Genomic DNA, 67,307 nt, shown 5'->3' on the forward strand with positions numbered 1-67,307 from the left:
ATAGAGAAGTTTCTGTGGTGGGCTCCACCATAGGGGAGGCTACCTATCCCACAGTGACCGGAGACAGAGCTCGCTCTGTCGAGGGGAAGACACTAGGTTCGCCGACAGGGAAACTGCATCGTATGGGGTGCCCATTAGGGCCACCACTACATACGGAGCACCAGCCAGATTTCAAGGGCTCACCTGAAAAAGGGCAGCTCACGAGTAATGGGCCTGGAAGTGAGTTCCTCTGCTGAACTCAAACTCAACTTCTGCAAGGGTGCTAGAATGATGGATAGAGGCGGCCTTGTGTTCACCATTCCTGGGGAACTGAACTAGACCTAAGAGCGCACCTTATCACCTCGGAGAGGGGAAAGGCACTAATGCAAGCACTACACCCAGCCAATTCGTAGAGACTTACCTGGTATCACCAAAAACTCAAGACGAAACTGGCTCCATTCTGAGATTTTAGAATCTCGCTTAGGTGTTGGGTGTAGCCCAGCCTGCAGCTCTGCATAAGTCTGCTAGCGAAGCACTGTGTGCCAAGGCCAAAGTGGCAGCGACACCTTGAGTGGAGTGAGCTCTCACTCCCAGCTTGGTTACCCTCATCAGGAGGGAATGCTTGCAGGATCAACACTTGGTCCCTGAAGGGAGTTGTGGGAACTTTGGTCGCATATCCAGGCCGGGGTCTCAGGATAACGTGAGAGTAGGCCGGCACTATTCACTAACTGAAAGGGCTTGTAGGTCCCCCACCCTCTTGAGAGATGTGACCACAATCAGGAGGGCCATCTTTATAGAGAGGGCAGTAAGCTCCACTGATTAGATTGCAAGGGCTCAAAAACAAATCTTTTTGTAGGGCCTGCAAGACCAGAGAAAGATCCCAAAAGGGGATGACGCGCGGTCTCGGGGGATTCAACCTCTTATTGCCTCTCAGGAACCTAACTTTCAGGTTGTGCTTTCCTAAAGCCCTGCCATCCACAGTATCATGGTAAGCTGCTATTTCAGCCACATACACTTTCAAAGTGGAGGCAGAAAGGTGCCTCTCGAGGCCCTGCTGTAGGAGGAAAGCACTGAACTGAGGCCTTATAGAGGTGAGGACCACCACGTAGTAAAAATGCGCCACTTCAGGGCGTATAGCTGCCTATTAGTGGGGGCTCTAGCCTGAGAAATGGTATCTATCTCCGCTGGTGATAGTCCCCAGAGTTCCTCGCCCCATCCAGAGACTAAATGTGGAGATTCCAGAGATCTGGGCTTGGGTACCAGATTGTGGTTGGGCCAACAAGGGGCAACTATTAGAACTTATTCCTCATCCTCCCTGACCTTGCATAGTGTCTGTGCGATGAGGCTCACTGGGGGAAACGCATACTTGCGCAGGCCCCGGGGCCAGCTGTGCGCTAGTACATCCGTGCCGAGGGGGCCTTGGTCAGGGAATACCACAGAGCGTAATGGGAGGATTTCTGGGAGGTAAACAGGTCCACCTGTGCCTCGCCGAATTGACTCCATGTCAGCTGGACCGTCTGGGGATGGAGTCTCCATTTTCCACAGCGTGACCTGTTGCGAGAGTGCATCAGCTGCGAGAATGAGGTTGCCCGGAATGATGAACCCTCAGGGCCAATAGCACAGCCAGCAACTCTAGGCAGTTGATGTGCCAATGCAGATGTGGTCCTGTCCAGGAGCCCAAAACTGCATGCCCGTTGTACACAGCACCCCAGCCTGTCTTGGAGGTGTCTGTTGTGACAACTACATGCCTGGACACTCAACCCAGTCAGGCTAGGTGCCGAAGGACCTGGTCCCCGTGTTCGCAGTCCAACTCCTGTGACTGAGATCACCGTAAAGGCCTCCGCGACCTTTGTGAAGATGAGGAGACAGGGACAGCCCAAAAGGGAGGACCTTGCAAAGAGAGCAAAGCCCTCAACAGTATCGCCGAAGAGGCCGCCTTGGGAGACTGGGGCATCAAGAAAGTGAGCCTTCTCAATGTCCTTCACCTCCGCAAGGTTAAGCCACAGGTGGACCACCAAGGTGGACATCGCCCGACCCAGGGCCTGCGCCGTAACCTTCGTAGCTCGGAGAGCATAGTCGGCTGTAGGCATAGTCCAAACTCTTGAGTCGGAACTAGCCTCAGCCAGATCTTTCAACGCTTTGGCTTGATATACTTGCAAGATAGCCATTAGCGTGGAGGGGGGAGGTGGCCTGGCCAGCAGCAGTGTAAGCCCACGCCATCAGAGATTAGGTAAACTTACACACCTTGGACGGAAGGGCGGTGGAACATACTCAAGGCCAATGCTCGTGGCAGCCCGGGCAAGCATGGCAGGCAACTCAGCACCAGACTCAGACTGAGGCAACACACCGGAAAGAGGAAGCCCAGCTGACACTTCAGCGTCTGAAAGCATAAGCCTGCCCTCCGATGCTGCGATCGACAACTCGTCATCTCTGCGAGCCCCGAATGAGATGACGCATACACCCTGTGACGCAACATCATGTGATGCAACTTAGAGTAATGCAGCGTCAAACTCATCAAGAAACTGTAACTGGCGAAAGCACTGCCATTGAAACCATAGACAGTAGAAAATGCTTATGGCAAAATCGGTTTGATTTTTTTTTTTTTAATCAACATTTGTCATTTTTTTTACAGTAGCCATTTAAACAAGCAAATATATATACTGTTTCCATGCAATATGAACTCCTTGTGTAATGGGTAATTGAAAGAACATCTTTGCTGGGTCTTGAAATCAGGAATTGATTTCAAATTACCATTCTCTTTGTTTGCTTGTTTTCTATCATCAGGTGCATCTCTTTTCAAATAGGTCAGGATCCCATTTTCATGTTTCCATTTGATCAAAATTACCGAAAATTAAAGGCTCGTTTCAGGAACTATTTATTGTTGTACTGGGTAAGCCCACTTTATAAAGATAAGGCACCTACTTCACTACCTCTAAATTAATATCTAAGTTCCATAACTAAAAGGCACATTTTTTCAATGCTGACTCACTATTCTAGTCTGATCATAATCCCTCTTTGTATGGACTCAAGGGAGGACCTGTAATTAAACTAATCATTAGCGCCACCCAATGGTGAGAAACAGACTGTGACTGTCAAAGAATATTTGATAGAGAGGGAAAAAAAAAAGACAGGAACAAAATTCATCAGAATAAAACTGTTTAATTTGCCATTACATTTACAAAACAATATCTTTCACATTCGAATGCAATGATCCTATTTTTAAGACCTAGGATTTATTTACTGTAATTTGATTTTTACATGTAAACAAAAAGGCAGTAAGATACAAAGCATCACTAATGCAGAGACAGTGATGAATTATTGGCTTGGTTTGAAGGGTTTTGATTACCATAAATCATGTTGATCATAACATCGGCGTAGTTTCTGTTTTTCCATCTGCAGTAACGAGCTGCATCAGAGTACCTGAAGGGGGTCTGTTCTCTCCTGTAGTCCACTTATAGAACAGCCTAGAATGTAGAAAATGCATCATGGCTTTATCCACACACACACACGCACGCAGCCACGCACACACACACCTAAAAATACAGATGCTCCCAAGTATACAATACATACTTACTCCGTTATGTACTCTAGAGATGTCCAGGAACTGACATCACCATCTGGCATGAACTTTCTATTCATGGGTGTATCCAAAGTCACTCTAAAAGGAGTAATTAATAGTCGCCTTTAAAAACAGAAATTTGCACGGATGTAAATTAGTTACTTGGCATTTTGTTGTTCCTTACGGGAGAATTGCTACTGCAGAAGATCCTGGAGGAAGACCACTATTTGGCCCGCTCAGACTTTGGCACAACTGATGTACTGCTGCCTTAGCCATACCATAACCAATGCATCCTACAATGACAATGAGATAGAATTGTACTAACACTGCTATATACACATGCAAAATTTGGGAAAAATTGGGACAAGAAAAAAGTTGGGAAAGAAAAGTTGGGACATTTTGTAAAATGTAATAAAATCAAGATTCTGTGATTTGTTAAAGGTGCTCTAAGCGATGTCATGTGTTTTTTAGGCCAAAACATTTTTTGTCACATACAGCAAACATCTCCTCACTATCCGCTGGCTGCCTGTCCCCTGAACACACTGTAAAGAAACGCGATCTCTGTAGACAGCCCATGCTTCACAAACAGCACCAAAAACAAACTGCAGCGACCCGCTCCCCAAAACATAACAAACTGTTCCAGCCAATGACCGACAAGAAGGGTTTGGGGGTGTGGTTTGGGGGGTTAGTGTGCGGATGAGGAGGAGGGAGGGTCTAGCTAGCCTCCGTTTTGTTTGACAATAGTTCGAACGTCAACAAGAAGTGACGTCACCCAGGATCGCTTAGAGAACCTTTAATTCTCTTTAACCTTAATATAACTGACAAAAGTAAAAAGAACACATTTCCAATGTTTTCACTGGCCAAATTAATTGTATTTTGTAAATGTAAACACATTTTGATTTTGATGGCTGCAACACACTCCAAAAAAAGTTGGGACAGAGACAAAGTAAAAATAAAAAGAGTATAGAAAATCCAAGTCAAACTGTTTTTAAATAGTCCACAATTAGTAGGTGAACTGGCAATAGCTAAGGGCATCGTGTTTGGGCATAAAAGCAGCAGCATCCACCAAAGACTCGGTCTTTGCAAGCAAAGATGGATCATGGCTCACCACTTTGTGCCAAATTTCAGAGAGAATTGTCAAACAATTCAAAAATCAAATGTAAAAATCTCAATACAAGATTGCTAAGTATTTAGGTCTTTCACCAACTACCATACATAATATTGTGAAAAAATGTAGGGAATACAGAGAAATCTCAGTACATGTAGGGCAAGGCAGGAGACCTCTGTCGAGAAACCGTCATGCTACTTTATTAAATATAGCCACATGGGCTCTGGAGTACTTTGGAAAACCATTGTCACTTAACACAGTCTGACGCTGCATCAAGAAATGCAACTTTAAACTCTGTTACGCATGGAGAAAGCTTTACATTTGTTCAATGCATCTCAGATGGTCTAAAACAGGGGTCTCAAACTCAACTTAACTGGGGGTCGCTGGAGGTAGAGTCTGGGTCAGGCTGGGCCGCATCAAGTATTCCACAAAAAAATAGTATTCAAGTATTCAAAAAAGGAGCACAACTGATCCAATCTTCTCAATCTTTATTATTAACGTTTCTTCTGAACTGTTCCTCTGAATTTGAACATTCATTTCTGTACATGATTGGTTCTTCATGAGCTGTCCTTCTGACAGTTGAAGTTCATTTTACAAACTTTCCTTTTCTTTTCCTTATAACACATCTTTGTGATACTTATATTTGCTCATGTCCTTTTTATTTTCTTTATACAACACAATATGATATTGAATGTTTTTTTGGATTTCCTTTTATAATACTTAGAAAAACAATTATTGCTTTTGAAATACAAATATTTGCAGTCATGTCTGCCCGTCTTATTGAATTCTTTCTACACATGTAGCCTATAGTGTCTCAGGCAAATTACTGACTGCACAAATCAAAGCAAACCTTCTTATAAACCTGTTGGACACATATTACAAGCTCAAAATGATTATTCTCACATTGTTTTAGAGCAGGGGTCTCCAACACGTCGGTCGTGAGCTATCAGTAGCTCGTGGCCTGATTGGTGGTAGCTCGCCAAGGGGCCGTTCACATATCGCGCTCACATATTTTGCGCGCTCAAGTTCGTTATTTCAAATGTAGGCGCGGCAAGCGCGCTCATAATTGAAGCGACGCGCTCATTTTTTCCAGGCGCTGTATGTTTGTACTTCGCGGTTGTCTATGACAACTATTGACAACAAACCTGTGCAACAAACCCACCATAAGCTGTCACGAGACTATCTATGGTAGCCCATAAAAAAAAAAAAAGAAATAAAAAAAAACGCGGCACACGCAACGACGGGCCGCACTAATATTAAACTTTAATGTCAAGTAGGGGCCGGGGGCCACAAAATATCACCCCGCGGGCCGCGAGTTTGAGACCCCTGGTCTAAAAGAAATGTGTGTTGTGGTCAGATGAATACATGTTTCAGCTTGTTCTCAGTCCCAAAGACAAAAAGGATCATCCAGACTTGCATCAGTGACCGTTGCAAAAGCAAACATCTGTCATGGTATGGGGGTGCATCAGTGCAAACGGTATGGGTGACTTGCATACTGTATGTGTGAAGGTATCATTGACGTGGAGGTGTATATTGGGATTGTACAGAGACATATACTGCCATCAAGATGACATCTTTCCTGGGAAGCTAGCTAGACAATGGCAGGCCTCATTCTGCAAATGCTAATTTCTTGACACTCTACAGTACAGTGGATGTGCCTGCAGTCCAGATCTGTCTCTTATTGAACATGTACGGCCTATCATGAAAAGGAGAATCAGACAACAATGACCACAGAGTGTTGAGCAGATGTCTCGTATTAGCCGAAATTGGGCAAAGATTCCACTTGCAAAACTTCAACAATTATTATCCCCAATTCCCAAACACTTAAGTGTAACTAAAAGGAAAGGTGATGTGACAGTGGTAAACATGCCTCTGTCCCAACTTTTTTGGAGTGTGTTGCAGCCATTAAAATAATATAAATATATATTTACAAAATACAATTAAGTTGGTCAGTGAAAACTTTGAAAATATTTTCTTTGTACCTTTGTCAGTTAAATAAAGGTTCAAGAGAATTAACAAATGACAGATTCTTGATTTTATTGCATTTTACAAAATATCATGGTAGGCTACACATGGAGATCTGATCCAAGTTCTGAGTCCATCTGGGATTACATGAAGAAAAAGAAAACACTAAGACAAACTAAATCCAGAAGAGTCTCAAAGACACTTGAAGAAACCTACCTGCAAAGCTTCCTGAAAAACTATGTGCAAGTGTACCTGGACAAAAGCTGTTTTAGACGCAAAGGGTGGACACACCAAATATTGATTTTATTTAGTTAATAGAAGTTATTATTTTTGAAAGCATCCTCACTTTACAGGATTTTTACACAAGTGTCTAAAACTTTTCACAGTACCGTAGCTTTGCAGGTATGGGTTTCTTCAAGCGTCTTGGAGACGTTGCCACAGTTCTTCAGTATTTAGTCTGTCTCAGTTGTTTCTTCATGTAATCCCAGATGGACTCGATGATGTGAGATCAGATCTCTGTCTGGATCATACCGGCTGTTGTCAGACTCCTTGTGCATACAAAAATCTCACTAGATTATTACAAATAATGGCAAATGGAATGTTCGGAAATGTAAACTGATATTTCCTACTGACACACTGCAGCAAAAGATGTCGGAGATAAAAATGTATGACACTGGTCATGAGAACAGTATATATATATATATATATATATATATATATATATATATATATATATATATAAAACTAATTTAAGATAATATAAAGGTCAGGGAGTAAATACAAGCATACATACCTGCTGTTGGACCCAATGCTGCTTTAGCCCCCGCCAGTGTGAGCAACCCCCCCTCTCTCAGGTGTTTGGTTGCTAGGTGACTGCAAATTGTGGAGGTCCACACACTCTGCTTCCACATCAGATCAGCATTCTTATACAGAGCTGAGGCATATAGAATACATTCATATGAAGTATAAACTGATATAATTAATGATATACCTGAAAATGTTCACTTCTAGGAAAGAATTAGATTTAAGAGAGTAGCGCCCCCTTGTGACAATACTGAGAATGCAATACATTTCAGAAAGCAATAAAAAAAAGATTAATTTTGCATAGCAGCTAGAATGTCTATTTAATGTTTGTGTTAAATCAAAAAGTCTGAAAACCTCTGCTATAGATTTTGTGTGGCCTCTGTGTGTACATGTACTAATAAGTATGTACTAACTTTTGGCCTTGGCGCTGCCCCCTGCCCAACCTCCGGCCACACACAGGATGGCATCAACTTTATCTTCACCTAACAGCTCACCGACATCAGCTGTCACCTAACAAAAACAAAAAAGAAAGACAGATGTAACATGTTTGATTATAACACACAACATTACAAATCAAAAGTATGTTGATCTTTGAATACAGACAGGCATATATAGGGGCCTGCAAAAGTATTCAAACGTCACATTTTTACAAAAATTTGTTATGTTGATGCGTTATGTTAAACTACATATTTTTTCACATTAATCTACACTTCACACACCATAATGACAAAGCAAAAACATTGTTTAATAACTGCAACTTTATTTAAAAAAAAAAAAAAAATTAATTAGCAATTAAAAATATTTAAATTGCATAAGTATCCATACCCTTTTCTGGGACACTTGAAATTTAGCTCAGAAGCATTCCAATTTCGCTTGTAGAGGTTACTACTCTGCGAGTGGTGTTAACCTGTGGCAAATTCAACTGAATTCAATTAAACTGAAAGGCACACATCTCTCAATAAAAGGTCTATAAGCTGAAAATGCATATCAGAGCAAAAAATAAAAAATAAAAAACCGAGCCATGAGGTCAAAGGAACTGCCTGTAGAGCTCAGAGACAGGATTAATGCATTGATGAAAAAAAAGCTGCTGTATTGAAGGTTCACAGAAGCATGTAGCCTCCATAATCCTTAATAGAAGAAGTTTGGACTCTTCCTACAGCTGGCCTCCTGGCCAAACTGTGCAATCGATGGAGAAGGGCCTTGGTTAGAGTGGTGACCAAGAAGCTGATGGTCACTCTAGTTGAGCTCCAAGATCATATACTGTATATAGAGATGGGAGAAACTTGTAGAAGGACAAACATCACTGCAACACTCCACTTTATGGCTCAAGCGGCAAGCCTCTCCTCAGTGAAGACACATGAAAACTCACTTGGAATTAGCTAAAAAGCACCTAAAGGACTCTCTCAGACTCAGAACAATAATTATCTGCAGGGGCCTCATTTATAAAACTTTGCGTAGGATTTGCGTCAGAAGTGGCGTACGGATGAAACATAGGACGTGCGTACGCACAGAAATATTCGGATTTATAAAACCGTGCGCACGCACATCCTACGCATTTTTCCCTTAATAAATCACAATCAATTCTAAATGTAGCGCAGCTTTTGCGGCTTCATGTCACGCCCATAGTTGCCCATAAATAGTCCGTGAAACACCCATAAGTTAATATTCATCGATTGCGAAATCATGGCAAACATAGAGAGGAAATAAAAAAAACGTAACTTCACTCAATGTGAAGTAGAAGTTATCGTTGGCGAGGTGGAAAAGAGGAGAAAAATTTTGTTTGGAGGGCACAGTGTGGGCATTATTAATGCCAAAAAGGCACTTGAGTGGCAAAAGGTTGCAGACGCCGTAAATGCTGTAGCCTCACAACCTCGGACTGTGGCCGAAATAAAAAAGAAATTAAAAGCTACAGATGTCGGTTATAATCTACTTGGAAATGGAAAATAGTTCAGCACAAATGTAATTTCTTGCAGCTTTCTGAATGATTGAGACATATACATCATACGTTATTTTATCAAAAATAAAACAAACTAAAGGCATATGCATGAATACCATGATTCCGTAGCTGATGAAGACATTTTTACTATGAAAACAACTTTCCCCAGTGGACAAATATAATATCTATCTCCCTAATTATCTATCTATCTATCTGACTATCTCTAATTGCATCTATATCTGCTCCGCCTTACGGACACATTGGCGAGAATATCAGTTTTGTACATTATTTCGTTCTGTTTACCATCTTATTTATGAGGATGAATTGTATAACATGCCAATATTATTGCAGAACATATTTCACTTTTCTTTTTGCAAATATGTGTTAATTTGCATTTCTGTTGCAGATCGATCAAACGGGTGTTCGTGTAGACTGTTAATTGTAAGACTTGCTTTGTGAAGTCTTCGTGTTATTTATGAGAGGCAGTATTGCCATTTATTTTACACAATGTTAGTTGTGTTTAGTTTCACACAGTTTCACGTGTTTCTTCCATCTGCCGACGGTGTCGCCATTTCTCATTTCACCCGTTTTTGTGCGTACGCCTGGGTCAGAGCTTGCGTGAAGGACCGCACATTTTACCGTCAAGTTTGCTTTTTATAAATACCAATTATTGCGTAGAGAGCGGCGTACGCCTTCTTTTGTGCGTACGCAACGTTTATAAATGAGGCCCCTGGTCTGATGTTCCAAAGCATCATGTCTGGAGGAAACCAGGCACTGCTCATCATCACCTGCACAATACCTTCCCAACAGTAAAGTGTGGTGGTAGCAGCATTATTTTTCAGTGGCAGGGAATCGCAGATGAAAAAGAAAGCTAAAGACAGCAAAATATAAAGATAGCCTTAATAAAAACCTAGTCAGCATTCAGAACCTCGGACTGGACAGAAGGTTCACCTTCCGACAGGACAATGACCCTACGCACACAGCTAAAACAATGCAAGAGTGGCTTATAGACAACTCTGTGAATGTCTTTGAGTGGCCCAGAGCCTGGGCTTGAACCCAATCTAAAATCTCTGGAGAAACCTGAAAATGTCTGTCCATCGACAGTCCCTATCCAACATGACAGAGCTTGAGAAGATCCAAGGAGAAGAATGGCAGAAAATCACCAAATGCAGATATGCAAAGCTTGTCACATCATACCCAAAAAAGACTTGAGGCTGTAAAGGTGATTTAACTAAGTACTGAGGTAAGGGTTTGAATACTTATGCACTGTACTTATTTCAGTTTTTCCTTTTTAATAAATTTGCCAAGTTGTCACAGATCTGCTTTTTGCTTTGTCATTATGGTGTATGGCATGTAGATTTATGTGAAAAAAAAGTAATTTAAAGTATTTTAACATAAGGCAGCAACATAACAAAATGTGTAAAAGTAATTGGTATGAATATTTTCGCAAGGCACCGTATATATATATATATACAAAGAAAATCTCTTTATCAAGTTATTTTATCTCGATGTTGCTAGCGCCATGCTTCACAATTGTCACACATTAAATATCTTTTTGTACCTGGCTGGCTTGCTCAGTGAAGGATTCAGTCATCTTAACTGTAACATTGGCATTGGCTTCTTCATTGGCATTGAGATCTATAGAGGCAACCCACTGTAAATGACAAAACACAAGAGCTGAAATTACATTATTGACATATGACAGGCAACAAGAAAAGCACATTATAGGTATATTTTTTAATTAGAAATGCATGACACTGGTAGCTGTGACAAATTAAATAATAATTAACACCATTTATCACTTAAACACTTAGCATGTCTGATGGCACAGTGAAAAAGCAATTAATTTTCAATTACGTGAGCTGTCTTTTGGGTTGAGGCAACTTACCCAGTTTTTAGCTCTGAAGTATTGCACACATGCAGAGCCCAGAGCTCCTTTTCCTCCGTAAACAATCACTTTATGGGCTTCAGTAGCAGCCATGCTGTTTCTTTCTTCAGAAGCACAGAAAAGGCCGTTTTATGCAAACAATGAAAAATCACACGCGCCCCCTACTGGAAAAGATGAGAGGAGCAACCAGAATTGTACTAGAGTTGGTTGTTCAATCACTTTAAGATGTTTGTATGAATTTATCATCCATTTTTAAACTATTATTTTTTTCCCAATTGAATGCTTGAAAATATTTTACTAAGACTAATATATGTCAAATTCGAACAGCGCAACAAATGTAATATTCCGTTTGACCAGCAGGTGGCAGACGAAGTCTTTGCGAACAACAATTAAAAACAAAGAAGAAGAACGTAGCCTTTTTCCGCAGGAAATTCATGTACGTTAGTCGTGTAGCGTCGCTAGCATTCTTTGACAAGCTTCTCGTTTAGCTTTAATCACTACGTTGACAGCATATGGTCGCTTCAAATAATAATTAATCTTTATCTGAACTGTTTCTCTCTTTGAGAGAAGGCAGTGAAACATTCAGGTAATTCTCCGAGTTACTTCTTCATTAATTTGTGGATGATTTGCTGCATGTTTTATGTGATGTAACTTAAGGTGTTTCTGGTAAATTTATTAGTTGTGGTATTATGGCATTTTGTTGTTATATTAAATATCTCATTAAAATATAAAAGTTTAAACGTGTTAGATATTTACTGTCCCAGTGGCTGTAAATTAGTCATTTATCTCAGTATGTTAGATATTGCTAAACTTCCATCTGGCCTCAAATATTTCTAACGTTACCAGATTAATGTACATTAGATTAATACACAAAAAATTATTTAATCTTCTCATCTAGAGATCAAGAGATGAGAGACAATCTAATGTACATTAATCTGGTAGCACTAACGTTGGAAATATTTGAGAACTAGTAAACAACACATTTCTTGGCAAACCAAAGTATTTGTTTGTTTTTAAATGAATTTGACCAGATGCTTCATGAAAAGCAGCCAACGTATTTACAGCACACATGCGAAGTTTGCGAACTGGCTGATTATGATTATTCTTGCGTTCTCATTCTTAAGTGTAAATAATAAAAAGGAATAAGAGCGTCCAAACGTTTGACTGGTAGCGTATAACCACTACATCTACTGAGAAGATATATGTTCAGTTTATAGTTTAATAATGCACTGATTTATAGTTGTATTTTGTATTGTTTTCAGTTGTTGGTTTAATAGTGCACTGATTCATAGTTTTGACTTACACCATACCAGTCAAACAAGCCAAACCTGCTATAGAATTTGTGTAGTTACGGTATATTTTTTTTATTATTAGATTTCCAGCCTCATTTATAATGTCATTGGTTAAAATGATTTATAACCACAAAGTCAGTCGAATAATTAACTGTATTGTATGTGTTGTGATTTGTGTAGGATGGATCCAGCTCTGCTGAAAGAGCGAGAGCTCTTTAAAAAGAGAGCTCTATCTAATCCTGCAGTTGAGAAGAGACAAGCAACCTCTGAGGCCTCCGGATCCTCCAAGAAGAAAAAGAGCAGACCAGACAAAGATACATCATCCTCCAAAAACAACACAGGTCAGAAAGTACATGTGTGTTGTTTATGTAATCTTTGAAATTGACTCACTCCTCACTAAGTCGCAATACAGCCAGAGAGTTATGTCATTAACTTGCTATCGTTCAAAAGTTTGGGGGAAAAAAACATTATCATGGTTTCCACAAAAATATAAAACAACTGTTTTCAACTTTTATAAAGGTCATGTGACTGGGATGGCTGCTGAAAAATATATTAAAATAGAATAGAGTTATTTTAAATTGTAATAATATTTTGTAATATTACTTTTTTACTGTAGTTTTGAACTTTGGTTTAAAGCCTTGGTGAGCATAAGAGACTTCTTTCAAAAACATTAACAACCCCAAGCTTTTGAACAGTAGTGTATGTTGACCAGACCTCTTTTATCAAATTAAGATATTAATTGTATTGACATTTTATCTGTATTCAAATGGCCTTGGCAAATCTACAGTATTATAAACTTGTGTTTGGGGAAATGCTCAAAACCAACATTAGCCTGATTCATTTCAATCTGAATTTCTTTAATATTTTTCTAGAATTAAAATATCTGCATCAGCTCGCAGTGGCAAAGAAACCGCAACCTTCTCTTGCTGTTTAGTTTAATACCAGTGACAATAGTTCGAATAGCACTGAGGATTCTTCATTTTATGTCAATGAGCCTGACATCTAAAAGCAATTTTTGAGTTATAAAACCTTCATCACGGGCCTCTCGGCTGGTGTCTGGTCAACCTTGGTTTGGGCGAGTTACCCAAGTTGGTAGTTAATTATGCATGTACATTTTGATTGAATTTTTTGTTTTGTTTAAGTGTTCTTGCAATCTGAATATTTTGCAATGTTTGTTCTGGGCCTTGCATTCAGAGTTAGAAGTTATTTTACAAGTTGAGTAATTATCCAAACAATATATTTAATAATTAATTATATTTGAGAATATAGCCTAGTTTCTTTAGAGACCTACCAAAAGGTTGCATTTTTCAGTACACCTGGTATTAAAGAACCAATAAATAATATACTACGTTGAAAATTGTGAATATCAGTAAAAAAACAAACAATCAAATCATCTCTAGCTCTCTTGATGACTTGTTCTAGACATTTATTGAAGTCATTTAAATGTTCTTTTAGCAGCAGCTGATGATATCTTCTGTGACCCTAATGTGAACCACACCTTTTTTGTGCTTATATGATTTTTATTATATAATTTTAAATACACAATTTTAAGGCGTTTGCAAAGATGCAATAATTGGCCTTTAGTGTGCTTTTTGATGTAGAACTATTATTATACATAACAATTATTCACATATTAAATGTCACCTTACAGGGAATTTAAACATACACATAGATTATTCCCTTTACTCCAACTGTAGTGAATGTTTGCTCTAGTCAATTAATACTGTATTTAGCTTATGAATTCCACAATGCTGACATGTACATTTTGTAATCCCGCACCAAGGGAAAGATTCATGTAAACGCATCTCAGAATATTCAACCGTTTTAAATAGTCAACTCATTAAACAATAGTACTGGAATACTGACTGTATGCAAAGGAAACAATGACGTGCACACACAAGCAAATTTTTCCTTTCTTTCTGGTGTAAATCTCATTTAATATTTTAAGCCATCGAGATGCCTGTGCTGTGTATTGCTGTTGGAGCAATTGGGAGTAGAGTGCTTCTGTCTCTGTACATGTTTGGCGTGTTTTTAAAGGACTCCATTCTGGCGAAGAGCTCTGTCCGAATTCGCAGCCTTTTCCACCAATCTACTGTTGTGGTTCCTTTGGAGACCGTGTCCGCTGTCACCATGGTTACAACTAAACCACCTCTTCGTGCTGGCGGCGCAGGTCACGAACGGTTTTGGTCTTGGTGAAGCATCCGCAGTCCAGCAGCTCGTAGAGGAACGCCAGTGTGGCGAGGGAGAGGATGGTGAGAATGAAGAGGAGGAGAATGATGAAGCAGGCAACATTCCAGCCATCGTGGAAGGGATAGATCTGCTGGATCAGAGCAGAACTGCTGGACATGTTCATACTGCAGAGAGACCTAGAAATACAGTCAGTTATTAAAGAGAAAGATGAGGAAGGGTAGAATAATTAGTCTGGGTACTACGAACAGTGATCAAAATCAGCTAGAGGCAGTGTGATTGACAGATTTAAATGGGAGTTTCTACATGCACATTTATATGTACTGTATTTTTCGGTGTTGATGAGAAAAGGACATATATTAGAGCATCATCAAAGGCACAGTGTTTTTTTTCATACTGTACTTTAGCACTTCATACTGTACGTCGCTTTGCATCTCATTGTTTTGGAGTATCTTGCAGCATGTGTAGGGTTTTCACTACACCTGCATGTGAGATTTAGCTTACTACTCCAAAGAAACGCATCTTATTGGGATTAGGTTAATCCAAAATGATAATTGTTATTCAGGAATTACTTTAGATTGATTAGTTGTTTGGTTGTTTATCAATTCGTCGCCTTGGAAAAACATGTAGATTTGCACAAACAGTAGAAAGACGGCTTGTTCATGCTAAAATATTGAATTATTATTATTTTAGTTCAGTATTAGTTACTCTTACGCTCACTAAGGCTGCATTTATTTGATAAACAATACAGTAAAATCAAGAAATATTACAATTAATAATAGCTGTTGTTTTAATATAGTTAAAAAAATTATGGCTAAGCTAAATTTTCAGCATCATTACTCCAGTCTTCAGTGTCACATGATCCTTCAGAAATCATTTTAATATGCTGATTTGTTGCTCAAGTAAAATGTATTATAATAATCACTGGTGAACACTGTTGTGCTGTTTAATGTTTTTGTGTGAACCATATTGCATTTTTTTAGGGTTCTTTTATGAATAGAAAGTTCAAAAGAGCAGCATTTAGTTGTAATAAATATTTTTTTGTAACAGTGTAATAGTCTTTTGTTAATTATGATAAATTTAATGCACTCTTGCTGAATAAAAGTAATTAAGTAATTACTGGTGGTTTTAATTAAAAATAATCTCTTAAAAATCGTACTGACTCAACTTTTGAACGGTAATTTATAGGGCTGCACGATGTTGGAAATAACTGACATTGTGATATATATTGCTATATATATTGTGATATGAAAAAAAAATCACTAGATGACTTTAATAGCTCTCTATTTGGAAAGAATTGTATATGCATAATTGCATATATAAATACAATAGAACAAAGAACAGTGCTTTTCAGGTACAGAAATAGAAAAATCAGATGTAAAATACTGTATTGTCTTCACTGTATAAATTTAATATAAAATAATCTTTGTTACAGCTACAAAAGTGGTTTTCTCTTTGTGTCTGTCATTAATATTAATCAAACAAAACACAAAGCAGTAGGAATATTAGGCTTCTGTCTCTATGAATGCACCAATCCAATATAATGATATGCATCCGTTTTCTTTTTCAATTGTTTACGTTCACGTAAGCTATAAGCGACTGTTTAAGAAGATACTAGCCAAGATGGGCATTTTGCGTAATTTAAAGTATTTTAATTTTGTTCACGTGCTGTCTGCGCACAGAAAAAAGTGTACGAGTTCCAAATTGAGTTATCTTTCTCACATTTTTGCACATTTTTGCATTTTGGATTTTCATGCTTTGAAAATCCATTTGGAAGTATAGTATACCATCCAGGCAGCTTTAGCACACCATTTTCAATGTACTTTGGTTTGGGATCTACTAATCCTAATCTTACATTATCATGCAAAATGGGATGGAGCCATACTGGAGACATGAATTGAGATGAATCAGCTGACCTAGTTTGGTTGAGTGGTCATTGTGTTGTGTAGGTTTAGAGCAGAGTGGAAGCTGAAAAATTATACATTCCATAACTCTTTTGGATTTCAATTACATTTCACAGATAATTTGATGTACGTATATGGTGTTAAAAGTTCAATCTTATGATTTTTCAAAGGTTTTCTGTATTGCATATATCACCAAAGCAAGATCTTTACAATATGGAATATACCGATAATTATGTAATTGGTTTAACCGTAACGTGAGCCATGGGAAAGCATTTCTCACGCGTGTCTGATTGTGCATATGCGCTGCAGAAATACAGCTTCACTTTCAATTCAACCATGACTCAGAAGAATCCCATATCTCCAAAAGAGATGTAAACTTCTTTTCACGTACATTTGTTATCAATGTTTTACAGGATTTATGTTATTCTTACAAAGCTTCATTTCGGAGACCTCAGACCTGGTCCTTTGGCCTCAGTTTAACACTGGTAGACACACACACACACACACACACACACACGCGCATGTCTGGTCCACTATCTTTGTGGGGACTCTCCATAGACGTAATGGTTTTTATACTGTACAAACTGTATATTCTGTCCCCTTACACACACACACACACACACACACACACACACACCTAGTCTTGTCTGATACAGACAGATGGCTTCTGCTTGTCCTGGCCTCCAGAGACCCCCACCCCAAGCATCCCTTAGTACTGCGCTACCGTTTCTTTCTAGCTCTTTTCCAGTGTTTGTCCTGTTTTTAGAATTGTAGGTGCTAATGGATGAGTTTTTCTTGTTAAATATTCAATACGCTATCAGTTTGATGCTGTCTAGTGTAATGATTTAGAATTGCCCAGTCAGCTTCAACTGTCTGGATCCTGCTATCTCTGTGCTTGTATGTATATTTATAGGTACACTCATGACCAAGATCCGATGTTTGAATTTCATTTTATGTGTTTGTGACACAATATGCATTTATTATTGATTTGCAATTTAGTTAGTATGGCTGCATGCCTTGGTAATGCATATTCTCAATATGAAGAAGAGTCCATTACTAAAGGAATCCTTTGAAATTTGTAGAAAACTAAGATGATGTTTTAGTCTGTGTAGTATTTTAGAATTAGATGCATTGTGTTTTTTGATAAAAAAGCAGGACGTACCTGGGTGTTAGTGTCTGGGATGCAGGGTGATGGAGCAGCCTCTTGCTTCTCTCTGTGTTGTCTTTCTTGCCGTTCGCGCTCTCTCTCTCTTTCTCCCTGCCCTACCTTAATCTGTAACCGTATATTGCAATGGCTGTTTTGAGTCTCTGCTTTGACGCCATTGGCTGGTTGTCCTGTCTTTCTAAGCATCAGCCATCCAACCTACTGTAATGCATCTGCTCTCAGCATTAGGTCCCGCCCACACGATGAATCATTCATGAGTCAATGCCAAGATGCGGCTGAGACTGGCTGTGCTCCCGTTGCCAGGGGTTGAGAGCAGGGTGTGGAGGAGGAAGAGGATGTGATGCTAGAGCTACATGCTACAGAGGAAATAAATGATTCCTTTTACCAGTTACAAGGACCTTGAGATAGTGAAAATTAGTTTGGAAATAGGATGAGCAATGACAAAAAAATCAAAGAAAATATGAGAAATAGGACGTCATTGTTCCGTTTTGCCCCAGTTATGCATTAGATTCAGGGTACAGGTTTTTTTTTTTTTAAACCATTCTGTAAATGCATACCTGTACATGATGGATTCGAACAAAACAGACTTTTTTTTTCAGCATTTTTTTTCTCAGCCTCTTTTAAATAAACCAAAAGATTCCCATCTGAATAAACACATTAAAGTCATAAAACGGAAGTTGCAATAGTTTTTTCTTCCTTATTGTGACGTTTATCTGAGTGAAACTTGATTTGTCAAATTTCACTGGCCTATTTACACAGGGGATTAAATGCTTTGTGAAATACTGGTCCTTTTTAACATATAAACTTTTGGTTAATATGGTAAGGTAAAAATGTATTAAATAAATGTATAACCACGTAACCATCAAATCAAAAACAGTTCCTCTGTATGCTGCCAAAACAGTGCTGGCCCACCAAGTAATGCACTACAAGACACCTGAACGTGTCCTGTGGTATCTGGTAATGTTCCTCAAACCATTACTGAATAATGTGTGCAGTGTAGCAGGGTGTATTATCTTGCTGAAAGTGGCCACTTTCACCAGGGAACACCATTGGTCTGCAACAATTTTTAGGTAGTTGGCACATGTCAAATTTTTGTCCACATGAATGGCCTTTCGATGGTGGACAGGGGTCATCATATGCACTTTTGTCTGCAGATACACAGCCCCATGTCTTGTGACACATTCCTGCCATAACCATCATTAAATTTTAAATTGTGTGACTTGTGCCACAGTAGACCTTCTGCCCTTGTGCATCGATGAGCCTTGAGTGCCCAACACCCTGTCACCGGTTTGTTGGGGTGTGCGATATATATCGTCCGCGATAATATCGTAATTGTTTTAACGATGTGCGATTTGACATTATCGAGTATAGCCTATTAGAGTTCTCAACGGGTCGGGTCGGCCCGACAAACCCGACGGGACCCGCGGGTTCGGGCCGGGTTTGGGTCGAAAATATTTGCAAATGGGTCGGGTCGGACCTCGGGCTTAATCTTTTGAATTGTACAGTGAAAGAAAAATAAACATTTATTATTCATCGCTGCTGTTCACTGTAAAGAAAGTCTGGCTGCTGCGTGCAACGTGCATCGCGACGCGAGGGCAGACCTGACGCCGCTGCGTGCACGCCTTTAGCTCGGAGAAGAAGATGGAGTTGGTGAAAAGTAAACTTGCTGCAGGTGAAATCACCGTTGCTCAGGGGCGGCGCGACACGTTGTGTGATTATCTCGGCAGTTTAGGACATCGCACAAGATTTGTGTCAATACAGAAAACATTTAATCACTGGATAGTTTTTTTCGTTTATTGAAATGTGGTTTATGTCAGCTGGATGGGCGGAATGTGTGAGACGTGAGAGTGCGCGCGCGCGGCCGGGGCTCTCTCTCTCTGCGTCAAGCGCAGCAGTCATTCTACATACATCACTCACCGATCAAAAGGGTGGCGTCGGGCCGCGGGTCGGGTTCGGGCAGATAATTCATGTTGATGTGTCGGGTTACATCGGGTCCGGGCTTTAAAAGCCACGGGTCGGGTCGGGTTGTAATTTTCAGGCCCGTTGAGAACTCTATAGCCTATCCCTCACACACACACTGAGAGTGCATGCATAATGTAGTCTTGTGGATTAGACAGTGCGGGTGTGCATTTAGAGTGCACTCTTTCACTGTGTGATTTAGTCTTTATTTATATCATTTAGTAATAAATATCATAAGAGTGCAATTTTTCTCCAAATATCAGCATGATAACAAATGTGATATTGCTTTTATACAAGTTTAATAAACAAGAAGTTAATATTTAATCACTTTTATTTTAGACACCATATTGCCTATTTTTGCTCTATTTCGCCAACGAAAATAGTTCAAAACAAAGCCACACACGGTGGTGTTTCCTTACTGAGTGAATCAGCATTTTGAACGAATCAGTTGACTTGGATAGATTAAGGGTGTACTCACACTAGCCAGTTTGAACCGTGCCCGAGTGCGTTTGACCACCAAAGCGCGGTTCGTTTGACTAGTGTGAGTGCTCCGAACCGTGCCCGGGCGCGGCTCGATTAGCCGGCCCTGGCCCGCTTGGAAGAGGTGGGCCAGAGCACGGTTCAGTTGGACTCGGGCGCGGTTCGCATGCAGTGTGAGCGCTAACCGTGCTGGAGCACGGAAAAGGACGCGTGGCGTCATGGTTTTGCGACGCTCCAAAACCAACACAGTCCGTAATCAAAGCTGCAAAGTCCTTGCTGCACTTCAGCTGGTACCTTGCAAACCTCCTCATACGAGCAGCACGATTACGTGAAAATTTTCGCGCCACTAAGGCGACGCATCTGTTTAACAACAGGCTGTGGACCACCGTGGACCAAACGACACAAAATTATCCACAAAGAAAACAGAGCGATGGACTTCATTGTGTTCAGAGAGCGCCGCTCTTCTTGTTTAACCCGAAACCGTCGCACGCACCATAATGACGTAAGCGTGCTCCGGCACGAATGCTGAAACCCTATGTGAGTGCAGGCCAGAGGGGGAGTGGGGAGGGGGGACAATCGTACTCGGGCCCGGTTCATGGCAACCGTGCCTAGTGTGAGTACACCCTAAGAGTCAAATGCTTCTTTCCTTGAATGAATCAGCCATTTGAATGAATCGGTTGAATCTCAATGATTCACTCATTAACAGTGACTTGCTGCAACCAATTTCAATTTCACATTTAAAGTATCTTTTTATCAAAGATGATTTTTGTTGATACTGATTACATTTGATCGGTAACAGCCCTATTGTGTCTTATTTATATAATTGAATTTGATTACATTTATGAAATTGTCATAAATGATGCATGCATATACTTAGGTTTAAAAAAAAATTCTTCATAAAGGCCAAAATGCCCATATTAGGTAAAAATCAATTGAAACATATTGGAAAAAATAATTTCTATACTATAGGAGTCGGCTTTCCACAACAGTCCTAAACCTGCCGGAGTACCAACACAATAAACACACTCGGCAAAATATCGTCTTATAATCGTTATCAAGAAAATCCCAGAAAATATCGAGATGTAATTTTTTGTCAATAACGCACACACCTACCGGTTTGTGGTATCCTCCTCTGACCACTGTTGGTAAATTCTCACCACTGCTGACCGGGAGCAACCAACAAACCTTGCCATTTTAGAGATACTCTGACCCAGTCGCCTTGCCATAACAATTTGGCCCTTGTCAAAGTCGCTTAAATCTTTATTCCTGCCCATTTCTCCTGCATCCAACACGTTGATTACAAGAATTGATTGTTTGCTTACGATCTAACTTACCCAGACATTATATGTGGCCTTATTAGGAGATGATCAACGATCTTTGCTTCACCTGTGACTGGTCATAATGTTTTGGATCATCACTGTGTGTATGTGTATTTATTCAGCGAACTTGCTATTGAGAGCAAAAAAAAACATTTCTGTGGATTTGGCCATTCACTTATTCCATAATGAAACGTCTTCACTAGCATTTAGTGCACAGGAACACTGATCTCTACAAGGCGCAGCCAAATGCCTGTTTCACACTTGGCGCGTAAACCAGAGCGGACGCAGCGCAGAAGTTGTGTGCGTATGCAGAGCAGGAGCAGTATGCGACTATGCGCCCATTTTGCAGTGTTTGTCACATGCAGTTGAACTGCAGCGTATGTTCTACAAATACAGATGATTATCATCCATTCTTTCTCCTTTTGACAGTGTTTTCCTCCGACCACTGTCTGTCACATGCTTTGATTGGGCAGCATACTCTGCTGCTATGTGACCGTGTTCCTCTCCTACTGTTCCACACATAACATGCAGTATGTATGTAGTATACATGATAAAAGTAATCTTAAATTTAACCCCTTGTGCATCCTTATGGACATTTTTTGTCTTATTTCAGTTTTTTTTTTTTTATCACTTTGCCTGTGTTAATGCTAACTGCATAAAATTTGGCACAGGTGTGTATTTTTATTGGAATTGAACTGTTTCACCCCCATTTCCACTAGGTATACAAAATACTTCCTCTCAGCGCCTTTTGGTCAAAAATGTCGGCATTGAAACCCATTAAAACTGCCATTTTTAATCCCATTTAACTATAAAATGATGCAATCTTTGAGGCTTTCATTCTGTTGGCAAGACTTCAAAATTAAAAATTTTACTATTTTATTACCAGATGGTGCCATTTTTTTCAGTTTTCGCCTATAAAGCAAATACTCGCTTTATTCCTGTTTATTGCTTTGGCATATTATAGAGCCAATTGGATAAATTATGCAGCAATAATTGTGTGGGTGTGTTGGTATGGATGTCTGAGTTTGGTTAAAATGAGTTTGTGTAATAAAAAAAAATATATTGTGCGTGTGCTTGCTTGTAATATTTGAGAGAGAAAAACTCAACTGCAAATCTAAAATCAAAAACTAATCTAAAACCACTGTGTGCACCAGTGAAGTTTTTCTGGCATCTAATAGGGAAAATGTGACTGCGCCTAAACAAAATCTTACCGAAAGCTCATTTTTGAGGTATCATCCTCAAATTTGGAACACAACTTGTTTAAATTTATGGATTTGATTTTCTAGCTGTTTTAGAGTTCAACATGTTTCATAAAATATCAATTTGATATAAAATAATGTTCTTTTTTTTTTTTTTTTTTTTTTTTTTACTTCAGCAATAATCTGCCAAGGGTCTTCATTAGACCAAAATTAAGTCTGTGCTCCCAAGCTTCAAATTTGAGTTTTTTGACAGACATTTTTGTCCACTATGGACGTGTAACTTTTTTTAATTGATGCACAAGGGTTAAGATATACCTCTCGTTTTAATCATTTAAACGCCTTTGAAGTTCAAACTTCAAGTTCAAAAGAAAAAGACTTCACCATAAAATCATATAAGATAATCATATCACCTTTTGACATTCAGCACTGCGAAAAAAAGAAATAAATTACATGAAAAAATCGTCATTGCCAGGAGTTCAAAAGTCTGTTTAAATGATTAAAACTAGAGGTATATCTTAACTTTAAGATTACTTTTATCACGTAAACTAAAACTACATATGTTCACGTATTCAGCATGTTGTGCATAGGTGTGGGACAGTAGGGAACACAGTTGCATACCAGCAGAGTATGCTGTCCGGCATTTATCAAAGCATGTGACTGACAGTGGTCGGAGGAGAACACCTGAAAAAGGTGGCACAATGAACGATTTTGATAAAAATATTTTATCCTGAGCGTTTATGCTGGGATGTGTAGGTTGTGCGGTGACATCTAATTTGAAACTATTTCAAGGAAATCTATTTAAATTTGTTTTGTTTTTTTAAAGCGCATCTTCTTACCCTGGAGTTGGCTCACCCTCTGCCTATGTTCAGAGAATTCATATTTAACGCATTATTTCTCAAATCGGAACTTGAAACATGGTTAGAATTATAAATGACTAATTGGCCATCACTTGGAGACCTGCCGCCTTCAACTATTTTAATAGTGAATGCAATCAAGTCTTTGATGCACTTTAATATGCTACAGACGTATATAATTTTATTGCTATTTGGTATGTATTGTTTTTATTATTATTGTGTTTTTGCCTTGGTGGAACTGAAGAGCTTTTGTGACTCATGTTTATGTTTGCAAAGTGTAAAAGCATATTGAAAACGTGTTTTGGTCTAGTTGTAGGATGACTATTTTGTGTTGTTTTAATATAGAACTTGGCCAATATCAGGTATAATAAATGCAGGATGTTATTGTTTTGGTGAATGTCTGTTTCTCAGATCATAAGAATGTGTGCCCCCCTTTGAAAACAAAATATCCACCCATTCTATATGTTCTGACAACGACCCTGCCCACAGTGCCCAGACATATTCCAATTTTAATTGTTTTACGACTATTAAGAATGCATAAATAACTGGAATATTCCACATAGCAAGCAGATGTTGATATATTTATACTATTCTTGCCTAGAAAAAAATGATTTTAACAGATTTAATATTATTTATTTCTGTTATTGTCATTATACTGTTATAAATCCCTATCTCACACTTTTACTATATACATGTTTATAATTTGATTGCCCCCTTTTAGAATAGGTGGGTTGTCTGGTGAATTGTAGGCTGTTTTGCATCATGCAGATGAAATCTGTTTTTATCAGAGGTTTTATTTTGCATTAGAGAAAGTGTTTTCAAATGGATTATATCAAAGGGATAAATTAAGGCATCTGACTGGCCAGAGTGCTTTTTCACTTTGCACTTGGTCAAAATAGACCCTTTTGTCCTTTTTTTCTTTTCTTTTTCTGCTTTTTTCATTTTTCTCTTGGTTTCTGGTGTGTCTCTTTAGGATGAAAATGTCTGCTGGCAGCAGAGAGAATTGTAAATGGTGGGGTATATAACAGCCAGAAACTAACTTGTGTTATTATCTGTTGTCGTTTGAGAGGGTTGGTTATAGTAGTTCTACATTAATAGCCTAGTAGTTGCTGCACTTACTTATAATAGTCTGTTATCTCTTCTTATCCTCCTTGTCCTCTTTTCGTCTCTCAGATCCCAGTAATGGCTCCTTCAATCTCAAAGCACTTTCCGGGAGTTCAGGATATAGATTTGGAGTTTTGGCCCGAATTGTCAACTACATGAAGGTAATACAAAAATATGCACATTTTCTGCACAGTTCCACAGTTCAACAAACAAAAATTTGCTGCAGTGTCTGTCATCTGTCATTTTCTCGCATTGCATTAGTGCACATCGCAGACTGAATTTTTTTTTTTTTTTTTATGAAAAGGTTTATTTGAACTCCGAAGGAGATTTTTTGCAATTCAGAATACCTAGAGAATGACACATGGGGAATTAAATTATCCTGAGCTGAGCAATCCACACTGTCATTAAACACATGCTCCCTCCATCAAATGCCATGGGAAATGTCTTCCAAACTCAGCTCATTTATTGCCAGTCTTGAATTCGTACCAATATTGTGATCTATAATGAAGGTTTCTTCTGTTCATTTGTGACGGTTTTCATGTTGTCTGCTTGAAAAACAGAAAAACAGTCCCTTGCTCTCCTAACAACAGTTTCTCCATTTGACGTAAATAAACATTGTGTGAAATTTCACACTAATATGACTAATACACATTGTCAGAGTAATTTAGTTGTTTTATATTATCGTAAGCAGTCTTTTTTGTGTGTCAGGCTTGGCAGTTCCCCACAGTGAAATGATGTACTCTCTAACATGACAGTAATTGAAGGCTGTCAGCCTGTAATCCACAGATGCAGATGTAGCTGTGACGCATTTAAACTCTTTTTTACATCTCTTTCTCTCCCTCTCCTTCCTTTCTTCTTTCTCAGACGAGACACCAGAGAGGAGATACTTATCATCTGAGTCTAGATGAAATTCTGGATGAGACCAAGCTGCTGGACATTGGCATGAAGCAGAAACAGTGGCTTATGAGTGAGGTGTGTGTGCATAAGAGGAAGACATTGGGTCTCATTCACTTATTATTGCGTAGATTATTCGTATTTATATGCACAGAAGAACTTCTCACGAAAAATGTATATTTCACAACACGTGTACACGCACACAAAGTTGTTCTTAACTTTGAATTTTGGAGTATTGTAAATGAGTGACTGCATGTCCAAGGTTAGTAATTTACATAAAATACATCCTTATAAGGAGTTTTTGCACAGCCTTTCATCACTCTCAGCAAACATAAAGCACTATAAATATGCACTGTTGCCTGAGATTTTTCCATAAATTTTAGTAGGGCTGGGTTAAAAATCGATTCTCATGTTGATGAACCTATATCGATTATCAAACCACAAGAATCGATCTTTTGGTCTGTGCTGTTTTCAGTTGATGAATGAACAAAACTTTGTAGCGTCAGCGTGCCTCCCAACCAATATATGGGAACTGAACTGATCTATTCCTCTTTACTATTAGTTACAGCATTAAATAAACATGAATGAACATCAGAAGGTATGTAGAAAGATATAGAACGACTTAATGAAATGTATCCTGTCTCATGTAATCGCTTAATCAGTGTTTCAACTGCAGAAAGTCGTCAATAAAACAGCTTGTAAACAATGTAACGAAACAGTACATTTACCTTAGAAAAGTCATTAAATTTCCTTAAACTCCTTAGCCAGCTAAAAAAAAAAAAAAAAACTTTAGAGAGGAGCATTTTGATAAATATAGCACTATATTGCATATTCATTTTATTTTTACTTAACCTGTTCGTCAATATTATGTTTGAATAAATCGGTCATGTTTTTATGATAGCCACCATTCAAATGTTTATATATTTTTTTTTAATTAATAGAAACATAAATGTAATTTAGAAAAGTTATTATCATAACATTATTAATTATAAAAACTTGCTTATGCAATTTAAATGTGAGCAGCCTACACAAATCAGTTAATTTTAACCTTTAATATTAGAGTAATGTACTAACTGGGGTTCCCTGTATAGTTTACAGCATTAGTTGAGAGATATTTCTTTTCCTTGAGAAAATTTGTCATATACTGTACCTGATATGTGCCCCAATTAATCAATATCGAATTGACTCAAATATAAATTGGAATTTAATTGAATTGCGAGCTTGTGAATCGAATTCGGATCGTGACCCTGATATCACACACACAATTAGTGAATGACACACAATGTTCCCTTGGATAACATTGGAGCTTATTTTATGCTTAATGTACAGTATTTGAACAGCTTGTATATCATACTGCTAATTACTGCTGACTGTGTCTACAGCACACCATACATATATCCATAGATATTAGCTTGAAAATAAGAGATAATGTACAGTCAACCAATCATTATCATTAAATTTCAACTTGAATCAAATTAATTTCTGAACACCCTGCCAGGTTTATTTCATGATGTGAGAAGAGACTGTAAAGATTGAACTAACAGTTTTGTAAGAAATCATTTGCATGGGACAACATTCAATTATATGGTTTAGCCATCTATTTATATATAATAATTAAAATGATTACATGATATGCTAATCTCAATTAGTCTCACATATCACGTTTGCTGAGAAAAGGCAGCAGAGAAAGATAATTCAATGACATCGCTGTGGCAGTTGAATGAAGCATTGAATAGACAAAACATCTTTAAAGCATAAAGGCCCGTTTACACCAAGAACGATAACTATAAAAATAACTATTAGCGTCCACATCAGCGGAAAATATCCTTCTGCTTATTCTAAGCGTGTGTCTGTCACTTTAAATGCTCACGCTCGTTACACCAGGATGGATTCTGATTGGGTGTCTGTTTTTATCATTCATCAGCTGGATAAAATCGTTCTTAAAGTGATTCCAGCGATATTTTTCTCTGTGCCGTTATCGTTATAGCTTTGGTGTGAACTCTGCTCCTCTTTAATATGGAGAACGATTTTTAGAAGTATATCTTTATCGTTATCTTTATAGTTATCATCCTTGGTGTGAATGGGGTCTTAACACTTCACTGTTCTGAAGTCCAGAGAAGTCTGTAATACAAGCAAGCTGTCAGTCTGTCTGATGTAAATAAATACGGACAGAAAACAAGAGCACATCTTTTGTGAATGGCCCCTAAGTTGGGTTTCTGTAATTTTAATACATTTATTTTTTGTTTTGTTTTGCCTTATACTGTGGTATTGATGCATGTTCCCTGAAGTAGCAACCAAAGTTGCAAAAATATGCTTTGTAATTTGGTTGCACTTTAATTGCTTGGGTGGTGGGAAAATTTCTTATTTGAATTTACTTTTTCTTTTTTACTCTATTCTTTTTCATTTTTGATTTACAAATGAATGCATTACAAATTTTTTGAGTGCAGACCAATCAAAATCATATGTTCCATAGAGCCATGTAATAAAACAGAATATTCCTTTTCAAGGGCATGAGACACATTCAAACCAAAATAGTAAATCTAACCTCTCCCTCCCTCCAGGCATTATCAAGTAATCCTAAGATTGATGTGCGGGAAGGGAAATATGCCTTTAAACCCAAGTATCATCTGAAGGATAAGAAAGCTCTGCTAAGACTACTGGACAAACACGATCAGCTGGGACTAGGAGGGGTGTTACTGGATGATGTTGAAGAGGGTCTTCCCAACTCTGCCAAGGCTATTAAAGTAACACACTAATGTCACTCCTTTGAAATAATAGGTGGATAATATTCTAGACCCTACATTTAAATAATCAGTAGTACAGAAACTTCAAAATGTATCCGGACATCATTGAACAGACACACTGTGATTATTTTTTTTAAAGATTTTCAAATACTCCTTTTGTTTTAGCACTTAATTTGGATATATTATTTATTTGGAAATAATTAAGACACAACATTGTGTATTTAATGTGTAGTTTTTGTTTAGAAAGCAATAGATGAGCTTTTTTAAGATCTGAAATATTTATTTATTCATTTATTTTGTTCAGGCACTTGGAGATCAGATTATATTTGTGACCAGACCAGATAAGAAGAAGATTCTATTCTACAATGACAAACACTGCCAGTTTGTTGTTGATGAAGGTGTGTGATGATCATCATAATTAATAGTTCTGGTGATGTGGGTGGAGCTTCTCTATCGTGACGTCAGTATCATTCGTTCTCCAGAGTTCCAAAAGCTGTGGCGCAGCGTTCCTGTTGATTCCATAGATGAGGAAAAGATCGAAGAGTATCTGAAGAAACAGGGCATATCGTCCATGCAGGAGACGGGACCAAAGAAAATGGTGCGTTCTATCTCTCACATATACAGATAAACATTTACACACAGAGATACAAACACACACTCTCCAGATTGGCTGGTTCATGCATATTTCTGTGGAAGTGAACGGTTGACGTGATTTGTGATTGGCTGTTACAGACGCCCATTCAGAAGAGGAAGAAACCTGGAACACAGAGAAAGAGACGGTTTAAGACTCATAATGATCATCTGAATGGAGTACTGGAGGACTACTCTGAGGGAGTTCCCTCCAAGAAGTGACACACACACACACACGTGGCTGAAAAGACAAGACCGATATCTGTGTGATGTTTGTATATCTGATCTAACGTCTTATTGCCAAAACCATAAAGACATGCAGACACACACACACCTTAGAACTGTACTGAGTGACACAAATGTGAACAGACTGTAAATATTTTGTTTTACTTTTTGCTAGTGCTTTAAGCAATGACTATTAAGCTCTTCTTTTTTTTAGATTTAATGATTAAACAAGAGCAATCAAACCACATCTATTGTTTTCTTTCAAAGTTGTTCATCATATTTAAAAAAAGTCCTTTATATATGCACACACAAAGTGTCTTGAAGAATACTGTTCTGTTATAAGAATTAAAGACTCAAGTACTTCACACAACTTTTTCCAACACTTCAAAGCTCAAAAGTCTGAATATTATTCCATTTAAATGTTATTTTTAATGTGATGACCAAAACATTTTTTTTTGTTCGTCCTTCAAAGATTGTCCGAATTTGTAAAACTAAAAGTTGCACGATGTAGGAAAATTAACACTTGGTGAAATACAAACACATTTATTTAAAAATAAATACATGAAATTACCACAGTAGTATAATCAGTAGATGAGGTGTACTTACTGGCTGATTAGCCATTTCCTCTTCCTAACAGTTTTTTTTTTTCACACGGTTTGCTTTTTAATCATGAAAAACTAAAACTTTTCTTCAAATTGCAAATGAAATAACAGAGCTGAATATAAAACGCTTCCTTTATAATCACTGAAGCTGTCAGTTAGTTCAGTGCAAACTCATTGAGTACAAAAAAAAAAATGTTTTAATTAATGAATCTGACTAAACTTCACAATGAATCTTTTATTTACATTCTGTCTCCGCTTTGTTTGTTATAATGAGAGGATTTGTCCATGTGTAAAACTTAGTAAACTTGCGCTAAACAAACTCATTAAGCATTTTGAATGATAGTGGGTGGATTCTTACCACCGGTAACTTAAACACCACAGATTGGTCATTATTTTCAATAGAATTGTCAGTAATTGGCTACAATACTCAACGCTGCAAAATCGCGTTGTAAGTAGACACATTTGCAGCACCATTGAACTCATGAATATGTACAGTGCTGGTCAGAATTATTTGCCCCCTTGGTAAATATGATCAAAGATGGCTGTAAAAAATAAATCTGCATTGTTTATCCCTAAAACAATGCAGGGTAACACTTTATTTTACAGTGTTATAGTTCCATGTTACACATATAGTTAGTAATAACTATAAATGGTGCATAATTACATGAAACTAACCCTAATCCTAACCCTAAGTAAGCATGTAGTTAATTAATATTACTAAGTACTTAAAATGTATAATTGCAGTGTAACAAAGACACCATAAAATGAAGTGTAACCCAATGCAGAGTTCTTGTTGATATTTTGCATTGCTTCAGAATCTGTTTTTTCTGGACTGATTTACGTACATACTTCACATACATTTACATTGTTTTTTTTTAAGGCAGTTGTTCACAAAACAATAATGCGATTTTGATTATAATTATGATTATTTCATTGTTTAAGATCCCTAATATTTTAGTTTGAATCATAATGTCTGCTTTATAGGTTTAACAATGCAAAAACAAAATCAAGTTCCCCTGGAACCTGCTTAAGAACCCGTGGCTATAAAAAACAAATTATCTTGCACAAAAGCGGTTCTGACTCACACAAAGAAAGTGTTTTCCAATGAATAGATGCACTTGATCAGAACACCTCTTGTCATGCACAAATTTGAGTGTTGAACATCAGAAGGTTCTTAATGGTGGTTTTGATGGCATGTTACAGCTATGCAAGGGTTCTGCTTTGTGTCAAATTGATTATGTGTTTGTAGGCTGAAAGGTTTCATATAATACAGTGTCTTCATTTTCAAGGCCCAGGCTCAATGGAAAAAGCATAATTGCTTTGCAGGCTGATGTTTTGTTTAGAATGTTTTGTCCCAAAATTCGACGGGAAGAAAATAAATGCTATTAAAGGCAATCTTCATAAAATACTGCAAGATCTTGTGTTTGCTGAATAAAATGTCTGTTGGATTCCTGCATGTTTACCAAGGGGAACATTAACATAACTAAAACTTAGTGTACCTTGGTGCTTCCTGATCCCTGGTGGATTTTGAAGCCTTGTTTGTGGATCGGGTCTTGACAATGAATACATTAGTTGGAGTGTTTCTCCATCTGTTAGGAGACTTTCCTCATGTATTGCAGTTGTGTTTAAGGATATCTAATGATGTTGTCGTTATGTAAAGAATATGTACAAGGTTGTCTGACACAAAAACGATACGGTATGGATGTGTGAGTATTCCTTATTTGTTTTTGTTTTTAAATGCTTGTATTTCTTATTCAGTTCTTTCAAAAAGGGACTTTTTATTTGAATTCAAGAGTTGGTTCTACAACCAAGGCAACTTGAAAGAATGACGCTCTCTTTCTTTCAGCAAAGATACAGTATGCTTTTGAAGTTATAGATTTTTAATTAAAAAAAATCTATCGAGATTTTATTCATTACATTAAAAACTATTTAGTATGTTTTTTAACATATTTTCCTCATCTGGGCTTGGAACCTATACATAGGCCACGTGTGTGTGAGAGAGCGAGAATTTGTCCGAAAAGACAAACGAGAGCTCAGTTTATTATTCGCGCCCTGTCTGACGCGGCTGTTTGGGTGCGCGCTTTAGATGTCATGTGTGTGCTGTGCACCATAGACTGAAAAAAAAAAAAAAAAAAAAAAAAAAAAGGTGTGCACCATTTTTTACAGTCTATGGTGTGCACACAAAATTTACACGCAGAGCGCGGGTAATGAAATTACTGAACATGCCCTAATGTTAAAGCCTATTCAAATCACATTTTTAAAAACTTGCTCAATTTTAAGGTTTAAAATGAACACTCCTAAAACTGAGGTTATACGATCTTTTATAAAACGTTTAGTTCCACTCCTTGATTCTGATTGGTCAGCTGTGTTTTATTCACGATGTAAAACACGGCTATGACCGCTAATATCATTATACAACATCCCTAGCAACCACTCGTAGCAACGTAAACAGGCTATATATTCTCATTGATGTTGTTCATTGAAGCTTATAGAAGATTAGACTTGTGAGAGATCGAGTAAGCGAGCATTTTCCTTCAGGTCAGTCCTTCATATTAAAAAAAAAAATCCGTTTTTTTTATTCTTTATTGAACATGTTAAAAGACAACAACAAAACTAAACGAGAACAAACAATCAAAAAAAAGATCATCATCAGCAGATTATCCAAATAACAGTCATGTTCAAAGGGTGTAGGAAGAAGTAAGAATAACTTTTCTTGTCCTATAACGTTAACGTTACCCCCACTTGATATAGCCTATTTTAGCTACTTAAATCGTTTGCATCATTTAGATATTCAAACTAAATAAAAATAAACAACAATAAAAAGAAAGAAAATCACTGTTCCAGCTCATATCCATCTAGGATTCTTTTTTTTAAAATAGTTTTCCCGTGCCCTAGTAATTTTGTCAGTTGCGACTTGCTTTTCCGTGTTCACAAGTTTGAGTCCTTTCAATGTATAAGTATTTTCTCTACTAGACCGTGGTTTGTGCCGTCATCTATGCTATGGCGAAGTAACTTCTGTTGCTGTTTATGGACTATTTTTTCCAGCGGAAGGAAGGCTTTTAGTGATTTTACTTCATGAAAGTTACATAGCCTATACATATTTTTCGGCTTTAATATTTGTATTTTGTGGTTACCGTTTTATAAGTAAGCAATAAGTTGGTAGCCTACTCTAGGCGAATAAGGCGATACTTATTTACGATACAGCACAGCCACTCGTACCTTATTGCTTACTTAAATTGAAACAAAAACATTCTACAATTTATTTTAGCTTTACATGATTCATCAAACACCATCCTCAGTTTACCTCTGGCTCTGGTGGACCTTGCTTGGATTTGGGAAAATTGAACTTTGTAAGAATCCACTGTAATTTTTTGGCTCGTCTGAAAGCATATTTTCACTTCAATTTCACTCTCACGCTAGTTTTTTTCTGATTCTGAGATCATTGAGTGAAATGGAAACTTGACTTCCTTTTTGTTGTCAGTGGTCTATCATTTCACAAAGGTCATTTTCCATTACCCCAGCCTTTCCATTGTACATGATGTAATCATGTTCAGTTGTGAACAACCGTCCTCATGTTTTGAAGCTCGAAATCAAATAATAATAATAATACAAATAGGCTATACAAATATGAAATTGTTTTTATCCACCTTATTCTGCTCTAAACAATCCACATAAGGTGGATATGATGCACATGTTTGTATTATTTTTGTAATTTGGCACCTAGGCCTATCTGAATTCTTGTGCATTTTTGAATTAATTCTAACAGTTTCTATATTAATGATCATTGCTGCTGAAAAACACATGTGAAGTCTTTCGTAGGCAACAAAGAATATAAAACATATTGTCAGTGCTGGGTTTCATCCTCATTAGTCACCATGCCAACAGTCTCACAGCTGATTAACCCAAAATACTGGGGCAAAGCACCGGTAATCACTACAGCAACGTTACCAGCATAGCAATGCAGCCACACACACACACACGCACGCAAACAACAGGTGTCTTCATAAAAGAAAAAGTCTATCTTTAAGAGTCTGTCGGTAATGACAATGACCTAATAAACTTAACTGATGAATAATTTATGGTGGGTCGCTTTTTAATATGCTGAATGATAACGCATATAGGCTACATCATTTTGCAACAGTGACAGTTTGATTAATTTGATAGTTTCGTAAAGATTGGATGTTTTGGAATTAATAGTTCTGAATCTGCCAAATAATTGTGATTTGTAGGCCTATAGCCTACAGCTTGATATAAAACATTTTTTTTTAGATTGTTTTATTTTATTTAATCGCACAACTTGTCCTACAAAATTACCAGACAAATAAAAAATACATAGGCATAGGCTATAGCCTAGCCTATAAAGCACATGTTATAAACATAATTTCGGCGTAATTTCAACCCAAGCAGTTTAGCTGTTGGTAAAAGGGGCGAATTCGAGTGAAACGAGGGAAATCTGCGCGGGGAACCTTCTCTATGCTTCTCTCCAGTGAAACTCGATCGCGCGGATTACATTGAAATTGTCGGTACACGATCCGTTCCATCTGCACGATCCGTTCTACGCATGCGCGTAATTACGTAGTAGAAGACGTCACGGTTTTCCTACACTATCGGTACCACGCATGCGTGGATGAAACACTTTACGGCCAGGCGGCACAACTTGCGGCATACCGGTATTTGTGTAACATAGACATTCAATGTTTGTGTAACTTTAGTTGTATTTTGTTTAACATTTCACAGCGGGTCTATTTTGATGTTTTTAAATGTAGCTTACGCTGCATTACGATGTGTTTACGTGGTTGCCAATCCAAAATAATAAAGGAGTTGTGACTGTGAGTTATGAACATACATGATCAATTTCCCCCACTCTCCTTTGCGATTCATTGCTGTATGGTATTAGGCTTAACTGACTTAACTTGCCGTGTTTTGGTCTGAGGTCAGTATTGTCAGATGGTTTGGTGTCATTTTTTTTGATTAAAATTTAATTATTAAATTAAATAAATTATTAATTTATAATCGGCTATTAGTTACCTTTTAAGTTGAGTAATTTTGTATTAGTATGGGTCTATATAGGCTAATATATATCTATATAATCTAAATGCGGAAAATAATCTCTTTAATGTTGTTTACAAAGACAATAAAGGAACATAATATGCATTTCTGCCTAGACTATCTGCACTTACGTGAAAAAAGAACTACAAACAAGTCTGGGGAAACGTTATAGAGTATTTCAAACTGACAATGGAAATGACTTGAAAGAAGCATGTGTACACACAGAAGTGACATGGGACCAGTGGTGGACAGTAGTAAAGTACACTTTTTGAGTATCTTTATTTATCTTTATACACACACACACACACACACACACACACACACACACACACACACACACACACACACACACACACACACACACACACACACACACACACACACACACACACACACACACACACACACACACACACACACACACACACACACACACACACACACACACACACACACACACACACACACACACACACACACACACACACACACACACACACACACACACACACACACACACACACACACACACACACACACACACACACACACACACACACACACACACACACACACACACACACACACACACACACACACACACACACACACACACACACACACACACACACACACACACACACACACACACACACACACACACTTTAACAGCTCTCAGTCCACTTCAGACGAACACTCTTTCCGCTGTAACAGCTCAGTCACTTCAGACGAACACTCTTTCCGCTGTAACAGCTCTCAGTCCACTTCAGACGAACACTCTTTCCGCTGTAACAGCTCAGTCACTTCAGACGAACACTCTTTCCGCTGTAACAGCTCAGTCCACTTCAGACGAACACTCTTTCCGCTGTAACAGCTCAGTCCACTTCAGACGAACACTCTTTCCGCTGTAACAGCTCTCAGTCCACTTCAGACGAACACTCTTTCCGCTGTAACAGCTCAGTCACTTCAGACGAACACTCTTTCCGCTGTAACAGCTCAGTCCACTTCAGACGAACACTCTTTCCGCTGTAACAGCTCAGTCACTTCAGACGAACACTCTTTCCGCTGTAACAGCTCAGTCCACTTCAGACGAACACTCTTTCCGCTGTAACAGCTCTCAGTCCACTTCAGACGAACACTCTTTCCGCTGTAACAGCTCTCAGTCCACTTCAGACGAACACTCTTTCCGCTGTAACAGCTCTCAGTCCACTTCAGACGAACACTCTTTCCGCTGTAACAGCTCAGTCCACTTCAGACGAACACTCTTTCCGCTGTAACAGCTCAGTCCACTTCAGACGAACACTCTTTCCGCTGTAACAGCTCTCAGTCCACTTCAGACGAACACTCTTTCCGCTGTAACAGCTCTCAGTCACTTCAGACGAACACTCTTTCCGCTGTAACAGCTCTCAGTCACTACAGACGAACACTCTTTCCGCTGTAACAGCTCAGTCCACTTCAGACGAACACTCTTTCCGCTGTAACAGCTCAGTCCACTTCAGACGAACACTCTTTCCGCTGTAACAGCTCTCAGTCCACTTCAGACGAACACTCTTTCCGCTGTAACAGCTCTCAGTCCACTTCAGACGAACACTCTTTCCGCTGTAACAGCTCAGTCACTTCAGACGAACACTCTTTCCGCTGTAACAGCTCAGTCCACTTCAGACGAACACTCTTTCCGCTGTAACAGCTCTCAGTCCACTTCAGACGAACACTCTTTCCGCTGTAACAGCTCTCAGTCCACTTCAGACGAACACTCTTTCCGCTGTAACAGCTCTCAGTCCACTTCAGACGAACACTCTTTCCGCTGTAACAGCTCTCAGTCCACTTCAGACGAACACTCTTTCCGCTGTAACAGCTCTCAGTCCACTTCAGACGAACACTCTTTCCGCTGTAACAGCTCTCAGTCCACTACAGACGAACACTCTTTCCGCTGTAACAGCTCAGTCACTTCAGACGAACACTCTTTCCGCTGTAACAGCTCTCAGTCCACTTCAGACGAACACTCTTTCCGCTGTAACAGCTCTGTTCATTTAAACGAACACTCTTTCCGCTGTAACACACACACACACACACACACACACACACACACACACACACTAACAAAATGTATAGGGGTGACTGTGCACCCCAACTCCAGCATTTACTCTCAGGTTGAGGGTGTCTTTGCAAATAATCATGAAGGTTTCCATGTCCTGAATGTTTTCAAAAATGAACGTGAAAGGCTCCATGGCATAGCACTTCCTCGACTCCATCAGCACCCTCCACGCTTTCATTTGGTCATCATGATCCATCAACATGTATGATGGTTCTTGCACCTGGCCAGTGAAAAGCCCAATACTGTTCCTCACGATGTATTCTGCCTGGTACATATGTTTCAATGTGAGGGGCAGCTCCTCCACTTCTACCTGTTCCTCCTATGATAAAGTAAAATACCATAAATTAAGACTACAACATAAAATGTTTTGGTCTTTCAAACGGGGCCTAAAGACATCTTTTCAGCAAAAAAATTAACAAATGTCTCTTGGAGATGGCTGCAATGTAACTAAGGGTGAAAGATTGACAACGTTTACATGCACCCTCATAATGCGATTATAATGGGATTTTAGCAATATTGCAATTATATTTTACCTCATGTAAACACAATACTTAAAGCAACACTATGTAACATTTTTACCTTAAAATAATGTTTCCAAAATCTTATCAGTGGTTCATCAAGTCATAACAGGGTGAAAGGCACTTCTGCCATTGCCTGACGGGGTCTGTATCGCTTTTACTGGCACTACGGAACTTCGGGGTTCGGGTAGTAACTTGGCTTGCTACGGTAGTCGGTGTTACCGGTGTTAATTTAACATTTAGAATGCGTACGTGAAAATGGTTGTCTGGTTAGTTTGGCCATACCTTGACTATTTGGGGTCGAGAAATCCTATAAATAGGTGGTAGGGTGCCTGCCATCAGCTGTTCTGCCTCCTCTGTCCAGAAGGCAAAGCGCTGCCCGAAGTTCTGCCCATGCCTATTCAAAAGTATGGTACTTTTAATGTAGCATAATTGTAAAGCAGACCAATGTTTTACTGCTTGAAATATATGCCCTACCTTGCGATCGAGAATTTCTCCAGAATCTGGAGACACCACCACTTCCGAATAGATGGTATGTCAGTCTGTAATACACATGTAATATTGGAGTCTTGCATTGTTTGTTTTTTAACATTCTTTGATACATATACATTCCATGAATTACAACTTACATCCAAAAAGTGAAACATGGCACCAGTACAGATGCAGAGGGCATACTGTTAAAGAGAAAAATAATTACTATGGAGATTTAGGACAAACAGGAAAAATTGAGTAGAAATTGTATAAGTTTACCATAAGCATGAATATCCCACAGCTCTGTCCATCTGACTGAACTGGAAATGGCTGAAAAGTAATATACAGTTACTCAGATGTAATGTTGACAACCATATATAGTGTCCGCTGAGCAAAATGAAATGGCAAATTTACATAGTAAGTAAAGTTACATCAAAATCTTTGCCCGTCTTCTCCACCCACGGTCCATTAGCCACTGCTCCTGCAAGTTGTCTGGAAAAACATTATGCAAAACTGAATCCATAGAACAAGGTTTTTTCCTTAATCCTAAAGCCAGAGAACAAGGCTTTTACTCAATCCTAAAGCCAGAGAACAAGGTTTTTACTCAATCCTAAAGCCAGAGAACAAGGCTTTTACTCAATCCTAAAGCCAGAGAACAAGGCTTTTACTCAATCCTAAAGCCAGAGAACAAGGCTTTTACTCAATCCTAAAGCCAGAGAACAAGGCTTTTACTCAATCCTAAAGCCAGAGAACAAGGCTTTTACTCAATCCTAAAGCCAGAGAACAAGGCTTTTACTCAATCCTAAAGCCAAAGAACAAGGCTTTTAATCAAACCTAAAGCCAGAGAACAAGGCTTTTACTCAATCCTAAAGCCAAAGAACAAGGCTTTTAATCAAACCTAAAGCCAGAGAACAAGGTTTTTACTCAATCCTAAAGCCAGAGAACAAGGCTTTTACTCAATCCTAAAGCCAGAGAACAAGGCTTTTAATCAAACCTAAAGCCAGAGAACAAGGCTTTGCCTGAACAGGATATCAGTCCATTTCACTCAGTTTGATCTGTATTTGTTAAGGCTGTTACACAATGTCATCAGATTGAAGATTTTCAGAGTGCTGTTCAGGCTTAACTGGATGAAAAAAAAAGTAGAAAACACCCCCTATCATGTATTAACTTTAATTCCCATAGTAGCACGTAACTACATGCACTTTATGTTCTTTGTTAGCCTTAATCGGTCACAGGTCAAACCTTGCTAATGTCCTCTGCTTATGCATTTCAAACCTAAATATGGTTCGGTATTTCTCATCTCCAAACCCATTTGGACATAATGAGTCCAGAAAAATAGCCTCCTTCTTAGCAACTAATAACACCTGTGAAGAACATACCCTATTAATGTCAGCTATAGGGGCACCAACTGGTTTAAAAATAGAGGAAAAACTAAAAAACAATGTAACTGTACACAAAGCATGTAGTGGCTTGCTGTTTGTGACCCCCTAGACCATGCTGGCAAAATGATGATATCTTTAGATTCCACATTGTCCTATGAAAAAAAAACTATGTTCAGATCTCCTTGGACATAATCTTCACTTAAAGAGGTGTATCTGCGGGACTTATCAACACATTATACAACTTACCGGCAAACTAGGTTCGCTTAGTTTCCATTTAGGGACTTCAAATAGGTCAGCAATGTGGACATCCATTCCCTGAATAAAATTGTATGTCTGCATTTCATATACATACATCTCACAAAAGTGAGTAGTAAAAATGTGAGAGGTGCACTCACTTTTGCACAAACTTATGTGTAAGTCATCAAGGTAAATACAAATACATACATGTCTCCTGCCTGCCTCCTCTACCAGCCTGAAGCACGCATTCCCAATCTGAAAGCACAGAATGTTTTGCATAATTACAATAAAGGCATTAGAACCATCCAAACTCTTTACAGCAATATCCACTTACACTGCTCTCCACCTGTTCATCTAGCCCCAGGCTCCAAAAGTCTTCCCTTTGAAGACAAACTGGGCCATCCAGAACAACAATTTCTTTTGCTGGACGTGTTCTATCCAGCACATAGGTCAGCTAGAAATAAAAAATATCCCTGTTAGGAATAAGCAATCATGCATTTATTATTTAAAGCACACCAACAAGCTGTGCATGTGAACTATCCAGTTTAGTTTGGCACTCACCACTTGTTCTTGTTGAGGACACAACCTCTTGTGCCACAGTGGACCTTTATTGGCATACTGGTGGTCCACCAGTCCAATGTCTTCTGCATTGTTTTGGCTGCCCTCCGATTCATGGCTATGATCTACACAACAGGAAAGTAAATAGTAATCAGCATTGCCAAGTGTCATGTTTATATTTGCTATGTCACCAAGTAGGATTATTACAATACCTTGTGGCCGAAAGTAGGGCCTTAGCTGTGCAACATTCATTTTCTGTATTTTTCCTAACATAGCCACACTTGCCACACCCTTCTCTGTCAGGGATGTGAGGGTGAATGGCCCTTGGTGGAGATCCTGTAAACAATTTCCCTTCTTCACCTTCTTTTTGGGCTCCCCAATTAGGACCTCGTCCCCTGCCTTAACTGAGCACTGGCGAACCCCTTTCCTTTTCTTTGCCTCAAAAGCCTTTTTTTGTTTCCCCTGTGCCTTTTCAATGTTTTTCCGTACCTTAAAGATAAGAATATATTACTATGCGAACATTCTTATTCAAATTGAACATGCCATTCACACAACTCTGAACAAACCGTTTCATTGAGGGCCTTGACTCCAGCTAGTTTTAGCTCCAGCTCCTCCTCTGGGTCCGCCAATTCAAAGGCAGCGTCTGTCTCACAGACATTTAATGCCTGTGGTAGACGGGGGTGCCTATTGTACATTAAAAAGTACGGGCTGTACTTGGTGGATCTCTAATTTGAAACAAAATGTTTTGCATCAAATCACAAAATAAAACTCTTAAAACATGTATGCAACATATGTTATCTAGTCATTTTGAATAATAACCTGTTTTGCAGTGTTTATTCCATAAACTATGGCCTGTAAGTGGATGTCCCAATCATCATGGTGCTGATTAACATATTTTCTGAGAGTCCTCTTTATATTTTGATTAGTTCTCTCATCCTTCAACATAGAAAGGAATTGTTACATGCACTTTAGTGTACATTGGCTAAAATGGACTTTACTGTTTTGCGGGATGTCATGAGGGCACACTTACTTGGCCGTTTGACTGGGGATGGTATGCACTTGTGATGGCATGCTTGATGTTCAACGCCGCAAATATGTGTGCATTAAGCTGTACATCAGACACACATGGTTATTTTCAATATTTATTGGTCTCAGAAATGACCAATGAATTGTGATGATGCCATATGCCCTGTGTGAAGGGAGAGGGTAATAAGGACACATACCTCGTTAACAAATGCACGGCCCCTGTCAGTGATGATTTTCCGGACCATACCAAATGTGTAGAGCTTTGACACAAGTGCCTCAGCCACCTCAGTGCTAGAGCCACACTTCAAAGGCTCAGCGATAACCCACTTGGTGAACAGGTCTGTCACCGTGAGGACGTATTGATGGTCTTTCATGGTTTTTTTCAGTGGACCAATGAGGTCCATACCGACCACCTCCCACGGCTCTTTCACCTGTGGAGATATGTAATATTACCACATCACCTAACTTGTTGCTTTAAGTGGTACACCAAGGTAAGCTCTACCTTAATAGGGTGAAGGGCAGGAGACACAGTCTTTATGGGGTCGTTCTTTTGGCATCTGTGACAGCTTTTGACCTGATGGATACATTTATTATTTAGACAAAATAATTATATTATTTAGACAAAATAATTATCTGAAGTCAAACAAAGCCACTAAATCAATTCATTGCCTGAGAGCCATAGTGTCAAATTCCATTAAAGTTCCAAAAAAGTACCCAATCTGCCACATCTGCCTTTATGTTATCCCAGTAGTACCCCACAGCAACCCTGTCCATGGTCGCCCTCACGCCCCCATGGTTCCCTGTTCCAGGGTTGTTGTGGCACTCCTCCAGGACAGCCCGCCTCTGCTCATCAGACAGCACAACCAGCCTCATGAATTGTGCACTGGGGCCAATGTAGAATAATTTACTTTCTGTGATAGACAAACAATGTTTGTAACGTAATGATTTTGCTGCTTTGTTTGGTATTACAATACAGCACGTATGTGCACATGTGTCTGTTCAGGGATGCAAACACGTGTGGTGAAAAATGTTGGCGGTTACTATGTCTGACTAGATGGAACGTTACTGACATGCTCACACGTGTTAACTAAAACAATGCGAAATATTATTTTCAAATACCAGAGTATAGAAGAACAAGAGGCGAAACTCTGATGCTTTTTTTGGTAACAGCCACTAGGTGGCGTTTCGGTAGCCCGCCATTTTGGGGTGAAGTTTCCAACTGGAGTTACTGGACAACAGCACAGATAACAGTTTTTTGAGGTAGTTTTTTCTTGCATTAGTGAGTATTACCATTTTATGCAACTTTACACAATTACTACTATTATTAGTTAGTTACCAACTTCACTAGGCCTGAAATATATTTTGTACGTTTTAATCCCCTGGATTATGCTAAAAACATGATGATCTTATAGAACATGATGCATTGCTGTGTCCGTTATTCTATAATTGCCACTTTTGTACAGTGGCTGTGTTTTTGTTTACATAGTCTTGCTTTTTGAGAGAGAGAGAGAGAGAGAGAGAGAGAGAGAGAGAGAGAGAGAGAGAGAGAGAGAGAGAGAGAGAGAGAGAGAGAGAGAGAGAGAGAGTGTGTGTGTGTGTGTGTGTCTGTTCGTGTTTGTGTGAGAGAGAGAGAGAGAGAGAGAGAGAGAGAGAGAGAGAGAGAGAGAGAGAGAGAGAGAGAGAGAGAGAGAGAGAGAGAGAGAGAGAGAGAGAGAGAGTGTGTGTGTCTGTTTGTTTGTGAGAGGGTGTCGGTTCCTGTTTGTTTGTGTGTGAGTGAGAGAGTGTGTGTTTGTGTGTGAGAGAGTGTCTGTTTGTGTGAGAGAGTGTGCGAGTGAGTTTGTGTGTGAGAGAGAGTGTGTTTGTGTGTGAGAGGGTGTCTGTTTGTATCTGTTCCTGTTTGTTTGTGTGTGAGTGAGTGAGTTTGTGTGTGAGAGAGTGTCTGTTCGTGTTTGTTTGTGTGTGAGTGTGTGTGTCACAAATCATAATTCAACTTGAATGGTCTGTTTGTGTCTGTTCGTGTTTGTTTGTATGAGTGAGAGAGTGTCTGTGTTTGTGTGAGAGAGTGAGTTTGTGTGTGTGAGAGAGTGTGTTTGTGTGTGAGAGGGAGTATGTTTGTGTCTGTTCCGGTTTGTTTGTTTGTGTGTGAGTTTGTGTGTGAGAGAGTGTCTGTTCGTGTTTGTTTGTGTCAACTTATTTAAATATCTTACTTTACTGCAACTATCTGTTTCTGCTTCTTTATCATATTTATAGTGTGTGATTTATAAAATACCTTATATCCTACATCACATACATCATATATTGTGTCTGGTCACTGTATATCTTATATCAGAATATTATATTACTGTAAGCCTACTGTGAATATTAAAATACGCCGAACCATGTGTCCTGTATCATAGCTACATGAATGACATTTGCAGCAAAAAAAACCGCGCGAAAATCAGTTTGATATTCAGTGAGGTATAATTAATTTAATGCGCTGACAGCTCATTGCACCTGCCAAACAGATTACAGCGGGTGACCGGTCTAAGATGGGACACTGGCAGTAACTTAGCGGTTGATAGGGCGTCTATCAATAATGATGTCTATGCACTCACGTACCTCTTATAACAAAATTTGCAGCCATTCGTGAGACCTTCTTCTTCAACGCTGCATCCACCAACCCGTCAACCAAATATTGTCTAACGGCAGCGTAAAGGGCAAACTTCTCATTTCGCTCATTTCTTCCACTGAACTCCATTTTCTTTTGCTGTGAGTGAATGAAAGTTTCGCGGTACAAATATGCGCATGCGTGGAACAGATCGTGCAGTGTCGTAAATCAAAATCAGCATCGCAAAACAGAATTATAATTTGCGCATGTGCGTTTTCTACTGCGTCTACTACGCATGCGTAGAACGGATCGTGCAGGTGGAACGGATCGTGTACCGACAGAAATCACTGCTTCATCCACTAAAATTCGCCCAACACCGGTAAACGTACGTCACCGCGCCTTAATAATATATGCATACCTACGTCATTCAGAATGTGGAGAGATACTCACACACGCTTTAACTAAACTTAATTACTCTTCTTGACGTTTGGGTGGATTAAACACCTGTATCATGGTTGTGTGTTAACAAAAGAACAATAGGCTATCTTTTACATAATGGCTGTTTTTTCTTTTGTTTTGTTTTTTTGACCAGGTGTATCCTTCTAACCTTTCACACACAACTTGACCCCTTCAAAACATAGAGAAAGCTCTATTTTCTCCATTGAAACGCTTCACATGTCTGTAGCCTATGTTCCTTCCTGTTTTAGGATGTGCTGTTAGACATAATGGACTAATAATAGTGGATGTGGAAATGTGGAAATGGTTTTATGACTTATCCGGGTGATTGTGACCTACTCTGATAGCGTCAAGCGTCAAACTGCCTGATACAATGTCATACTTGAAAACCAAACTATTACAAATCTGTTTAGCTCGTCTATATAAAAACCTGATATCGCTTTTAAAAACACTTGTTGCTATTTGATTTCAAGCCTGACTGCAACTACACTGCACATTGTGTCCACTTGGTGGCAGTGTTGCTGTTAAATTTCTTGCGTTTGGTGCAAATGAGGGACTAACTCTAACAGCCAATAGTAAATTGTTCAAAACGAGATTAATTTAAGGTTACATAATTATTAAATTGGTTTATGTCCTACTTTGTTAATCAGATCCAGGAAACCTGTGAGCACTCGTTACTTTAGGGGTGTTGTTGAAGTTCAAGCTGTCCACTTCTTGAATGTTTTTCGTTCATATGCTCCATTTTAATTAATTAAAAAAGTAAACGCAACAACAAATTAAGTTTTTATAAAGGACATGCAAAATATTATTCACACATAGACAAAAGTGTTATGTTTTTCCACAAAACCAGTTTCAAACATTTAAGGATGTAAGTCTTCAGACCAGAAGGCCTTTTAAGATTATAAAACATTCAAAAACTTTGACTGGTAGTGAGTGTAAATAAAGAAATATATATATTTTAAATCCTACAATCCCAAGTGTTTGATGTACAGTTGCTAGTAAAACTGACAACAGCTGTGGTTTGGAAATGTATTTATAAATATTAAATAATATATAGGCATAACATAAATATTTGATTTCTGTTAAACCTGGGTTTCATCATGCCAGTGAAAGCGAAACAGTAGCATAAAATGGGATACGTTTGTGCTTTCCTCTCATGTAAAGAAAACAAAAATTGTATATATACTGTGTATTATAAACTTTTTTTCTCACAGTCACAAAAAACACTCATTAAGTTCTGTAAAATTAGATCCATGGCATCCCAAGAGTTTTGATGGTAGGATCCCCTGACCCTGTCTAATCCAGATTCATTATGAAGATCTCTTAGCAGCAGGAAGCCCACCCGGACACATGTGACCTTTCTGAATAAGATGCCATGAGAGGCAAATACTCTGACCCACGACTGCCCTGCTGTGTTTATCTTTGTGTCTTTCATTTCATAGCATACGCTTTTAGGTGCACATGGGAGTGAGTCTGAATGGAATATAGCAGGGTCCTTACATATATTCAGAAAATGCGTTGTGTTGTCTGTTCTCTTTCTCTCTTTCTCTGTCAAACTGCAGCAGAACAGATGCCGTGGGAATGCTACAGCACACACTAGTGCAGATGTTGCTTATTGTTTTCCTTACAAGACAAAAAAATGTATGGCATTTTCTGTCATACTGCACCTCTCGTACCTTTTAGGACCAATTGTATAGCTGACAAACTCAATATACTTGGGCTGACAGCAGGACACACAAGCATGGCTTTGCAGATGCAATAGCCACTCAAAGCTGTTTTCAATGAAAATCAGGAAACAGATGCTTATGAAGGCTTAGGAAAGTTTTTAAAATAGACCTTACCTTATTTACTTTCTTAATACATGGTTCCTGGTCTTATGTCACCATGAACTCAAAACTGACCGTTCTTATTTTTTCCACGCAATACTGCAGTGTTTATTATAAAGGATTTATCTGTGCACAATCATTATTTGTTTGTTTTTATTCATGTGACCATGTAATCCTTAATCAAATCTTCCCATCCCCCTCACAACAACATCTCTTCTCTGATGACGTGTGCATTGGCACAAGGGCTGAGCGATCTTTTTTCTTCCTCCAGCAATCTGTTACTCACATGAAATCACAGCAATTAGCAAACAATGATCCAATCATCTCCCTCTTGGACAAAATCAAGTCCCATCCTACATTTTTTTCTTGTTCAAGAAGCCATTTTCATCACAAAGAAAGGATTATCCCAATTTCCATTTCTTGCCGACCTTAAAGGGCGTTCACACTGACAGTGATTTGCAGCAAGAAAAGAAACAAGACATCTTTCATTTTCAGAGCTGGCAATCTGGTCTACAAGATTCTATCCCCCCTTATTCAATTTTATAAACAACGTATTATTATGATATCTTGTTCTAGCAAATCAAAATAGCTTTTATTATGGCTATACTAAGCTAATAGACAAAGCTGTTTGCTTACTAATTGAAGGCTAACTGAAAACACAATGTACTAGAATTTATTATTTGAACTTTTTCTTAGCTTTAATGTCATATGTACTACTTTTAAGACATTAACATTTTGTCATGATTAATACTAAATACAGGAAAAGCAATTTACTATTTGTTCTAACCATTACAGAGTATGTCATCCCTGCAGCACATTTAGTGCAGAATCATTTTGTCATGTTATTATGAGCATTTACGTCGTATTTAAAAGAATATAGCCAGCCTAACATATGGCATGTTTTGCAAGCTAACTGCTGCGTAGGGGTGAGCGGGGCACAACCTAGTTGTAATGCATTTTAAATACTTTCACAAAAGTTAGCATGACAAAACTTAGAGAAAAACATGCACCAAAATTCAGAAATATTTGAAAGATATCTCTGAACATTTATTTAACCATAGCAAATGTTAATTTCTTACTTGTTAATTTTTCACCTAAAAATGTTTTCATCAAAATTTGAGAAATCTGATATTATTTTAAATCCCCATCTGTTATTTAACAGTTGAGATAGTTCTTTAATGATTCGCTAAGCCAGGTTTAAAGACACTAGCCAGGTTTAAATCCCAGTTGTGCAGGTGGGACGTGTACAAAAACATGTACAATGTGCTGCTATTCTGTGATGTTAGCGATATAATTCACATTAACAACATTTATGAATTATTTTAAGAAACCATAAAAAGAGGTGAAAAAGACTGAGAATCAATGTTCAGAAATGATTAATTATTATGTTGTTGTGTATGTTGTATCCTGTGTTGTCAAATTCAAAAATACGTTTATTTTTAATTATTAAAATATGCCATTATTTTATATGAAAAATAATTTTATTTTATTTAGAAAATATTTTAGTGTGTCTAGAATATTTTTTGTTTAGATCAGATAACACTTTAAGCGGTCATATGGTCATGTTACAATGTGCCCCTCACATGTTACAACGTACCCCACCTATGGAGCATGTTGTCACATTTCACTTCTATGCTTTCGGGTAAATCAAGAAAAAAGTATACACTGTATTAATGAAACAAAGCCACATAATTGTACTATGTGTGTACCATGTATAAACCTAAGTAGGTTTACACAAACTGAGTCAAACACTCAAGTCCAAGAAACGCTCAAGTAAGAGGCCCAAGTCAAAAAGCTTTAGGTTGTGCCCCGCTCTCCCCTACTTGCTTAGCATATTGCTAGCACAGTATAGCATGCTAGCTTAGCCTATACTCTTCACATACCCAACACATAATTACAACAGTCCTTACGGCTTTTAAGGCATTACAAATGGCTACCCCCTGGGGTCCTAGGCAGACTCGATTCATTGGGCTGACAGAATGGACGGACATATCTGTGGCATATGATATTTTTTTGCAAATCAGCATCGATACAATGTAGCAACTACTAATGAGAGTGCAGTTTATTGTCGTCAGAAACCAACAGCTCAGCGACCTCCAGAGATTAAATCACTGTCAGTTTGAACAGCTTTATTCATTGGTGCATATTATTCCAAACCAAAAAAAGGGGAAAAAAGTATAAACTTTTCAGCTGATGTCATTGATATTATTCAACCCCCTGTCTCCAGCCATCTGGCTCCATCTTAGTATGTAACGCCCACTTTTTACAATCCAATCAATTCCTGATGGATAAAATCAAGTCCCACTTAATGTTTTTCTTATCTTGTAGCCTATACCATGTTTTCCTCGGCTCGAAAGTACATCAGATTAACAAAGTGAAATGGTCCTGAACACTGTTCCATGAATTAAAAAATTGAAGGCAATCTTTTGATCTTGTTTCAATCAAACACATACCAAAGATTTAGGGGATTTTTTCTTCCAAAGCAACATATAGGACATCAATGACAGGGGCAGTTGGCCTGGAGCAGTGTAAAGTTAAGTGCCTCACTCAAGGGCGCAATAGAGATAAAGATCCTTTAGTAATGCTCTAATTCACATGTCCTGCTATCTGGGATCAAACCTGTGACATTTGAATTACTGTCCCAGAGCCTAAACCAGTAAGCTACAAGCACCAGCTGACCTCCGCACTGACCCACTGACGCATGCCTCCATACCAGCCGTCAGTCAAATACATTTATATAAAAGTCCTCTGTGGTTTTCATTTAACAAAGGGTTAACGGAATAAAAATGTTTGTGAGGTGACATGTACGAGACGCTTGAAGAGATTGAGTTTGATGAGCTGAAAAAAGAAAATCTGCTTTACACAAGCTGCCAACTGCAGAAACAGAACACACACTCATACACACACAGGCTGCCAACTGTGATATGGAGACAAAATCATCTCTCACACTGAGTTGTTTTTGCCTGTAGGCACATCAATACTTAAACACAACATGTTTATATCTCAATCTTTACACAAATAGACACTTTAAAAAAGCATTAGCAAAAAAACATTATTTTATGGGCACGCATGGCACATTGGCATATGCGCACCGCCACACTTTAAGGCTTTGCTTGTTATTTTCTAACGTTGGCTCAGGCGGTCACCTCTGACCTCTTGAAAGCTCTTCTGACAAACGGAAACCACGACAACAGGTGAATAAAATAATCACCATGGAAACCAGAAGCAAATGAAACCCTTCGCTTTGGAGGAGGCTAATTCTTTATTTCCGAGAGGCTGTGCTCTATGGTCACATTAAGAATTCTTCATGTGTATGTGTGCCAGATGTCAGCACATGGGTCCACACTGCAGGCCTCGTGATAATTAATGGCAGTTTCTACAAACTTAGTGTCAACTATTACACGCGTTAGATAGAAAACATAACCTTATATAACATAACCCTGTTACTTCATGATTTTCACCCATGCATTACAAAAAAAGTAATAAAGTAAAACATATATTGTGACCCCCCAAGAAGGCCCCTTTCAACTTGTCATTTAATTATTTTATTTTTTACACAATTGACTGAATTCATCACGTGCAAGCATTGATGCATTTTCTGAAATTTTTGGAGACTTTTATCAATACTTCTACAACCCAACTAGCTAACTCCTGAACTGATCTTGATCCAGCTCCATCGTTGTCCTCATTCCCACAGGCTCCATCCCCGATCCTTCGGCTTCGCCATTGTCCTCACTCCCACAAGCTCCACCCCCAACCTCTGGTTCCGCCGTTGTCCTCACTCTCACAGTCTCTACCCCAATCCTTCGGCTCCACCATTATCCTCACTCCCTGTGGCGGTTCTACCAACCGCCAACACCTAAAGTGGCGGTAATGCATTTATTTTTCTTTGCAAATAAATCACAAACACATTTTTTTCTAGATATTTTTATTCCTTTCACAATGATGCTAGTTCCCAATCTGAGTGCAGGCATTTTGGTTAATAGTATTCATTTGAGAAGAATTGTTTAGGGATTTATACCTGTCTTTTGTTTCTCCACATGCGGCTGCCGAGTCATCTGCCAAAGGGTGTGCTGGAGTTGAGAGCACCTTTTATACTCCACCACAGGAAGTGGAAGGAACCAACTCCTGGCAGTGGGCAGAGGGACTCTGAACTACAAAGTTTTTAATAGCACAGCAGCATGTGGATATTTTGTTTGTTAGGTTAACATTGGGTTTCAGTAGTGTTTGTTTGTACAGTATATTCTTATGGTTGGTGGTTGGGTTTATTTTGGGTCTTTTTAATTGTAGTCAATTAAGTTTTCCCCCCTTTTTTGTTTGGTGTAGGCTAGCCTGTGTGTATATATACCCCCATTTTGTGTCATTCAGGAGGTCAGTTTTGTTACGTTCAGACTTATGTTGTGGTTCTGTTATGTTGACCTCAGTTTAGTTGAGACCCACTTTGATTAATTCTGTTGTTACTTTGTTTTTCAATGATTTGAAACTTTGTTTGATTTGTAGGCTAAATAAAGCCAATTTTTTTTGCAAATCCTTGACCTTGTGCCTTGCCTTTACTGCTTGGTCCGTGACACTCCCATAGTCACCACTCCAATCCTTTGGCTCCACCATTGTCCTCACTCCCACAAGCTCCACCCCCATCCTCTGGTTCCGCCATTGTCCTCACTCTCACAGTCACCACTCCGATCCTTTGGCTCCACCGTTGTCCTCACTCCCACAGGCTCCACCCTGATCCTTCGGCTCTACCATTGTCCTCACTCTTACAGGCTCCACCCCAACCCACCGGTTCCACTGTTGTCCTCACTCCCACAGTCTCCACCGTTATCCTCACTCTTACAGGCTCCACCCCGATCCTCCAGCTCCACCGTTATCCTCACTCTTACAGGCTCCACCCCCATCCTCTGGTTCCACCATTGTCCTCACTCCCACAGTCTCCACCCCGATCCTCCAGCTCCACCGTCATCCTCACTCTTACAGGCTCCACCCCAATCCACCGGCTCTGTCATGGTCCTTACTCCCACAGGCTCCACCCTGATCCTCCGGCTCCACCATTGTCCTCACTTCCACATGCTCCATCCTGAATTTTCTGGCTCCACCATTGTCCTCACTCCTAGGATCCACCCCATTCCTCCGGCCCCACTGTTTTCCTCACTCCCACAGGCTCCACCCTGATCCTCTGGCTTCACCTTGGTCTCCACTTTAGTCTCGCGAGCCATCAGCCATGGTCAGTGGTCCAACAAGCTCAGCCATGGATCGTTTACAGGGTTTTAACTATATGCATTATTACCACATTAACGGATCACATTAACTCACCCTGTTTTAAGGGTGTAAGTCACCACTATAATGCAATTACCACTAATACCTCATGGCTAAAATGTTCCATCATAGAACAGAAGATGCAAGTGCGAGAATGAAGGTTTATTCAAGATATAACAGGAAGATGATCAGATGAGTGAAGTAACCGGAACAGTCCCTGTGGTAGCGCAGGGGGCAGATGGGCAACCTCATCGTCCGAGGAAGGAAGTGAAGCGAACAGTAATCCTCTGGAAGACGGCAGACAGACAGAACAGATGTAAATCCAACGGGAACAGGTAGCACATAACGAAGACCAAACACAGCACAGGGAAACATCCAACAACGATCTGAAAAACACAAGATGAAAGACCATGAGCATAAATGGAAGCCGCTGATCAGGACCTGCTGACACTGATGATAATCAGTGGATGATCAGCGACCACGCCCATACACACACACACACACACACACACACACACACACACACACACACACACACACACACACACACACACACACACACACAGCACGAGAAAGAGTCAGTGAATTAATGAACCGTGACAATTATCAGATGTCTTTTGCTCAAGTATTACATTTATAACATTCATACAAAAAAATTTTCATTTGACAGTTGTCAGTGATCAATCTGTGTTAATGGAGTCAAGTTATTGTTCACCCACTGAAGGACTGGAAAAGTTATGTCTGTGATGCGGCTTCATTTGGCTACTCTCCGAATCCTTTGTCTGAAGTAGAACTTAATATAAATATATTTATTTGTTTTATTGTCCTTACTTTCAGGTGACCCATGAGCAGTGCTTAATTTGTAAAGTGGGAGGTCCTGGAGCGCAGAGGGGGGGGGTAGAAAAGGCAGTTAACTGAATGAATTAAGAATCTCACCTGAAAACCCGATAACATCAGCAATTTTCATTCGAGCAACTGATTTCTGTAAATGAATGTAAAACTAAATGTATATTGCATGCAGCACAGGGTGAAGTCAGACAGTTTTTACATTAACAACGCCGAATGGCGCTGCCGGTGTGTGTACATAGAGAATAATGTGGCGCTGCGCTTCTCGTCCGGTGTGCGACCCACTTTACCCTGAAAATTCACCTCAAAAACGCATCGAAACTGCGCAATCAAGATTTTTATGGAACTTCAATGGGAAAGGAGGTCCTTCCTCAGAGGAATTGGCCAAGGAGGTGCTGTCGCAAGGAGTATCAGTTCGGAGAACCAGGTCTTGGTGGGCCAGTATGGGGCGACCAATATGACCTGCTCCTCGTCCTCCTTGATCTTGCACAGAGTCCGTGCGAGAAGGCTCACAGGGGGAAACGCATATTTGCGTAGGCCCTGCGGCCACCTGTGCGCCAGTGCGTCCGTGCCGAGCGTGCCCTCGGACAGGGAGTAATACAGGGCGCAATGGGATGAGTCGTGGGAGGCAAACAGATATATCTGTGCGTCCCCGAACTGGTCCCAAATCAGCTGGACCGACTGGGGATGGAGTCGCCATTCGCCAGAGGTTGGCCGGAGCCGTGACAGCTCGTCGGCTGTAAGGTTCCGCTCTCCTGGAATGTAAATAGCACGAAGGGACCTCAGGTGCTTCTGACTCCATAAGAGGAGGTGGCGTGCGAGTTGCGACATACGGCGAGAGCGTAGACCACCCTGATGGTTGATGTACGCTACTGTCGCGGTATTGTCCGAACGGACAAGTACGTGTTGACCCTGGAGAAGCGCGTGGAAGCGGCGCAGGGCAAGGCGTACTGCCAGCAACTCGAGGCAATTGACATGCATGAGGCGCTGGGGTCCTGTCCAGGAGCCCGCGGCTGCATGTCCATTGCACGTGGCGCCCCAGCCCGTGGCAGAGGCATCTGTGGAGACAACAACATGCCTGGAAACTCGTTCTAGGGGAACTCCGGCCCGTAGAAAGCTGAGGTTCCGCCAGGGGGTGAAGGACTGACGGCAGGTCAGAGTTATTGGAACTCTGAGCGTACCGCGATGCCATGCCCACCTCGGGATCCGATCGCGAAACCACAGCTGAAGCGGTCTCATATGAAGCAATCCGGGTGGCGTTGCCACGGCTGCGGATGCCATATGCCCCAGGAGCCTCTGAAAAAGTTTCAGTGGGACCGCACTCTTGCCCTCGAACTGTCGAAGACAAGTCAGCAGTGAGTGTGCGCGCTCGCTCGTAAGCTGCGCGGACATGGCGACCGAGTCTATCTCCATACCGAGAAAAGAGATCCTCTGCACGGGGCAAAGTTTGCTCTTCTCCCAGTTGACCCGAAGGCCCAGACGGGCTAGGTGCCGGAGTACTAGGTCTCTGTGTTCGCAAACCTGGACTCGAGAGTGAGCTAATATTAGCCAGTCGTCGAGGTAATTCAGGATGCGAACCCCGTGTTCGCGCAGGGGAACAAGGGCTGCCTTGACGACCTTCCTAAAGACGCGAGGAGACAGAGCCAACCCGAATGGGAGAACTGCGTACTTGTATGCCTGCCCCTCGAAAGCAAACCGAAGAAACGGTCTGTGTCGAGGTAAAATGGAGACATGAAAGTAGGCGTCCTTCAGGTCTATCGCTGCAAACCAATCCTGTGGCCGCACGCATTCGAAAATGCGTTTGGTCGTGAGCATCCTGAACGGCAGCCTGTGAAGGGAGTGGCTCAAGACGCGCAGATCCAGGATTGGCCGTAACCCACCAGTCTTCTTGGGGACAATGAAGCACGGGCTGTAAAACCCTGACCTCATTTCGGCTGGAGGGACAGTCTCGATTGCACCCTTCGCCAGCAGGGTGGCAACCTCCGCTCTCATGACCGGGGCATTGCCACCGACCAAAGTAAACGGACTCCCCTGAAGCGGGGAGGAGACCGTGCGAATTGGATCGCATAGCCGAGCCTGATAGTTCGGGCGACCCAGCGGGACAGGTAGGGAAGCTCTAACCAAGCTCCCAAGAACTGAACCAGCGGAAACATCCGAACGACAGACGTCCCCCCGGAGGGGCAGCGAAGCGGAGTGACCGGCCCAGGCGTGGGTGGCATAGCGGCCCGGTGCGGGGGCACGGTCATGCTCCGCGTCCTGACAGAGGAGACCAGGGAAGGACCAGCGTTTCACGGGGGTCTGCTCTGCCAGGGGTCTGGCGACAGAGGGGGACGAGAGTGGTGTGGTCCGGAGACGGCACACACTGTCATCCGCGCCCTCAGAGACAGAGGGGGACGAGAGCGGCAAGGCCCGGGAGCGTCGCACACTGTCGTCCGGCCCTCTGAGGGCTCAGAGATGGGATGCAGCTCTTTGGTTTAGAAAAGATTCTCCCCCAGCCCTCCACCGGGGAAAGGAGTGGCCCTGCAACCACTCCCTGAAGAACTGCAACCCACATCTGAGCTGCCCGTAACGGGAGCGCCGCAAGCCTGGCCTTGGCGGGGCTGCGGGACCGGTACGGGCAGGGGCGCCTTCCTGCGACCACCTCCACGGCGCGGCCCGGTGCTGCTGGGGGCCGGGCGGGAGGGGGCGGAAGTCGCAGGAGGGCGCATTCGGCAGCAAGCGGACTGAGGCATCTGAGCCGGCAGCTGGAGGCAGCAAAGCCGCGGGGTCAGACAAAATAGCCACAGTCCACTTCTGGGCGGCCGAGAACTGTTGGGCAGAGTCCTCGACCGCGTCGCCGAAGAGGCCAGCCTGGGATATGGGGGACGAAGTTAAGGAAACGAAATCACTCAGCCTCGCGCACATCAACCAGGTTAGCCAGAGGTGTCTGACCACCTATGTGGATATCACCTGACTCAGGGAGCGTGCGGTCACCTACGTCGCTCGGAGAGCAAGGTCGGTGACGGCAGGCAGCTCAAGGATGAGCCCTGAATCAGCCCAACCCTCGTGCATGTCATTGAACACCCAGGAGGATGGCAATAACACGCAGTGAGGTGGCAGCCTGCCCCGCAGCTCTATAGGTCCCCGCCACCGGAGTAGACAAGAACCTACAGGCATTGGAGGGGTGCTTAAGAGTCGCCACGCCAGGTGGAGGCGCTGTGGGGACACATAAGTGTTGCCACAGAACACTCCACAGGGGGAACCCCAGTGCACCCTAGGCCGCGGCCTCTACAAGGGCAGAGAAGGCGGAAGAGGCCACTGAGCAGTCGCGAAAAGTCAAGGAGACTTCCACGATCTCATGATCTCTTCATGCACGTCCGGGTAGAATGGATTTGGGTTCGCCACCCCCAAAGACCAATCAACAGCCTTAAGTGCTCGGGACATGGCAGAAGGTTCCACACAAGCCCGATACTCGCGGCAGCCCGGGAAGCATAGCTGTGCACTCTGGATCAAACTCGTTATGCTAGCACATCCGAGGATGGCAGCACAGACGAGCCATCATCTCTAGAGGACTACAGCTCACCTTGTGATGCGGTGATACATGATTTCGTCAGCCGGGGGACCGAATGAGACCGCGGGCCCGCGGGCGGGCCGGCGAACTCACCTGGGACCACGCAGGTTGCAATGTGAAAGACGGGGTGTGGACCGAGGAATTTTTCGAATTTTCCCTGGCCACCAGCCGAAGTATTATCTCACGTGGAGAAAAATAGATCGGGGTGTGGATGAGGGGACTCTCACTCATTGAGCTCATCGAGTCTCGACCGTTACATTACAATTGTCACGTTCCCAGCTAGAGAACGTGACACACCCACGAGCGCTGTCTGAGCGCGATCAAAGCCCAAACACTCAAAACAGCGCTCGCGCCCATCAGCTGAATCTATCAGAATACCACACTCAGAAAAACACGGGCAGATCGTCTTTAGAAAGACGCGTCTTTAAAAAGACGTGCCGTGTGCAGCTCTTTAGTGAGAGGAAAAACTTAGCGGATGTTGAAGCGACCAGGGAGAACACACAGACTGGCAGACCACTGCTCAGCTCGCAGGCAATGTGAAACTCGCTGGATACCGCCGTCACACCAACACCGGAGAGTTCGCTCGTCTCGAAGAGATGTAGTCACTGAGAAAACTCAGGATTTGGCTTGTGGAGTGAAGAGATGCTCTTGGCTCCGAAGCGAAAACATGATCTGCTGTTGCAGGTGTCTCTCCTTAAATACCCACGCGGTGGGGCGGAGATACATTATGCAAATTCCGCAGACCCATGGCATTTCATTGCCATAGGCTCGTTTTTTAATACTCGAAGATGATAGGCTTTCTGGCGAAACCCCCATTCTCCGTCATCCGACGTAACTCGGAGTGACTACGAAAGGGAACCCAAAATTCCTGTCTCAAAAAATTAGCATATTTCATCCAACCAATAAAAGAAGTGTTTTTAATACAAAAAAAAGTCAACCTTCAAATAATTATGTTCAGTTATGCACTCAATAGTCAATACTTGGTCGGGAATCCTTTTGCAGAAATGACTGCTTCAATGCGGCGTGGCATGGAGGCAATCAGCCTGTGGCACTGCTGAGGTGTTATGGAGACCCAGGATGCTTCGATAGCGGCCTTAAGCTCATCCAGAGTGTTGGGTCTTGCGTCTCTCAACTTTCTCTTCACAATATCCCACAGATTCTCTATGGGGTTCAGGTCAGGAGAGTTGGCAGGCCAATTGAGCACAGTAATACCATTGTCAGTAAACCATTTACCAGTGGTTTTGGCACTGTGAGCAGGTACCAGGTGGTGCTGAAAAATGAAATCTTCATCTCCATAAAGCTTTTCAGCAGATGGAAGCATGAAGTGCTCCAAAATCTCCTGATAGCTAGCTGCATTGACCCTGCCCTTGGTAAAACACAATGCACCAACACCAGCAGCTGACATGGCACCCCAGACCATCACTGACTGTGGGTACTTGACACTGGACTTCAGGCATTTTGGCATTTCCTTCTCCCCAGTCTTCCTCCAGACTCTGGCGCCTTGATTTCCGAATGACATGCAAAACTGAGCAACAGTCCAGTGCTGCTTCTCTGTAGCCCAGGTCAGGCGCTTCTGCCGCTGTTTCTGGTTCAAAAGTGGCTTGACCTGGGGAATGCGGCACCTGTAGCCCATTTCCTGCACACGCCTGTGCACGGTGGCTCTGGATGTTTCCCACTGAGGTGCCTTGATACAGCACTCTGGGAACAGCCTATTTGTTCAGAAATTTCTTTCTGTCTTACCCTCTTGCTTGAGGGTGTCAATGATGGCCTTCTGGACAGCAGTCAGGTCGGCAGTCTTACCCATGATTGCGGTTTTGAGTAATGAAACAGGCTGGGAGTTTTTAAAAGCCTCAGGAATCTTTTGCAGGTGTTTAGAGTTAATTAGTTGATTCAGATGATTAGGTTAATAGGTTGTTTAGAGACCCTTTTCATGATATGCTAATTTTTTGAGACAGGAATTTTGGGTTTTCATGAGCTGTATCCCAAAATCATCAGTATTAAAACAATAAAAGACCTGAAATATTTCAGTTGGTGTGCAATGAATCTAAAATATATGAAAGTTTAATTTTTATCATTACATTATGGAAAATAATGAACTTTATCACAATATGCTAATTTTTTGAGAAGGACCTGTATACCTTACTAAAATACTCTACAAGTATCTGTTTAGGCAAGTGCTAGAAAGAGGTACCTGTACTCCGTGTGTAAACATGGTTGGTGCATCCTTTATTCAGTGTATGTACATCTGTGTACTTAAAAAAAAAAAGTTTTACAAACGTATTTATTTAATGAGCTGTTTTCAGTCATATTAGACAATTATGTCTAAATAAAAATATGTGGTCTGTTTTTAATGATGTGACCATTAATACAAAGTTCTGTCACTAAACGTCTATATGGTGCAGGCTAATAAGTCCATAACTCAACCTATAGGGCACAGCTGAACGCCAATAGCTTGCGTGCTCAATCTTCAAATACTTGGTTGGCATTTGCCTTAGCAGTGCAGCACGCTTTCAGAAACCCTCCATCCTCCCCAGCTCCACCTGTTTAGATCTGCTATGGGAATTCATCAACGTTATATTGTACAGCAGCAGCATGTCTTATTTGCTCACAGCAGCAGGTTGTGTATGTAATTGCAGTAGCAAGTAGCAGATCTACTCCACCCAGACCAAATATATCAACATTGTCATCCCCATTGCCATGCCAAACACTCCGAAAGTTATCATGACAGAACTTCCCTTTCACCAAACAAATATGTTTGATAATGATGTAGCTCATAATGTGGTTTTACATACATGTTTTAGAATATTATTTTTTTATATATATATGATTTCACATTCACTGATTGTTCAGTTCAGCAATATCGAGCATGGACAAATGTGCAGAATGTGTGGGACCTGTTGTGGCGCTTAAGTGGATTGGCCTGAGATGTTAGTACAATGTCTTGTTCTAGTTTTGCAGCATGGCGTGTATTAATTCCTCAATTGAATTACTCAGGTTCTATTATGAATTCAGTTGAAGTATAACTGTTGAAGTACAGTAGGTGATTATCATTGACCATTGTTAAAACCACTAATAAGAATTTTGGTGTGTAATATTATTTTCACACAATTGTATGTTTAGACATAGAATCTCATGTTAACAGTTGAACTTTTCCTAATAGATGATTTCCCTCATAGTGTGCTCCAGTTTTAGGCACAAGTCCTGCTATTAAAAAAAAATGTTCTTGTTCGAGAAGCCCTTTCCCTTGGATTTATAATCCACAATGGAGAAGAAACGACTATAGCAACTTCTGTTTCATGCTGACTAAAAGATTAGATCTTTACATCTTTACATTTCTTACATTTGAAATGGGTTTATTATGGGTTGAAATGGTACTTAATGAAAAACACAACAACAATAAAACAGTATAATGACAACAGTGTGTGTATGCTTGTGTGTGTGTGTACAATTAATACAAACTTTATTTTAAAAAAGAATCAAATTATTCACAGTGCCTATTTGTTTCAAATACATAAGTTTTATATAGTACTGAATACTGTTTCTTACAACAACACACATTGCATGATACATTCTCTCAGCTAAAGACCTGCTGTGATGATTTATGATTTATATAAAATGATTTATACTGACAACCTTTAATGATCAAATATTTTTTTATCATCTTTTTTAAGGCATTGTACTCTGTGTATATACAAATGAATCATTTTCTGTGACATTTATCATTAAGACTTATCCAGAATCTTTATATTTAGTTATTGGTTATACACGATCAAATCTCAGTTTAGTCATTGTCACTTCACACGCTGACCCAGCTGAATAGATACATTTTTGAAAGGAAATAAGGACTAATTTATGAAAAGTTTTGTTTCATTTTAGAGGAAACCCATAAAACTATGACAAATACACAACTTCCTTACTTGTGTGTGAATTCCCATCTAAGATTATCTTGTCCCGGGCCCAGGCAAGACTGTCAGCTGGCCTGCGTGAGTGCACTGAACGCGCAAGCTTAGTTCTCACACTGTTCATTCTCACTAACTAGCAGCCAAATACCAGAGTGCCATTGAAAATAAATAATATGATTAACAAGGATTGTCTGCTGATCAAAACGGGTACTACTCACAATCAGTAATAGACGCACACTATAGCACACAAAATAATTTCTCCCGGTCCCGTGCAAGTCTCTCTCTCTCTCGCTTCATTCGGCTGCGTCAGGGCGATGATTGACAGGTGCACTAAGCCTCGCCTTTCCAATATTGCCGTGCCGCCCCCAAATTTATTTGGAAATTTGCTCCGTTGGAAATTAATTCAGGGCTTCTGTTGGTTGTCTTCGCTTCCAGGATGCTCATCCTCTTCAGGGATTTCAGGAAGAAATATTAGACGAGCTATAGGCCGAGTATACGTTCTGTCTTTTATCTGTATCTCCGCTGTTCTGACATGGCCATCGGCTCCTGGGAAGACTTTCAGAATTCTACCAATCTGCCATAGGGACTGAGGTAGTTGGGGGTCAACTAACATGGCTACAGTGCCAGGCTCGATGTTAGGTGATGGTCTTTGCCACTTTCCCCTCGTCTGCATTGCTGGTAGATAGTGCCTTATAAATGCAGACCAGAATCTGACAGCTAATACCTGGGAGTGTCTCCATCTCCGCTTTGTGAGGAGTTACACTCCGGATACACCACCTGGGGTAAGGAACCATCTGGCCGCCCCATCAGCAGGCAATTTGGAGTAACTGGGTCCAGATCAGCCAGATCTGCCAAAACATATCCTAAAGGTTTAGAATTTAGGATGGCTTCAATCTCAATCAAAACTGTCTGAAGCACTTCTTCGGACACCGTTTCTGAACCTAGGGTTGCACGAAGGGCAGCCTTTACAGACCGGATCTCCCTCTCCCACACACCTCCAAAGTGTTGAGAGGCCGGAGGATTGAAGTGGAAACTGATCCTTTGTTTGGCTAACAGCTGTTGTAAGTCTGGACTGAGTTGGTTGAAAGATTCCCGGAGTTCTGTCTCTCCACCTCGGAAGTTGGTGCCCTGGTCGGAGTACAGTTCTGCAGGCTGGCCACGTTAAGCTCCTCTTCCCAATCTGTCCATGCTTGCCTGTCCTCACCTGGGAGTTGTGGATCATCCCAGTCCCGGTGGTTTAGCCAAAGCTGCTGCACGATCACCTTGGCTCTGGTAGTATAGGGAAGGATGACACCAAGGGGGTCGTACTGATTTGCTAGCACCCTATAGATGCTCCGCATTGTCAAGGCATTGTATGTGACAGGTCGGTGTTTGAACCCAATATAGTCCAGCTCGCAGTGCCAGCTCAGGCCCAAGGTTGACTCTCGTGGGTCGGCTTTGTCTTGAGAAAGCCACAACTCCAGCTTAGGGGACCTGGCTTCGGGAGGTAGATAAGTGACAACTTCTGCTGCATTACTGGCCCACTGCCGGATGTCAAAACCACCAGAGGATAGGAGGGTACGTTACTTATAACAGTTGTGCTTCTTGAACAGAACTCAAACTTTGTAGACAATTATCCACGTAGAAGCATCTGACTACAGAGAATCTTACATCCTCATCAGGCGTACTGTGTAGCGCCACGTGTCGCTGAAGAGCGAAGGATGCACAGCATTGGCTGCACATAGTCCCAAAGGGAAGTACTTGCCACTCATAAGTATCTGGAGGGTCATCCCAACACAGGTCACACCATAAAAAAACGTAGGAGTGGTCTATCCTCAGGCAGTAGCAGGACCTGATGAAACGTCCCGCGTATATCCCCACTTATGGCCACACTATGCTCCCTGAACAACAAGAGGACACCCTGAATAGAAGGGCTCAAGGCTGGACCCGGTAGTAAGGAATTATTAAGGTTTAGCCCCTCAAACTCGATAGAACAGTTAAACACTAAGAGGTTCTTATCATTGTGAGTGACCATGTGGTGTGGTATATATCACTTCTCTCCTGTGGCTTCCTCTCCCTCATTCTGCAGTTTGGTGGCAGCACCAGTCAACTCCAGCTTCTTTATCTCAGACTCAGACACCTCCGCCCTCTCTGGTGACCGAACAAGCCGACGCTTCATGCCTCTGAAACTAGGCATGACTGCCTTCTTAGGAGCACAGAAGAAGGGGAAGTCCTTCCTGTGCAATAAAGGTGTTGCATAGCGGAGGATGGCGTTAACTTCAACCCGAGTCGTCTTAGTCTCCAAGAGACGGATAGCCTCTTGGTCCTCTTTGGATCGGGTGACCTGCTTCTCACAGTGGTAAGGTAAGACATCAATCTACCACAGCCTTTCAACATCCCTTTTTCAGCTCTAGTTCAGCAGGGGTGAGGGATAAGAAGGAGCACTGTTGTGGTGACAGCTGATCCTTCAAGAATCTTGCTGGTCCCTGCAAGGTCCATCCGAGCCTTGTTTGAACAGCTGCAGGTCCTCCCGAGGGGCCCAGACGAACAGGTGATATGGGAGTAATGAGGTGAGTATAATCAGCTCCAATCAGTAATACTCCATCGAAAGACTGCAGTGGAAGGTTCTTCAGGTGCTGATACTTCTCCAGGACACTCAGGGGGTAAGAATGGTCTGCTAGACCAAGGCACTCGGCGGTGAAGGCAGCTGAGATTCCAAATATTTTCTGAGCCTGAGTTACTGGAGAAATCTGGAAAGAGACTACGGCGCCATTGACAGTCTGAACATCCTGGCGGATAGTATGCAGGGCTAAACTCTCCATGGGACCGTGAATTCCGAATTTGGTGGCTGCAGGGGATAGAAGAACTGTCCACTCCGAACCATCATCCAGGACGGCATAAGTATCCAGGGTCTTGTCTTTATGATGGAGCAGAACTTTGACAACCTTGAGGAGAACTTTCCTACATCCTGTAGGTTTATCCAGATACAGGGTTTCAGTCGCTGAATTAACCAGACAAGATCCTTCAGTCACTGGTTTGGAGTTCACTTCATGAAGAATTTGCAGGTGTCTGCCTTTACAGATACTACATGGCTTTTTGAGGGTACACTTAGCTGCTAGGTGTGCACGCCCACAGCGCCAACAACGGTGAATCGTCTGGATCCAATCTGTGATCTGCTGTCTGTTGAAGGACTTGAAGGTATCACACTGACTGAGGTAATGGTAATTTCTGTCACAATACGGACAGAAAGCTTTGGGCTGTGCTTTGGTGATCCCTGAACTGGCTAATGGAATCAGAGCTGGTCCGATAGGTAATTTTGCAGGGTTATCGTCCGATCCATGAAGTACAGTAGCTGAACGTCCGGCAGGGTTTGTCGCTCTCCCCCGGTCCGTCTTCTGCTCTACCCTTCCGCCGACGGTCCGAAGTTTGACTCCCACTGCTCTGACACCACGCTTCATACTGTAACCATTCAGAGAAGTCTAGGAGGTTGTACACTGCACCCGGACGACGAAACATGTGTCTTCTGAATTCTGACCTCATTTCAGGAGGTAGTTTGCTTAGCACCCTCTCCACATGCGAACCACATCTCAATTCTGACTGACCTTCATGGCCCAAAGTCTCCAGCATACCGACAAGGGATTTGATTTGCAAGGCGAACTTGTCAAAGGCTGCTGTATCACCTCGTCGTATATCAGGAGCGTCCATCACCTTAGCTATCCTTCTGAGGGCTAGCTTGTAAGGTTGTCCGAACTTCTCAGTCAGAGCTGCCATAGTATCCCTATACGGGAAAGGTGAGTTGAGATAGGAGTCAGCTACCAGGCGGGCTTCATCTAATCTCAAATGATCCATCAATATCTGATAGGTAAAAGGTTTTCCAGAGCAAGCTTTAGTCTGGTGAACTCACTAGGATCTCCCGTGATGAAGTCTGGAATGGTCAGTGTAGGCCCACGGTAGGTCTTCTCTCTCTCATCTGGATGCAAAGTGGAAGCTCGAGGCATAGGTGTCAGACACCTAGGTCTCCTTGGCTTATAGCTTTCATGAGTTTGAGGCAGGTAAGCAGCCCTAACAGGCTCAAACCTCTGTTCTGGATACCAACTTGGATCATGGGTGTGGGTACTGTACTCATTAAGTGGTGGAGGTAATCTGCGAGCAGTCGGTGGGACAGCTTCATCTGGATAGCTGGCAGGAGGGAAGTCATAATAATTAGGGGGCTTAACTGACTGTGTGACTTCTTGTTTGGCAGGCAATCCAGTTTGTATATGATCTCTCATTACTTGAAGCTCACTAAGCATCTCACCCAGGAAATCTACAATCACATGTTCCCTTAATGGCTCCTCAGCATTCCTCTCTGGGTGGTTAGACAGAAAAGAACCAGCTCTATAGTCCACAGTCTGCTTCGGGGTTGAGAATGAGCTGTAATCCCCTCTAAGGGTAGACGAATCTGAGTTCACCGGTGCAGCAACTGTGCTGGCCAACCGCATTGACTGCCGGTTGGTAGATATATGGGGAAGTGGTGTTGGAAGAGACTCAGAGCGCAACATGGGTTGCGCAGGCCTGCGTGCTGAGTTACAGACAGTTTGTGGAGATAATTGAACCTCAGTCTCTTCCCAAGGTCGATGATATGGTGAAAACTGAGGTTGAATAAAGGGCATGGGAGCTCTCACCTGATGTCTTTCTCTGTTATAAGCAGTCGGCGACCACTTGTCCACCACGTTCCAGGAATACTGACTCACGGGACTAGAGGCTCTGTCAGAGTGGGAGGGAGAAATCCTGGCAGCATCTGATGGATCACCTCTCTGTGGCTCCTCTGCGGCATAAGACATCATTGGCTGTCTGATCGGTCTACGTCGTGCAGCTGTAAGATCGTAGTCTTCGAGATAGGCAGGAGTTCGAACATGTCGTTGAGGTCTGCCACCATCTGCATTTACCCCTTCTGGTTGCATATTAGACCTGATAGATCCACTTTATCCAAGAGCAATGGCCGACCCGGCTCGAAGGACCAAATTTGTTAAGTAGTTAAACTAGGATTGTGTTCTAAGGTGGTTCTAATGTCTCTAGCCTTCCTCTTGGTGTGTAGATCAAAACACAGGAATGGATCTGATTCAATCAAAGGGGTTTATTGAACACTGAGAATGCGTTGGTATGTGAGGTATGTGTGCGGTTCTACACACACATAAATAAACATAAATAAAGAAATAATCAGCATAACATGACTTGACTGTTATATCAAAATAAATCACACTATACATCACATTGCATTACACTATATAATGTTATAAAATACATAACTCAACTTTACAACTTTACAATGCAATTTGGCGCTGTCACTGTTTCAGTAAACATAATCGGCACGTTGAAACCGAAAGTGTCCATATGAATATCACACAGCGCACTATACAGTACTCCCACATGAACCTAACAAAGAATTAAGTATAATATCATAGTAACGTAAATAAACAGGTATGGAAAAGGCTAAAGATATCCTCAATTGCGGTATTATATTGTGAATACAGCTCATGAATGTACTGAACGCGCGAGCTTAGTTCTCACACTGCTCATTCTCACTAACTAGCGGCCAAATACCAGATTGCCATTGAAAATAAATAATATGATTAACAAGGATTGTCTGCTGATCAAAACGGGTACTCACAATCAGTAATAGACGCATACTATAGCACACAAAATAATGATTATTTCTCCCTGTCCCGTGCAAGTCTCTCTCTCTCTCTCTCTCTCTCTCTCTCTCTCTCTCTCTCTCTCTCTCTCTCTCTCTCTCGCTTCATTCGGCTGCGTCAGGGCGATGATTGACAGGTGCACTAAGCCCACCTTTCCAACAGATACTGTCTCTCACAGATCACTAGTAGAGAGAAATCGTCTCAGTTACGTATGTAACCCTCGTTCCCTGAGTAGGGAACGGAGACGTTCCGTCGTGACGACGAATGGGGTTTCGCTTAGAAAGCCTATCGACTTCGAGTATACAAAACGAGCCAATGGCAAAGAAATGCCTTGGGTCTGCGGAATTTGCATGGCGCAACTCTGCCCCCCCTTGTGGGTATAAAAGGAGGACGCCGGCAATATGCAGGTATGTTTCTTCGCTGAGGAGCCGAGACAGAACTCAGGCGGTCCCCACGATACAACGGAACTTGCGGGAAGATGGAACGTCAGGGAACGAGGGTTACATACGTAACCGAGACGTTCCCTTTCGTTGTCACTACGAGTTCCGTCATGACAACGAATGGGGTTTCAGGCTAATCACGCCACCTTCACAGCTGTCTTCCAGTGCCCTGCGTAAGTCTGAGCTCCCTGTCGTGAGACTAGCACGGACGATGGACTCCTACTTAACACAGGAATACCAAGGTAGACTGGGAAGCATATCTCAGTGGAAATATGCAATCAGTGCCTGCCCGAAGAGAGGACTTACACTGGCGTCGACGTCAGCAGTGCTGGAGGAACTCAGGGCTTGACGGGGAAGCTCACCTGAGGAATATCGCACGTATCCAGTCCGTTGAGTGGAATGGCAAGCAAGCGAAGACACCTGAGCGGGTCCTAGTACTGGCTAGTTGAAGCGAGTACACGAGAGGACACAGGCTCCACTCGGAGATTGAAGAATCTGGCGAATGTGTTGGGTGTCCCCCAGCCTGCAGCTCTGCAGATGTCTGTTAGCGAGGAGCCATGCGCTAGAGCCCAAGAGGAAGCCACACTCCGGGTGGAGTGGGCTGTCACACCAAGGGGGCATGGTCGACCTTGCTGCTGGTAAGCCAAAGCAATGGCGTCTACTATCCAGTGAGACAACCTTTGCTTGGAGAGAGCCTTTCCCTTCAGCTTCCCACCATAACAGACAAAGAGATGGTCTGAGGTCCTGAAACACTGCGTTCTGTCAACATAAGCGTGGAGAGCGCGTACTGGACAGAGCAGTGCCAAGGCTGGGTCTGCCTCCTCCAGGGGCAGCGCTTGCAGGTTTCACCACCTGGTCCCAAAAGGGAGTGGTGGTAACCTTGGGCACATATCCAGGCCGGGGTCTCAGGATCCAGTGAGAGTCGGCCGGCCCGAACTCCAGGCACGCTTCGTCAACGGAGAATGCGTGCAGGTCTCCTACCCTCTTGATGGACCAGAATGACCTGCTCCTTGTCCTCCCTAATCTTGCAGAGGGTCTGTGCAAGAAGGTTCACTGGGGGAAACGCATATTTGCAGAAGCCCTGCGGCCAGCTGTGCGCCAGTGCGTCCGTGCCGAGCGTGCCCTCGGTCAGGGAGTAAAACAGGGCTCAATGGGTCGAGTCGTGGGAGGCAAACAGATCTACCTGAGCGTCCCCGAACTGGTCCCAAATCAGCTGAACCGACTGGGGATGGAGTCGCCATTCTCCAGGGAGGGGCTGAAGCCGTGAGAGCTCGTCAGCTGCACAGTTCAGGGCTCCGGGAATGTAAATGGCTCGAAGCGACCTCAGATGATTCTGACTCCATAAGAGGAGGTGGCGGGCGAGTTGCGACATACGGCGAGAGCGTAGACCACCCTGATGGTTGATGTACGCTACTGTGGCAGTATTGTCTGATCGGACTGGTATGTGTTGACCCTTGAGCAGCGACCGAAAGCGGTGCAGAGCAAGGCGTACTGCCAGCAACTCGAGGCAATTGACATGCCATAGGCGCTGGGGTCCTGTCCAGGAGCCCGCGGCAGCATGTCCATTGCACATGGCACCCCAGCCCGTGGTGGAGGCATCTGTTGAGACAACAACATGCCTGGAAACTCGTTCTAAGGGCACTCCAGCCCGTAGAAAACT

At 41.3% G+C, this 67,307-nt stretch overlaps 4 protein-coding genes across 8 annotated transcripts; 1 reads left to right on the forward strand and 3 right to left on the reverse strand.

Moving 5' to 3' along the window:
• Window positions 1-3,122: 3,122 nt before the first annotated feature.
• qdprb.1 (quinoid dihydropteridine reductase b, tandem duplicate 1) lies at window positions 3,123-11,364 on the reverse strand. Of its 2 annotated transcripts, XM_056256955.1 has the most exons (7): window positions 11,240-11,364; window positions 10,913-11,005; window positions 7,829-7,925; window positions 7,405-7,545; window positions 3,723-3,831; window positions 3,554-3,637; window positions 3,123-3,443 (listed from the first exon to the last, which is right to left on the reverse strand). In XM_056256955.1, exons 1-7 carry the CDS (start codon window positions 11,330-11,332, stop codon window positions 3,341-3,343), a joined length of 720 nt encoding a protein of 239 aa, XP_056112930.1. In that variant the 5' UTR covers window positions 11,333-11,364; the 3' UTR covers window positions 3,123-3,340. The 2 variants fall into 2 exon arrangements, with proteins under 2 accessions (XP_056112930.1, XP_056112931.1); XM_056256956.1 differs by lacking the exon at window positions 10,913-11,005.
• A 279-nt stretch (window positions 11,365-11,643) lies between these two features.
• gtf2e2 (general transcription factor IIE, polypeptide 2, beta) lies at window positions 11,644-29,442 on the forward strand. Its single transcript, XM_056256958.1, has 8 exons — window positions 11,644-11,825; window positions 12,712-12,872; window positions 24,772-24,863; window positions 25,567-25,674; window positions 28,158-28,340; window positions 28,645-28,738; window positions 28,823-28,938; window positions 29,073-29,442. The coding sequence occupies exons 2-8, from the start codon at window positions 12,713-12,715 to the stop codon at window positions 29,190-29,192; spliced, it is 873 nt and encodes a 290-aa protein (XP_056112933.1). The 5' UTR covers window positions 11,644-11,825; window position 12,712; the 3' UTR covers window positions 29,193-29,442.
• On the reverse strand, window positions 14,341-17,949 carry smim18 (small integral membrane protein 18). Its single transcript, XM_056256959.1, has 2 exons — window positions 17,785-17,949; window positions 14,341-14,897 (listed from the first exon to the last, which is right to left on the reverse strand). The coding sequence occupies exon 2, from the start codon at window positions 14,882-14,884 to the stop codon at window positions 14,672-14,674; it is 213 nt and encodes a 70-aa protein (XP_056112934.1). The 5' UTR covers window positions 14,885-14,897; window positions 17,785-17,949; the 3' UTR covers window positions 14,341-14,671.
• A 7,495-nt stretch (window positions 29,443-36,937) lies between the features above and the next one.
• On the reverse strand, window positions 36,938-39,985 carry LOC130089468 (uncharacterized). Of its 4 annotated transcripts, XM_056256768.1 has the most exons (9): window positions 39,884-39,979; window positions 39,757-39,804; window positions 39,559-39,627; window positions 38,362-38,422; window positions 38,210-38,260; window positions 38,089-38,133; window positions 37,937-38,001; window positions 37,745-37,856; window positions 36,938-37,260 (listed from the first exon to the last, which is right to left on the reverse strand). In XM_056256768.1, the coding sequence occupies exons 5-9, from the start codon at window positions 38,216-38,218 to the stop codon at window positions 36,943-36,945; spliced, it is 549 nt and encodes a 182-aa protein (XP_056112743.1). In that variant the 5' UTR covers window positions 38,219-38,260; window positions 38,362-38,422; window positions 39,559-39,627; window positions 39,757-39,804; window positions 39,884-39,979; the 3' UTR covers window positions 36,938-36,942. The 4 variants fall into 4 exon arrangements, with proteins under 4 accessions (XP_056112743.1, XP_056112744.1, XP_056112745.1 ...); XM_056256769.1 differs by lacking the exon at window positions 39,559-39,627; XM_056256770.1 differs by lacking the exon at window positions 39,884-39,979 and having other exon boundaries at window positions 39,757-39,873.
• Between the last annotated feature and the right edge of the window lie 27,322 nt (window positions 39,986-67,307).

The sequence above is a fragment of the Rhinichthys klamathensis genome, unplaced genomic scaffold (assembly GCF_029890125.1).
Source record: "Rhinichthys klamathensis goyatoka isolate OS25496 unplaced genomic scaffold, OSU_Roscu_1.1 h1tg000133l_1, whole genome shotgun sequence".
NCBI classification, from domain to species: Eukaryota; Metazoa; Chordata; class Actinopteri; order Cypriniformes; family Leuciscidae; genus Rhinichthys; species Rhinichthys klamathensis.

Bases quoted from the DNA above. Each gene is read 5' to 3' on its own strand.
- qdprb.1 (XM_056256955.1), bottom strand. From the start codon at position 11,332: ATGGCTGCTACTGAAGCCCATAAAGTGATTGTTTACGGAGGAAAAGGA. The intron at 11,006-11,239 runs GTAAGTTGCCTC...TGTCATTTACAG, and splicing joins ACTTCAGAGCTAAAAACTGG to TGGGTTGCCTCTATAGATCT. The intron at 7,546-7,828 runs GTTAGTACATAC...TATATGCCTCAG, and splicing joins GGGCAGCGCCAAGGCCAAAA to CTCTGTATAAGAATGCTGAT.
- gtf2e2 (XM_056256958.1), top strand. From the start codon at position 12,713: ATGGATCCAGCTCTGCTGAAAGAGCGAGAGCTCTTTAAAAAGAGAGCT. The intron at 12,873-24,771 runs GTCAGAAAGTAC...TTCGTCTCTCAG, and splicing joins ATCCTCCAAAAACAACACAG to ATCCCAGTAATGGCTCCTTC. The intron at 28,939-29,072 runs GTGCGTTCTATC...TGGCTGTTACAG, and splicing joins AGACGGGACCAAAGAAAATG to ACGCCCATTCAGAAGAGGAA.
- LOC130089468 (XM_056256767.1), bottom strand. From the start codon at position 39,903: ATGAACAGGTGGAGAGCAGT. The intron at 38,134-38,209 runs GTAAACTTATAC...TCTCTTTAACAG, and splicing joins GTGGGATATTCATGCTTATG to TATGCCCTCTGCATCTGTAC. The intron at 37,857-37,936 runs GTAGGGCATATA...ACTTTTGAATAG, and splicing joins GAGAAATTCTCGATCGCAAG to GCATGGGCAGAACTTCGGGC.
- smim18 (XM_056256959.1), bottom strand. From the start codon at position 14,884: ATGAACATGTCCAGCAGTTCTGCTCTGATCCAGCAGATCTATCCCTTC.